This window comes from Bufo gargarizans, chromosome 9 (genome assembly GCF_014858855.1).
Source record: "Bufo gargarizans isolate SCDJY-AF-19 chromosome 9, ASM1485885v1, whole genome shotgun sequence".
Lineage (NCBI taxonomy): Eukaryota > Metazoa > Chordata > Amphibia > Anura > Bufonidae > Bufo > Bufo gargarizans.
Window position 1 is genome coordinate 28,253,229 of NC_058088.1, and position 72,089 is coordinate 28,325,317.

Consider the following 72,089-nt stretch of genomic DNA (forward strand, 5'->3'; position numbering starts at 1 on the left):
CTTTTTTTCTTGTTTGCCTCACTGATTAGTGGTTTTCTTACGGCTACACAGCTGTTCGGTCCCAATCCCTTGAGTTCCCTCCGCATTGTGCATGTGGAAATGCTATTACTTTCGCTATTAAACATAGCCCTGAGTTCTACTGTTGTTTTTCTTCGATTTGATTTCACCAAACGTTTAACCCCTTAAGGACTCGGCCCTATTTCACCTTCTGGCCTTGGCCATTTTTTGCAAATCTGACCAGTGTTACTTTAAGTGCTGATAACTTTAAAACGCTTTGACTTATCCAGGCCATTCTGAGATTGTTTTTTCAACACATATTGTACTTCATGACACTGGTAAAATAAAGTTAAAAAAAATCATTTTTATTTATAAAAAAATACAAAATTTACCCAAAAAAAATTAGCAAATTTTCAAGTTTACATTTCTCTACTTCTATAATACATAGTAATACCTCCCAAAAAAGTTATTACTTTACATTCCCCATATGTCTACCTCATGTTTGGATCATTTTGGGAAGGATATTTTATTTTTTGGGGATGTTACAAGGCTTAGAAGTTTAGAAGCAAATCTTGAAATTTTTCAGAAATTTTCAAAAACACAATTTTTAGGGACCAGTTCAGGTCTGAAGTCACTTTGCGAGTATTACATAATAGAAACCACCAAAAAATGACCCCATTCTATAAACTACACCCCTCAAGGTATTCAAAACTGATTTTACAAACTTTGTTAACCCTTTAGGTGTTCCACAAGAATTAATGGAAAATAGAGATACAATTTCAAAATTTCACTTTTTTGGCAGATTTTTCCATTTTAATAATTTTTTTCCAGTTACAAAGAGGTTACAAGGGTTAACAGCCAAACTAAACTCAATATTTATGGCCCTTAATCTGTAGTTTACAGAAACACCCCATATGTGGTCGTAAACCGCTGTATGGGCACACGGCAGGGCGCAGAAGGAAAGGAATGCCATACAGTTTAGAAAGGCAGGTTTTGCTGGACTGTTTTTTTTGACACCATGTCCCATTTGAAGCCCCCCTGATGCACCCCTAGAGTAGAAACTCCATAAAAGCTACCCCATCTAAGAAACTACACCCCTCAAGGTATTCAAAACTGATTTTACAAACATCGTTAACCCTTTAGGTGTTCCACAAGAATTAATGGAAAATAGAGATACAATTTCAAAATTTCACTTTTTGGGCAGATTTTCCATTTTAATAATTTTTTTCCAGTTACAAAGTAAGGGTTAACAGCTAAACTAAACTCAATATTTATGGCCCTGATTCTGTAGTTTACAGAAACACCCCATATGTGGTCGTAAACTGCTGTACGGGCACACGGCAGGGCGCAGAAGGAAAGGAATGCCATACGGTTTTTGAAAGGCAGGTTTTGCTGGACTGTTTTTTTTTTTTTACACCATGTCCCATTTGAAGCCCCCCTGATGCACCCCTAGAGTAGAAACTCCAAAAAAGTGACCCCATTTTAGAAACTACGGGATAGGGTGGCAGTATTGTTGGTACTAGTTTAGGGTACATATGATTTTTGGTTGCTCTATATTACACTTTTTGTGAGGCAAGGTAACAAGAAATAGCTGTTTTGGCACCGTTTTTATTTCTTTTGTTATTTACAACATTCGTCTGACAGCTTACATCATGTGATATTTTTATAGACCAGGTTGTCACGGACACTGCGATACCTAATATGTATACTTTTTTTTTATTTATGTAAGTTTTACACAATGATTTCATTTTTTAAGCAAAAAAAAAATCATGTTTTAGTGTTTCCATAATCTGAGAGTTTTTTGGGCAATTATCTTAGCTAGGGTCTAATTTTTTGCGGGATGAGATGACGGTTTGATTAGCACTATTTTGGGGTGCATATGACTTTTTGATCGCTTGCTATTACAATTTTTGTGATGTAAGGTGACAAAAAATGGTTTATTTAGCACAGTTTTAATTTTTTACGGTGTTCATCTCAGGGGTTAGGTCATGTGATATTTTTATAGAGCCGGTCGATACGGACATGGCGATACCTAATATGTATACTTTCATTTACTTATGTAAGTTTTACACAATAACAGCTTTTTATAGGGGCTAATTTTTTGCAGGATGAGGTGAGGTTAGATTGGTACTATTTTGGTGGGCAAATGTCTTTTTGATCGCTTGCTGTTGTACTTTTTGTGATGTAAGGTGACAAAAAAATGGTTTATTTAGAACAGTTTTTTTTTTTTACGGTGTTCATCTGAGGGGTTAGGTCATGTGATATGTTTATAGAGCCGGTCGATATGGACACAGCGATACCTAATATGTATACTTTTTTTCCCCCTATTTTTTACCAATTTTTTTTAACTTTATTTGGGGAAAATGACGTTTTGGTTTATTTTTACTTGAAACTTTTAATTTTGGGGGGGAAAACTTTATTTTTTCACATTTTGTTTTCACTTTCTTTTTTGTCCCACTTTGGCACTTGAACTTTTGGGGGTCTAATCCTTTACAATGCATTCTAATACTTCTGTATTGGAATGCATTGGCTGTATGCAGGGGGCTGGATCTCACAGGTTTGTCACCGGAAGGCAGCGCGATGCCTTCCTTAGACATCGCGCTGCCTTCCATGCCATCGGGTCCCCCCTACAGCCGCATGGGGACCAGATGGCACTGCCGTCCGCTGCTGCCGCACCAGGTAAAAGCCGCAAACCGCAGGTCGACACAGCGTTGTGACAGGGATGCCCGCTGAATGATTTTAGCGGACATCCTGTTCCCATTAACCCCCGCCGCGCCGCAATCACAATCGTACCAGTACGCCCTGGGTCCTTGAGGACTCGGGAAACAGGGCGTACCGGTACGCCCTAAGTCTCTAAGGGGTTAAGTGATTGCCGATCATGATCATTCAGGATTTTTTTCCCGCCACATTTCTCCCTCGAATACAATGGGTCCTCACTATCCTTCCAGTTTTTAATAATGCGTTGGACAGTTCTTAACCCAATTTTAGTAGTTTCTGCAATCTCCTTAGATGTTTTCTCTGCTTGATGCATGACAATGATTTGACCCTTCTCAAACAGACTAACATCTTTTCCACGACCATGAGATGTCTTTCGACATGGTTGTTTAAGAAATGAGAAGCAACTCATTGCACCAGCAGGCCCGTTGCTAACAGACAGGCAAAACAAGCAATTGCTTGGGGCCCCGAGCTGGCCCGGGGCCCCAAGCAGAGCCGGTGCTTGTTTTGCTTCCTTTAAGTCTGCAGCCGCCTGAGCGCTCTATAGAGAGCCTCAGTAGGGTTGCCACCCGTCCGGGATTCACCCGGACAGTCCGGGTTTGTAATCCTGTGGGGCACAGGCCCGGGCACAGCGATCTCTTACTCTAGTCTCCTGACTTCTGTAGCAGGCAGCCAATGAGCAGCAGTGCTGGTGGTGACGTCTAATCCTGCTTCCAGCCCTGCGGTCCGGCACACAGCAGCCTGAAGACTCCTCCTCCCAGCTGCTCCTGATCAGAGGAGCCGACATTGCAGTAAGAACTGCTGGTCACTGCCCCCCTTCCCCATGGCTAGCTGGTGCCCTGTTAACCCTTACCCTCTTATTTACACAGCTGCTGGTGTGTAAACAGCCAGAGCTGGTGTAAGTGATGCAGCTATGTAGTCTGGACCGAGGTCGGAGGGGGAGGGTTGTCAGGAGAGGCAGCGTTACTAGCTGCAGGACTGCCCTTCCACTGCATGATGGAGCCCCAGGAATCCTGCATAAAAGTGAGTGCATATGTGATCTATAGTATGTGCCTGCATGTAATAACGTGTGATGTGTACTATGTGCATGTATGTAATAACATGTGTGATGTGTACTATGTGTCTGCGTGTAATAACATGTGTGATGTGTACTATGTGCCAGTGCCTGTATGTAATAACATGTGTGATGTGTACTATGTGCCAGTGCCTGTATGTAATAACATGTGTGATGTGTACTATGTGTCTGCATGTAATAACATGTGTGATGTGTACTATGTGCCTGTATGTAATAACAAGTGTGATGTGTACTATGTGCCTGTATGTAATAACATGTGTGATGTGTACTATGTGCCTGTATGTAATAATAACATGTGTGATGTGGACTATGTGCCTGAATGTAATAACATGTGTGATGTGCAGTATGTGTCTGCATGTAATAACATGTGTGATGTGCAGTATGCGCATGTAAGTATTTTCTTTTTTTTAAATTCCTGGAGAATCCCTATTAAACACCATGGCAGGATGAATAGTTTTATTTTAGTTGCAGCCTATGGGGAGTATCCCCAACGTCTGGTAACTTGTAGGCCATAGTGATGTCCAGTACAGCCTGGACCCGGATTCTGTGCTTAGCATCGGAAGAATTGCACACCATGGATGTTCCTGGTATCCTTATACTGAGAGTTTTTTCTATCCTCCACCTAGTAAGATTGTTACCATCTTCCAGTTTATTAAATGTCTGTTATGCCATAATAGAGCTTGCCCGGCTCACTTCAGCCTTGGAGGCCTGCTCTTGGAAGATAGCGACTTCAGAAATCTCCAGCAGCAGGTTCTCAGATCCTGTGAGGCAGTGAGCGGCACCTATCTGGGCATAACTACTGTGAGGGGCACCTATCTGGGCATAACCACTGTGAGGGGCACCTATCTGGGCATAACCACTGTGAGAGGGCACATATCTGGGCATAACCACTGTGAGAGGGCACATATCTGGGCATAACTACTGTGAGGGGAATATATTTGGGCATAACTACTTTGAGGGGGCACATATCTGGGCATAACTACTGTGAGAGGGCACATATCTGGGCAGAACTACTGTGAGGGGAATATATTTGGGCATAACTACTTTGAGGGGGCACATATTTGGGCATAACTACAGCAAGGGGGCACATATCTGGCCATAACTACAGTGAGGGGGCACATATCTGGATATAACTACTGTTCAGGGGCACATATCTGGCTATAACTACTGTGAGAAGACACATATCTGGGCATAACTACTGTGAGGAGACACATATCTGGCATAACTACTGTGCGGGGGCACATATCTGGGCATAACTACAGTGAGGAGGCACATATCTGGGCATAACTACTGTGAGGCAGCACATATCTGGGCATAACTACAGCGAGGGGGCACATATCTGGGTATAACTACAGCGAGGAGGCACATATCTGGGCATAACTACAGCGACAGTTATGCCCATGCAACAGCAGTATTTGCACTGTAAACCTCCTTTTTTATTTATATAAAGTGTGGGTGAACTTAAACTGTATGGCTATACTGTGGTTCCTGTAGGCTTTGCGTGCGTAAGGTGGGGACGTGGGGAGGGCGTGGAGGGGGGGGGGGGGGGCCTCCATGTCTATTTTGCTTGGGGCCCCCAAATTCCTTCAAACGGCCCTGTGCACCAGTTGGGGTTAAATAACTTGTTGCCAGCTGAAAGATACTCGCCCATGCATAATTATCCAATAGGAGGCTCATAACTATTTGCTTAGTTAAATCCAGGCAGTGTAAATCTAGCAGAGTAATTGAGGCCATGAACAGGGAGATCTCTGGATCCATGTGTGGTACAGGGCTGGTTCTAGCTTTGTTAGAAAGAGGCTGTCATGTCTTATGTTATGTCTGATTTTCATTATTTACATGAATCATGAGATAACCCCCAAACATCTCAAAGGACACAAGTGGATTATTAGTACATGTGGGTTAATCTAGGACCACGGCTATAAGATTCATGAATACAGCTTCTTTTAAAGGGGTTGTCCCATCTCAACATTTATGGCATATCACTATGTGATGCCACAAGAGTCGGACTTATGTGGATTTCCACTCTGAGACCCACTTCTATCACCAGACTGGGGCACTCCATATGAAGGACAGCACACCGCGCAGGTGTGACATCATCTCCATTCATTGCTGTGGCCATTCCTCAAATGGCCGAGCACTCAGTTATTTTCGGAAATCCCACAGCAGTGAATGGAGAGTAAGCCTAGTTAAGTGCAGCTACTGCTCCGTTTACCGTTATGGGACTGGCGATTGGCTATCTTCGGAGCTCTCTTAGCGGTGAATGGAGGGAGGCCGCATATGCGCAGTGTGCTATTCTTTCACTTCAGGGGCCCTGTTCCGGAGACAGGAGTGGTCCCAGGAGTAGTGCCCGCACCTATATGAGATTCATGGCATAGAAACATGGGGCCACTCCGTTTTAGACTGTGATAAATGTGGTTTGACGGTAGCAGTTTATCCGTCAGTAAGCAGCTTTACAAAAGTCGCACGTCTTTACGAAAAGTCGCATGTTCTTGTAAAAAGTTGCATAAAATAAGCATGGTCCGCACTGGAGTCATTTTGCGCATTTTTTTGCGACTTTTTAAATGGTCGCAATAGTAAATCTGTCTAGAGATTCATTTACATAAGAAAACACGCGCACTTTCAGAAAACTGGCGAGCATAGTGCAGAGCAGAAAAAGTTGCAAATTTTTGCGCAGTTAAAGCGATTGCGCAAAAATTTGCGACTTTTTCACTCCATTATTCTGACTTGAGCTAATGATAAATCTGGCCCATAGAATGTGTCGGCAGATAAGAACCATTTGGCCCATCTAGTCTGCCCAATATACTGAATACTATGGATAGCCCCTGGCCCTATCTTATATGAAGGATGGCCTTATGCCTATCCCATGCATGCTTAACCTCCTCCACTGTATTTGCAGCTGCCACTTCTGCAGGAAGGCTATTCCATGCATCCACTACTCTCTCAGTAAAGTAATACTTCCTGATATTACTATTAAACCTTTGCCCCTCTAATTTAGAACTGTGTCCTCTTGTGGTAGTTTTTCTTCTTTTAAATATTCTTTCCTCTTTTACCTTGTTGATTCCCTTTATGTGTTTAGCAGTTTCTATCATATCCCCTCGGTCTCTTCTTTCTTCCAAGCTATACATGTTAAGGTCCTTTTAATCTTTCCTGGTAAGTTTTATCCTGCAATCCATGTACCAGTTTAGTCGCTCTTCTCTGAACTCTCTCCAAAGTATCAATAGCCTAGCGATGAGAGAGTGGACAACCCCTTTTAGGCTACTTTTATACTTGAGGTAGCCTTTTCCAGCAGGCTGTTCCAGGGGGGAAACAGCCTGCCGGATCAGTGCTACCGCAAGTTCACCGTGCCGCCGGAAGTCCCATTTACTATAATGGGGGAAGACTGGAGGTCCAGCCACAGAACGGCAAACATGCCGAGAGGCGGCCAGGCAAAAAACGCAGCATGCTGTAGTTTTATTCCCGGCCGCCTCTCGGCATGTTTGCCGTGCTGCGGCCGGACCCCTGGCTAGTGAATAGGCACGGCGGACTTGCGGTAGCACTGATCCGGCAGGCTGTGGGGGCCCCCCCCCCCCCCCCCCCCTTCGACCAGCCTGCCGGAAAAGGCTACCACAAGTGCGAAAGTACGAAAGTAGCCTAAGAGCAGCAGATTATAACAAATCCCTTTAAACAGGATTCTATATTTTTATATTATCTATTAGGGCTCATGCACACAAACGTATTTTCTTTCCGTGTCTGTTCCGTTTTTTTTGTGGACATGTCCTATTATTGTCTGCATCACAGATAAGGATAGTACTGTTCTATTAGTAGCCAGCTGTTCCATTGTGCAAAATAAAGAATGCACATGGATGTCATCCGTATTTTTTGCAGATCCGTTTTTTGCAGACCGCAAAATACATACGGTCGTGTGCATGAGACCTTATAGCTATTATATTGTCTTGATAGATCTGCAGTAACACCCAGCAGCAGCAAATTAGGCATAAACTTAGACACGTGTCTTTGTAGTGGAACTAACCCTGCCAGACATGCAGTAGCTGACGATTATATACAATTATCATATAAAATATGGCTATATGAGGCTACAATTATATACAGCGCCCTTTATGGAGCACAAAGCCTGCATGTCAGCAGAATTCCTGAACACATACGGGTTCCTGTCTACCTGTCACCTTAAGCATTCTAACATGCAAGGTTAGGACCACAGTGTCCCACTCTACAGGAAGGGATTGTTAGGCTGGGGCCACACTGCAAATTTTGAGAAGACTTTTGATTTGTCATAGAGACATATCAAAAGGTTTCATTGGTCTGGGTCAGATTGCTGAGACCCCCACCACACCTAGAATGAGGAAAGAAAGGAGCTTGCATATCACATTCTCCCTCTGTAGGCCATATCGATCCCGTCCTCTGTAGTAATGAGAGAGCCCGATAGGCAAGCACTCCTCTCTCATTCTAGGAATCAGTGGGGGTCTCAGTACCGATCTAAACCTTTCACATAGAATCATAGAATGTGTCGGCAGATAAGAACCATTTGGCCCATCTAGTCTGCCCAATATACTGAATACTAAGAATAGCCCCTGGCCATATCTTATATGAAGGATGGCCTTATGCCTATCCCATGCATGCTTAAACTCCTCCACTGTATTTGCAGCTACCACTTCTGCAGGAAGGCTATTCCATGCATCCACTACTCTCTCAGTAAAGTAATACTTCCTGATATTACTTTTAAACCTTTGTCCCTCTAATTTAAAACTATGTCCTCTTGTAGCAGTTTTTCTTCTTTTAAATATTCTCTCCTCTTTTACCTTGTTGATTCCCTTTATGTATTTAAAAGTTTCTATCATATCCCCTCTGTCTCGTCTTTCTTCCAAGCTATACATGTTAAGGTCCTTTAATCTTTCCTGGTAAGTTTTATCCTGCAATCCATGTACCAGTTTAGTAGCTCTTCTCTGAACTCTCTCCAAAGTATCAATATCCTTCTGGAGATATGGTCTCCAGTACTGCGCACAATACTCCAAATGAGGTCTCACTAGTGCTCTGTAGAGCGGCAGGAGCACCTCCCTCTTTCTACTGGTAATGCCTCTCCCTATACACCCAAGCATTCTGCTAGCATTTCCTGCTGCTCTGTGACATTGTCTGCCTACCTTTAAGTCTTCTGAAATAATGACCCCTAAATCCCTTTCCTCAGATACTAAGGTTAGGACTGTATCACTGATTTTATAATCTGCTCTTGGGTTTTTACGTCCCAGGTGCATTATCTTGCACTTATCAACATTAAATTTTAGTTGCCAGATTTTTGACCATTACTCTAGTTTCCTAAATCATTTTCCATTTGGTGTATCCCTCCAGGATACGTCACTATGTCACTATGTAATATCAAACGTTTTCTCATAACTCAGTGACTCCTTAAAGGCTATGGACACTTTGTGGGGAAATTTTTTATTTTTGCATTGTACTCAGTTTGAGCTAAAAATCATTTTTGTCAGTTGGTCTTTATGAACAATTTTGAGCCCTTTTCTCTGTACAGCCTTGAGATTCTTTAGTAGTAGGCTCTGTATTTTTACTGTGTTCCATCAGGCAGCTCAGCTGATGGCTCATTGCTCAGTTCTTATCTTACTGGTAAGAATGTAGCACTTCCTGTTGCTGTATCAACCAAACCCATGATGCCCTTTTTTCTCAGCCACAGCTCCAGCAACAGCCTCTAACAACGCCCATCTAGTTTGTTGCCCTTCCCCTAGATACTCCCCTATCACTGCTCCACCCATGGACATAACATCACAGGAAATAAGAAAGAGCTGCATGGACATGGTCATGTGACCACATCCCAGAACGGAAGATAGGAGCAATGAAGGTAAAACAAATACCGTACATTACAAAATCACAGCTACCTACATAAATGGTTATTTTAAAGGATATTGATGCACACCAGAAATACTTTTTAAAGATGATTTTCACTCAAATATATAGATTGTGAAATATTAGTAAATCAGATGTTAACTTTAGATTTTATTAGATTGTCTTTAAAAGGGTTTTCTGAGATTTTAATACTGATGACCTATGCTCAGGATAGGTCATCAGAATCTGATCTGTGAGGGTCCGACTCCCAAGACCCCCGCTGATCAGCTGTTTGAGAAGGCACTAGCACTCCTGGCGGGAGGAGCACCGCGGCCTTCTCCCTCCTCACCAAGCACAGTGCCGTACATTGTACAGCGGCTGTGCTTGGTATCGAGCTCAACCCCTATCACTTCTATGGGGCTGGCGCAAGGAAATTACTACTGAAAAAAAAAAAATAATAATAATTATTTTTCTTACGGCAGCTAAAATTCAGTTCTTAATATTTCTTAACATATCTTTTTTTAAGGGTTGCAGGTTTCTGTATTTTTGTTGAAGCAGCCACCTGGCTGTGCAGATAGAAATTTATAATATTGATTATATTGATTATCCTCTGTGAGACAGATTTACGGTATACCCAGAAATGTACACAGCAATTTATGAAATGTATTTATTCAGTCTTCATTTTAATTCTGAAAATATTTTACTCATAGTTAATGATGGCTGGATTTGGTTTTAATTGCAGTCTATAAACCACTATAAGGTTTTATTTGTAATGCAAAGACATAATCGAGAATAAACTCATTTGCAATAATGAATCCAAGCCAGTAAAATTGGAGTCATACGTGTGCAACGCGCCGCTTGCCTAGGGCCGATCGCGTCCCAGGTTTAGTGGAATGCCGAGTGGTGTGGTGCGGCCTATATGTGTCACAGGCTCCTACCTGAATACAGCGGGACCCCAGGCTTAGGTTCCAAAGCAAATAAAGGGGGTTGAGTTAGGGGATGAAGAATAAATTCTTCTAGGCCTTGATAAAGAGTCTAGGCCTTGATAAAGTTCAACAGCAGCTTTACTTGGGTAAACTTGATTCCAGACAATATTCAGGCTTTCTCTTGGTTTCAGCAGGCTTTGACATAAACTGGCAGGCAAACTTGGTAACTGTACTTTGTCTCTTTCTCTGCTGGGCTGACAGGCTTGCTTAATAACTCTGATTTATTTTTCTCTGCTGTGCTAAACTCTGCTTGGGTCTGGTTACTGGACTTTTGGTCAGTTCTGGTATCCTTGGATTGGGGTACCTTTGGCTGTTGTCCCCCTCCAGTAAAGTAAATTAGCATGGAGTCTGGGTGCTCTACAAGCTCCTGCTCCAACAGGAGAACCCTTTACCCTTGTTGCTACTGCTTCCATACATCTGCTTCCATGGCAAGGATAGCTTAGCCTGCACTGGCTGTTACAGGCCTGTGTGGCCCTCAAGGTTCCCTAGCTTAGACTTCATTGTTTAGACTAGACCAAACTGGAACTGCTGCCACTCCCCTCTGGTAGGAAGCAGGACTGGCCGACTTCTCCCCAATGGGGGGGAGACTGGAATGGTGAGTTCCATTCTATCTTAGTATCTGTCTGCCATTTACGCTGCCACCTGCTGGTGAACCAGGCATATTATATGTAGAAAACAGTTGCATAACAATAATATCAATGCACAATGGTAGAGGACCTGGAAATAAATACAAAGATTTATGTCAACCATTAGACACAGCAGCGGAGTGCAGAAATGGTAATATCACTCCGTGGTATTAAACATGTAAATTAGCTGGTATCAGTTATGCCAGAATAGTCCACATGGTGCAAAAAACTCCCCCTAGTGGCAGACAGAATTGTATTATAATGCTATTAATATTTGATCCTTCACCACCCTAGACCCGTTAGGTAGTCCCCATTCTTTGGTTGCTGCCCAAGTAAGGGTGGTTATGCTCATGTTTGCATTACTCCAGCTCATTTTCCAGTCAACAGCTTGACACTTCTGACTTTGCTATGGGACACCATTAATCTATTCAAGTATTTGGTCCTGACCTGGAGGAGAAAGACATCACAGTAGCTTGCAAGTAGCTACAGGTTGGAGCTTGAAGGACTGTCAAAGTTTTTCCCGTAAAAATGATTTTTAGCAAGTGCTCGCAGTCTACCCCCGATGTCTCCATCTTTTGATCCCCACACTGTTTACATCTGGAGATGCATGGAACGGTCACATGCAGTTCTTCAGCCAATGACTGGCTGCAGCGGTGACGTGCTGATTGTGGCCACATCCATCTGAAGCCAGTCATTGGATGGAGTGGAGCATGTGGATGGTCATGGATGTAAACGGTGCGGGGAGTGGAAAACGGAGACGGCCAGAGTGGCAGGGAGCAGGTAAGTATGAATCTTCTGTTTTGGTAGGCCGGCTGCGGGTACTTGCATAAAGATCATTGTTACCGTAAAGCCCCTTTAACCACTTCACATCCGGGCCATTTCCCCCTTCCTAACAGAGCCATGTTTTGTGTCACTTTATGTGGTAATAACTTTAAAACGCTTTTACTTATCCAGGCCATTCTGAGAATGTTTTCTCGTCACATATTGTACTTCATGACAGTGGTGAAATTAAATAAATAAAATATCATTTTTAATTTTATAAAAAATACAAAATTTACAAAAAATTGGGAAAAATTAGCAAATTTCAATTTCTCTACTTTTATAATAGATATGTATACTTTCAAAAATAGTTATTACTTTACATTCTCCATATGTCTACTTCATGTTTGGATCATTTTGTGAATGTAATTTTATTTTTTGGGGACGATATAAGGCTTAGAAGTTTAGAAGCAAATCTTTAAATTTTTCAGAAAATTTCCAGAACCCACTTTTTAAGGACCAGTTCAGGTCTGAAGTCACTTTGTGAGGCTTACATAATAGAAACCACCCAAAACAGATTTTTACAAACTTTGGTAACCCTTTAGGTGTTCCACAAGAGTTAATGGAATATAGAGATAAAATTTCAGAATTTCTATTTTTTGCCAAATTTTCCATTTTTAGCCATTTTTTTCAGTAGAAAAGAAGGAATTAACAGCCGACCAAAACTTAATATTTATTGCCCTGATTCTGTAGTTTACAGAAACACCCCATATGTGGTCGTAAACTACACATGGACACATGGCAGGGCGCAGAAGGAAACGCCATATGGTTTTTGGAAGGCAGATTTTGCTGGACTGTTTTTTTTAGGTGTTCCACAAGAGTTAATGGAATATGGAGATGAAATTTCAGAATTTATATATTTTGGCAAAGTTTCCATTTTAATCCATTTTTTTCCAGTAACAAAGCAAAAGTTAACAGCCAAACAAAACTCAATATTTATTGCCCTAATTCTGTAGTTTACAGAAACACCCCATGTGTAGTCGTAAACTTCTGTATGGCCACACGGCAGGGCGCAGTAGGAAAGGGTGATTTTCTTAGGTAAGGGCTAATTTTGTGCGGGATGAGGTGACTGTTAGATTGGTATTATTTTGGGGGGCATACCCCTTTTTGATTGCTTGGTATTGCACTTTTAGTAATGTAAGGTGACAAAAAAGAGTGTTTTTTAAGCACAGTTTTTATTTTATTTTTTTGACAGTGTTCACTTGAGGGGTTAGGTCATGTGATATATTTATATAAAGCCGGTTGTTACGGATGTGACAATACCTAATATGTATACTTTATTTTATTTATTTAAGTTTTACATCATAATATCATGTTTTAGTGTCTCCATAGTCTGAGTGTCATTTTTTTTAAAATGTTATTGGAGATTGTCTTAGGTAGATTATCATTTTTTGCGGGATGAGATGATGATTTGATTGGCACTATTTTGTGGCGCTTATGAGTTTTTGATCTCTTGCTATTACACTTTTTGTGATGTAAGATGACAAAAAATGGCTTTTGACACCGTTTTCGTTTTATTTTTTTGCGGTGTTAACCTAAGGGGTTAGGGCATGTGGTATTTTTATAGAGAAGGTTCTTACGGACGCAGCGATACCTAATATGTATACTTTTTTTATTTATTCAAGTTTTACACAATAATATCATTTTTGAAACAAAAAGAAAATGATGTTTTAGTGTCTCCATAGTCTGAGAGTCATAGTTTTTTTTTTTTTTTGGACGATTGTCTTAAGTAGGATCTCATTTTTTGCGGGATGAGATGACTGTTTGATTGGCATGGGGTGCATATGACTTTTTGATCGCTTGCTATTACACTTTTTGTGATGTAAGGTGACAAAAAATGGCTTTTTTGTGGCACTGTTTCTATTTTCATTTTTTACAGCATTCACCTGAGGGGTTGGGTCATGTGATATTTTTATAGAGCTGGTTGTTAAGGACGCGGCAATATTTAAAATTTGGTTTTAATGTCTCCATGTTCTGAGAGCTATATATTTTTTTTAGCTATTTTCTTATGAAGGGGCTCATTTTTTGCAGAATAAGGTGACTGCTTTATTGGTGCCATTTTGTGGGACATACGCTTTTTTGATCACTTGGTGTTGCACTTTTTGTGATGTACACATTTTTTTATTTTTTATAATGTTTATGGGACAGGGTGAATCATGTGATACATTTCTAGAGCCGACCGTCACGGACGCAGCAATACCAAATATGTCTATTTTATTTATTGTTTCCTATTTTTTATTTTTTTTATTACTTAATTGAGGATTTGTTTTTTACATGTGAAACTTCCTTGCGATCACGTCATCCATGCGCGTGGGGCGCGCAGACGTCACTCTGAAGCGCCCCGGGAGCCGCACGGACCGTAAGTATACTGCTCCCCCGCTCCCCACTACACTTTACCATGGTTGCCAGGACTTTAGCGTCCCGGCAGCCATGGTAACCATTCAGAAAAAGCTAAACGTCGGATCCGGCAATGCGCCGAAACGACGTTTAGCTTAAGGCCGGATCCGGATCAATGCCTTTCAATGGGCATTCATTCCGGATCCAGCCTTGCGGCAAGTCTTCAGGATTTTTGGCCGGAGCAAAAAGCGCAGCATGCTGCGGTATTTTCTCCGGCCAAAAAACGTTCCGGTCCGGAACTGAAGACATCCTGATGCATCCTGAACGGATTTCTCTCCATTCAGAATGCATTAGGATAAAACTGATCAGGATTCTTCCGGCATAGAGCCCCGACGACGGAACTCTATGCCGGAAGAAAAGAACGCAAGTGTGAAAGAGCCCTGGGGAACCTCTCTGTAGGCAAATAGCACCAGCCACCTTTCAAAGGCTTGTGAATGACTTGCTGGAAGGACTAGAAGAATGTGCTGTCGCCTATTTAGACGACATTGCCGTGTATAGCCCCACGTGGAAGGAGCACCTGGTGCACCTGTCGCAAGTACTGGACAAACTTGCTGCGGCTATACTAACTGTTAAGCTTAGCAAGTGCCAGCTGGGCATGAATGAGGTCACTTACTTAGGCAACAGAGTAGGAGGAGGCACACTGAGGCCTGAAATAGAGAAGGTGGAAGCCATTACGAGATGGCCAACACCTCTCACCAAGAAGCAGGTCATGTCTTTCTTGGGAACGGCCGGGTACTATAGGAAGTTCATCCCGAACTATAGCGCCCTGGCCAAGCCTCTGACAGACTTGACCAAGAAGAAGCTGCCCAGGATGGTGTCATGGACGCCGGAATGCGAGCAAGGCTTCCAGGCCCTGAAGGATGCACTAGCCAGTGCTCCTGTGCTTCAGGCCCCAGATTTCACTCTGAAGTTTGTGGTCCACACGGATGCTTCCGCCTTGGGCTGGGTGCAGTCCTGATTCAGGTGAACCAGGCCGGGGAGGAGCATCCTGTACTATACCTGAGCCGTAAGTTACTGGCCAGGGAGACCAGCTACTCCAAAATAGAGAAGGAGTGTTTAGCTATTGTGTGGTCCCTGCAAAAGCTACAACACTACCTGTATGGACGCAATTTCACAGTGATCACCAATCACAATCCCCTCAGCTGGTTGGCACGTCTCGCAGGAGACAATGCGAAACTGCTGAGATGGAGCCTGATTTTGCAGCAGTACAACTTCACCGTGCAGCACAGAAAAGGTAGTTTACATGGAAATGACGACGGGTTGTCGCGGCAGGGAGAATCGGCCGGAGACGGCTGGGTTGCTGTGGAATAGGCTTGTGGCCATTTCCCCAGGCAACCTTTTAAAAGAGGGAGGTGTGCCGGCATACATACATAATTCCTCTGGGTAGCCATCTTGTATGCTTCTGGCATATGTAAAAAAAACTGTGAACTCTCATCTTCCTGAAGCCTGGGTCACCTATGATATAGATGGACACTTTTATTACCACTACTCTGCGAGGCCGGCTATAAAAGGTCATAAAGGCTATACCAGACCCAGCTCATCCTGTCCTATAAGATAAAGATCAGCTCGCTGTCAAGCCTGGCTGGAGCGTGACGTCATTAATTTCCAGGTCTGGTTTGAGGAGAGCTAATAGCCCTTAATAGCTCTGGGCATAAAACCAGTCCACTTTCATATTTCATTTATGAATCAACTTATGCCCTTTCTGACACCAGATCCAGGCTCTACAGAGTATTGTGGTTAATTGGGTATCAAATATGACCAGAGGAAGTGATTCTGTAGCTGACCTATGGGTGGTAGAAGAACTATAGGTCCCAGCATTACCGTGTGTGGTCTCATTCTGTATGTAAATAAATAAGGATCGCAAATATGTATTCTGTATAAAAATATGCCGATGTATCAAGGAGATACAGGCTTAAGTATAATCCTCATTGTAGGAACTGAACTTTGATGGGGTCATAAAACACTTGGAGGCCAATCCCTAGGCTTCACAGTCACTCTGCTGCCATTGGCTGACAGGAGTAAGTCTCCTGCCCATGCGAGAGTTCATAAAAATCTGTGCACATGGACATAGGAGAGAGACCCATGGAACATCACCAGACACTTAATTGGACATTGACGGCATATCCCTGTATCAGAAGAACTTTGAGGGTCTCCCCTGATACATACTGAAAAGGGGTTTGCAAGGATTCAAAAAGGACATATGAACGACCATCTGAAACCCTACAGAGAAACTAAGTATTCTTTCATCTTTTTCCCTTTCATTTGAACTGTCGTGATTATTTATATTGTTATTATTATTCTGTAGATTTATAGTCATTTTCATTAGATTTGTATGCACTGCTTTTTACCTCTTATTAAAGATTATAAAATCTAAATGGCCAAGTCTTCCATATTCTAAGCTGCTGAACAACGTACCTTGCCTTTGATGAGACGTTACCAGGTAGTTAGTTAAATTGCATTTAGGAATTGTAGCTGGGGGTGATTGACTGCGGTTGGTCAGTAAGTGATATCCGGTTCATCCACTGATCTGTGTGATGGTGAATGACCCGGATAGTCGGCTCGTGGACCGGGAACCCACGTGGTGGCAGTTTCTGAACTATAGTGGGGGCGTTAGCCGGATGGTAATACCCCGGTCACATGAGGTCTCTGTGTGTGCGCAGACTCCGTCACAGACCACTACGTCACAGCTGTGGGATCCGGAGCGATCGGATCCATAGTTCGTGACAACTCCCCTATCACTGCTCCGCCCATGGACATAACATCACAGGAAATAAGAAAGAGCTGCATGGACATAGTCATGTGACCACAGCCCAGAATGGAAGATAGGAGCAATGAAGGTAAAACAAATACATTACAAAATCACAGTTGCCTACATAAATGGTTATTTTAAAGGGTATTGATGCAAACCAGAAATCCTTTTTAAAGATGATTTTCACTCAAATATATACATGGTGAAATATTAGTAAATCAGATGTTTACTTTAGATTTTATTAGATTGTCTTTAAAAGGGTTTTCTGAGATTTTAATACTGATGACCTATGCTCAGGATAGGTCATCAGAATCTAATCTGTGAGGGTCCGACTCCCAAGACCCCCGCTGATCAGCTGTTTGAGAAGGCACTAGCACTCCTGGCGGGAGGAGCACCGCGGCCTTCTCCCTCCTCACCAAGCACAGTGCCGTACATTGTACAGCGGCTGTGCTTGGTATTGAGCTCAACCCCGATCACTTCTATGGGGCTGGCGCAAGGAAATTACTACTGAAAAAAATAAAATAAAAAATACATTTTCAGTTCTTAATAATTTCTTACCATATCTTTTTTTAAGGGTTGCAGGTTTCTGTATTTTTGTTGAAGCAGCCACCTGGCTGTGCAGCTAGAAATGTATAATTTTTTGATTATCCTCTGTGAGACAGATTTATGGTATACCCAGAAATGTACACAGCAATTTATGAAATGTATTTATTCAGTCTTCATTTTAATTCTGAAAATATTTTACTCATAGTTAATGATGGCTGGATTCGGTTTTAATTGCAGTCTATAAATCACTATAAGTTTTAATTTGTAATGCAAAGACATAATCGAGAATAAACTCATTAGCAATAATGAATCCAAACCAGTAAAATTGGAGTCATACGCGTGCAACGCGCCGCTTGCCTAGGGCCGATCGCGTCCCAGGTTTAGTGGAATGCCGAGTGGTGTGGTGCGGCCTATATGTGTCACAGACTCCTACCTGGATACAGCGGGACCCCAGGCTTAGGTTCCAAAGCAAATAAAGGGGGCTGAGTTAGGGGATGAAGAATAAATTGAGTCTAGGCCTTGATAAAGTTCAACAGCAGCTTTACTTGGGTAAACTTGATTCCAGACAATATTCAGGCTTTCTTTTGGTTCCAGCAGGCTTTGACATGAACTGGCAGGCAAACTTGGTAACTGTACTTTGTCTCTTTCTCTGCTGGGCTGACAGGCTTGCTTAATAACTCTGATTTATTTTTCTCTGCTGTGCTAAACTCTGCTTGGGTCTGGTTACTGGACTTTTGGTCGGTTCTGGTATCCTTGGATTGGGGTACCTTTGGCTGTTGTCCCCCTCCAGTAAAGTAAATTAGCATGGAGTCTGGGTGCTCTACAAGCTCCTGCTCCAACAGGAGAACCCTTTCCCCTTGTTGCTACTGCTTCCATACATCTGCTTCCATGGCAAGGATAGCTTAGCCTGCACTGGCTGTTACAGGCCTGTGTGGCCCTCAAGGTTCCCTAGCTTAGACTTCATTGTTTAGACTAGACTAAACTGGAACTGCTGCCACTCCCCTCTGGTAGGAAGCAGGTCTGGTTGACTTCTCCCCAATGGGGGGGAGACTGGAATGGTGAGTTCCATTCTATCTTAGTATCTATCTGCCATTTACGCTGCCACCTGCTGGTGAACCAGGCATATTATATGTAGAAAACAGTTGCATAACAATAATATCAATGCACAATGGTAGAGGACCTGGAAATAAATACAAAGATTTATGTCAACCATTAGACACAGCAGCGGAGTGCAGAAATGGAAATATCACTCCGTGGTATTAAACATGTAAATAAGCTGGTATCAGTTATGCCAGAATAGTCCACATGGTGCAAAAAACTCCCCCTAGTGGCAGACAGAATTGTATTATAATGCTATTAATATTTGATCCTTCACCACCCTAGACCCGTTAGGTAGTCCCCATTCTTTGGTTGCTGCCCAAGAAAGGGTGGTTATGCTCATGTTTGCATTACTCCAGCTCATTTTCCAGTCAACAGCTTGGCACTTCTGACTTTGCTGTGGGACACCATTAATCTATTCAAGTATTTGGTCCTGACCTGGAGGAGAAAGACATCACAGTAGCTTGCAAGTAGCTACAGGTTGGAGCTTGAAGGACTGTCAAAGTTTCCCCGTAAAAATGATTTTTAGCAAGTCTCAGTCTACCCCCGATGTCTCCATCTTTTGATCCCCACACTGTTTACATCTGGAGATGCATGGAACGGTCACATGCAGTTCTCCAGCCAATGACTGGCTGCAGCGGTGACGTGCTGATTGTGGCCACATCCATCTGAAGCCAGTCATTGGATGGAGTGGAGCATGTGGATGGTCATGGATGTAAACGGTGCGGGGAGTGGAAGATGGAGACGGCCAGAGTGGCAGGGAGCAGGTATGTATGAATCTTCTGTTTTGGGAGGCCGGCTGCGGGTACTTGCATAAAGATCATTGTTACCGTAAAGCTCCTTTAACCACTTCACATCCGGGCCATTTCCCCCTTCCTAACAGAGCCATGTTTTGTGTCACTTTATGTGGTAATAACTTTAAAACGCTTTTACTTATCCAGGCCATTCTGAGAATGTTTTCTCGTCACATATTGTACTTCATGACAGTGGTGAAATTAAATAAAAAAAATCATTTTTAATTATAAAAAAATACCAAATTTACAAAAAATTGGGAAAAATTCGCAAATTTCAATTTCTCTACTTTTATAATAGATATGTATACTTTCAAAAATAGTTATTACTTTACATTCTCCATATGTCTACTTCATGTTTTGATCATTTTGTGAATGTCATTTAATTTTTTGGGGACGATATAAGGCTTAGAAGTTTAGAAGCAAATCTTGAAATTTTTCAGAAAATTTCCAGAACCCACTTTCTAAGGACCAGTTCAGGTCTGAAGTCACTTTGTGAGGCTTACATAATAGAAACCACCCAAAAATAACCCCATTTTGGAAAATACACCCCTCAAGGTATTCAAAACAGATTTTACAAACTTTGGTAATCCTTTAGGTGTTCCACAAGAGTTAATAGAATATAGAGATAACATTTCAGAATTTCTATTTTTTGCCAAATTTTCCATTTTTATCCATTTTTTTCAGTAGAAAAGAAGGAATTAACAGCCGACCAAAACTTAATATTTATTGCCCTGATTCTGTAGTTTACAGAAACACCCCATATGTGGTCGTAAACTGCTGTATGGCCACACGGCAGGGCGCAGAAGGAAAGGAACGCCATATGGTTTTTGGAAGGCAGATTTTGCTGGACTGTTTTTTTCACACCATGTCCCATTTGAAGCCCACCCTGACGCACCCCTAGAGTACAAACTCCAAAAAAGTGACCCATTTTGGAAAATACACCCCTCAAGGTATTCAAAACTGATTTTACAAACTTTGATAACCCTTTAGGTGTTCAACAAGAGTTAATGGAATATGGAGATGAAATTTCTGAATTTCTATATTTTGGCAAAGTTTCCATTTTAATCAATTTTTTCCAGTAACAAAGCAAAAGTTACAGCCAAACAAAAATCTATATTTATTGCCCTAATTCTGTAGTTTACAGAAACACCCCATATGTGGTCGTAAACTGCTGTATGGCCACATGACAGGGTCCAGTAGAAAAGGGTGATTTTCTTAGGTAAGGGCTAATTTTGTGCGGGTGGCTGTTAGATTGGTACTATTTTGGGGGGCATACGCCTTTTTGATTGCTTGGTATTGCACTTTTAGTAATGTAAGGTGACAAAAAAAAAGTGTTTTTTTAAGCACATTTTATTTTTATTTTTATTTTTTTACAGTGTTCACTTGAGGGGTTAGGTTATGTGATATTTTTATAAAGCCGGTCATTACGGATGTGACAATACCTAATATGTATACTTTATTTATTTAAGTTTTACATAATAATATCATGTTTTAGTGTCTCCATAGTCTGAGAGTCATAGTTGTTTTATTTTTGGAGATTGTCTTAGGTAGATTATCATTTTTTGTGGGATGAGATGATTTGATTGGCACTATTTTGTGGTGCATATGACTTTTTGATTGCTTGCTATTACACTTTTTGTGATGTAAGCTGACAAAAAATGGCTTTTGACACCGTTTTTGTTTTACTTTTTTTTCGGTGTTAACCTAAGGGGTTAGGTCATGTGGTTTATTTTTATAGAGAGGGTACTAACGGATGCGGCGATACCTAATATGTATACTTTTTTATTTAAGTTTTACACAATAATATCATTTTTGAAACAAAAAGAAAATCATGTTTTAGTGTCTCCATAGTATGAGTGTCATAGTTTTTTTTATTTTTTGGGCGATTGACTTAAGTAGGATCTCATTTTTTGTGGGATGAGATGACTGTTTGATTGGCATGGGGTGCATATGACTTTTTGATCACTTGCTATTACACTTTTTGTGATGTAAGGTGACAAAAAATGGCTTTTTTGTGGCACTGTTACTATTTTTTTTTTTTACAGCATGTGGGTCATGTGATATTTTTATAGAGCTGGTTGTTAAGGACGTGGCAATATTTAATATGTCTACTTTTTTTTCACATTAACACAAAAATAGCAGTTTTGAAACAAAAAAATATGTTTTATTGTCTCCATGTTCTGAGAGCTATATTTATTTTTAGCTATTTTCTTATGCAGGGGCTCATTTTTTGCAGAATGAGGTGACTGCTTTATTGGTGCCATTTTGTGGGACATACGCTTTTTTTGATCACTTGGTGTTACACTTTTTGTGATGTACACATTTTTTTAATTTTTTATGGTGTTTATTGGACAGGGTGAATCATGTGATACATTTCTAGAGCCGGCCGTCACGGATGCAGCAATACCAAAAATGTCTATTTTATTTATTGTTTCCTATTTTTTATATTTTTATATTCATTTTTTTTTTTTACTATTGATTTCTCCTGTAACTGGCGCTGACATAGTAGCCCCAGTTACAGGGGAAATATACCCCCCAGAAGAAAACAATGCTTGACAGCTTCAGTGCAGGGCTGATCGTGGTCTGTGAAAGACCCGACAGCTCCTGCACTCTCCCGCCCCGGCGGTCGCATGACCACCAGGCTGGGACAGGAAGCGCATAGCGGCTGAGATGTGGGCTTGGGCAGCCACCTGGGCATCGGCCCACCGGGAAATTTCCCTGTAAGGTCAATCCGCCCCTGGTTAACCCACAAATATTAAACTCTTTTTTACTTACTTATCTGCTCATCTGGAGGACTTTCTTCCCCTTCTGTGTGTGGACATCAGATCATCAAGCGCCTACATCTCCCAGGAAGCATTGTTATTAGCTCTTGTTAACCCCTTCCTCCCCTGCATAGAAAATAGTCCTTCACATATAGCCCTTAGAGATGCACATGATGTATAACACCCCCACAATATCCTCCTCCGCTGTCTATATATTTCTATGAATTTAGAAGTAGTGATGAATGAATGAACGGTGCCTTGACCACTTCACCTGCTTCTCTATGAGATCACAGGGATGATATTATGATAGTCCACCTCTGAATGCAGAGGGTGTTACCAGAGGGAAAAAAAAAAACATGTAAGGCACATAAACAAGAACAATATTTTTATTGCATGCATATTGCAAGAATATTTTATTTTAAATGCCATACCCAATGCATAGTAATACATTTTTTGTAGGAAAACCCGCTAAGACGGGGTGCAATTTTTCTTGCACCAATCTGATCATGGAAAAGAGAAAAATGTATCAGTTCCTAATAGAAAAATAGAGATTTACTGTGATCAGCTATTTTATATATTGATGGGTGGGGAACATGTACTGTATATGCTTGTGTTCACCAGTAGTTTCCTAAAGTAACCACAAGAGGGCGCAGTATCACAGAATACTCAAGAATTACAATATGCCTATTGATGTGTGACCTGTCATCAGTCTAACATCGTTAGAAATCTTCGGAGGTGCTGGTGATTAATAAAAATAATATTTAATAAATCGAATATAAGAATAAATAATATTTAAAGGGGTTTTCCAAGATTTTCTGGATAGGTCATCAGTATCTGATCAGTGGGGATCCGACATCCGGGACCCTTGCCGATCAGCTGTTTGAGAAGGCACCTGCACTCCTGTGGACCCTGCGGCCTTATCTCTGGTTTTCCTAGGCCGAGTGATGACACATTCACCTGTCACGTGGCCTAGGCACAGCTCAGCCACATCCAAGTGAATCGGGCTCAGTGCAATACCAAGCACAGCTGCTGTCCAATGTACGGTAAGCACAGAGAAGGCACAGGAGCGTCACTGCCTTTTCTAAACAACTGATTGGTCCCGGGTGTCGGACCACCACCGATGTAGGGTTGCCACTCGGCAGGTAACTCACCGTTCAAGCTGGTATTTTAGTGGCACTGCCGGTAATTTTTTTCTACCAGCAATAATAGTTAATAAATAAGAATAATGGACTGTTACCAGGGGCATAGCTCTAGGGGGTGCAGAGGCAGCAATCGCTACCGGGCCCAGGAGCCTGAGGGGCCCAAAGATCCTTGGGCCACATAGGAAGACACCGGTATTATAGAAAGTGCATGCTGGTCAAGTTAGGCTGGTTTCACACAGGCGTGACGGATTAGGTCCGGATGCGTTCAGAGTGCGTTCAGTGAAACTCGCACTATTTTGCAAGCAAGTTCAGTCAGTTTTGTCTGCGATTGCGTTTAGTTGTTCAGTTTTTTCCGCGCGGGTGCAATGCGTATTGATGCGTTTTTCACACGCGTGATAAAAAACTGAAGGTTTACAAACAACATCTCTTAGCAACCATCAGTGAAAAACGCATCGCACCTGCACTTGCTTGCGGATGCAATGCGTTTTTCACGCAGCCCCATTCACTTCTATGGGGCCAGGGCTGCGTGAAAAACGCTGAATATAGAACATGCTGCGATTTTCACGCAACGCAGAACTGATGCGTGAAAAACAACGCTCATGTACACAGACCCATTGAAATGAATGGGTCAGGATTCAGTGCAGGTGCTATGCGTTCACGTCACGCATTGCACCCGCGCGGAAAACTCGCTTGTGTGAAAGGGGCCTTACACTTCTGGCTGAAGGAAAGGGATTAGGTCAAGAATTTGACATGGGAGCAGTGCTGTTTCAATTATTACCTCAGAGAGCACGAAGCCTATGTGCTTCCCTGCTCCTGGCCACAAAGCACTGAGGGAATGGGGGCCCAAGCTGAACTCTCGCACCAGGGCCCATGAGCCTTTAGCTACGCCCCTGACTGTTACTAATGAGCGCTTCCATTGTGTAGCACTCATTAGTACAGCCTTTAACTCCCGCCCCCCTTCCCCAACTTGTGTTGAAAAAAAAAAAGTACTCACCTTCTCCATTTGATCACGACGCTGTGAACACTCACTGCTCACTGGAAGCTCAGGACCTGTGAAATGTCATCACGCTGGAGCGCAGGTCCTGTGCCGAGCTTCCAGTGAGCGGCGAGTGTTCACAGCATCGTGATCAAATGGAGAAGGTGAGTACTTTTTTTTTTTTTTTGCCCAAGAAAAGAAGGAGGGCATTAATTCTGTGGGTGAACTAATGGGGCATTACTATTATTGGGGGCACTATTAATTCTGGGGGTGTTAATAGGGGCATTATTCATTCTGGGGGTCGGTAATTGAGGCATTAATATCACTGATGGTCACTAATGGGGCACTATTAATTCTGGGGGTGCTAATGGGGGCATTATTCATTCTGGGGGTCGGTAATTGAGGCATTAATATCACTGATGGGCACTAATAGGGGCACTATTAATTCTGGGGGTGCTAACGGGGGCAGTATTAATTCTGGGGGGCACTAATTGGGGCATTAATCTTAATGAGGGGCACTAATAGGCGCATTATTAATTCTGAGGGGCACTAATGGGGGCATTAATATTAATGAGGAGCACTAATGAGGGCATTATTAATTCTAGGGGCACTAATAAGGCCATTCATATTACTTAGGGGAACCAATGGGGGCATTATTAATCCTGGGAGCCACATTAACTTATGGCTTAATTTGGCAGGTATTTTTTGTTGGGAAAGGTGGCAACCCTACACCGATCACATACTGATGACCTATCCAGAGGATAGGTCATCAGTACAAAAAAAATAAAAATCCTGGAAAACCCTTTAAATGTAACTTTTCCACATACCGATATAGCTGCGATGAGTTTGTAATCTGGCAGAATTTTTTTTTTTTTTTCTCTGTGGCTTTTACAGGAGAGCAGCCATCATCATGCTGCATTCATCCTAGTTTCCTGGCTTAGCTCATGCAAAACACATCTCTGCATAAAGAAGTTACTGATCTAGTAAGTGCCCTCTGCCCCAGTGCTCACAACCCAGTGCCTGGCACGCCTGGCAGATGAATGGAGGAGTTGGGCAGAAGTAACTATAACATCGCTATGATCTGCCTATTGCAGTTCGGAGGGAAATATCTCCTGAAAGTCATCATCTGCCGAGTCCTGTAATACCCTTTTTAGAAGATCGTATGACTGATTGCCAATTATTTTACCGGTGGATCCCTCATCGCCGGGTGCACAAAATGAACAGATGAATGTCCAATTCAGCTCTGCTACATAGATCAGCTCTGCTACATAGAGATAAGAAAAGAAAGCAGCAGAGAATTGATGTTCGCTGTACATGGGACAATGTTCCGAATCGCCTCCAAATAATTTGAAAACTCCTACAGATCTGATGGTGGTCCTCCCTGCCGGATGAGGAGAGTAGTGGGCTAGGCTATTGTCAGTGTCATTTACTGATCGTCCTGGAGATAGTGACCATTTTTATTGATCATAGTCATGTGCCATGTACTGACTGTCACCAGAGCACATACAGCGCGTTACTGGTGGACTTTGATCTTTTCTTCCATGTTTCTTATTCATTTTTTTCGTTATCACGAGTGATTGCAGTGAAAGGGGATGTCCCGGATTAGGAACACATGTCCGATTTTCTTTTAAATACAGTGCCCCGTCCGTTCACAGCCGGTATGTGGCACTGCAGCTCAGCTTGCAATACCAGACACGACCTATGGACAGGGGTGGTGCTGTACCTGGAAGAAAGCAGCCGTGTAACTCTTATTCGGTATATTTGATGGCTAGCTGCTCTATATATCTTCCTTCATATAGGAAGTGAGCTGCTTACCGCAGACGTGCGCTTTTGTACAAGTTCCCTACTGGCACATAAGCCAAAATCCAAAGAGTCACAATTCGTAACAAAACGTTGTTCATGTGGTCTTGAGCAGCCATATAATGACTGTGCTGGGTTCATGCCAGTAGACAACGTGACAACAATAGATACAAAATAAAAGGCCGGCACTCCATAGTACTGTCCAGATAGAGGCAGGCGTCTCCCAACAACATGCGAATCTGACATTTTAAAGGCATTTTTCACGAGTATAATATTGATGACCCACCCTAACGATAGGTCATCAATATCTGATCTGAGGGGGTCTGACACCTCACACCCTCACCAATCAGCCGTTGGAAGAGGCTATGGCGCTCTGGTGAGCGTAACAGCCTCTTCCTAGGCCAGTGATGTCATATTCTTCGGTCACATGGCGACTGGGCCTGGGCTGCAATACCAAGCACAGCCGTTGTACAACGCATGGAACTGTGCCTGGTCTGCTGTGTGGAGGCCGCAGCTCTCACCGGACCACAGCGGCTTCTTCAAACAGGCTATAAGCAGGGGGGGGAGGGGGGGGGCGGGTGTCAGACCCCCGCAATCTGTTATCGATGACCTACCCTGAGGATAGGTCATTAATATTGTGCCCTTGAAAAAAAACCTTTAGGGTCCATTCACAGGGCCGCAATATGGGTGCTGACCCATTCATTCTCTATGGGGACGGAATGGATGCGGATAGCACACAGTGTGCTGTCTGCATCCGCAATTGCGGAGCGCGGCCCTGATCTTCGGGTCCGCAGCTCCGCAAAAGATAGAACATGTCCTATTCTTGTCCGCAGCTGCGGATAAGAATAGGCATTTCTATAGGGGTCAGGGCAGGTGTGTTGTGGATCCGCAATTTGCGGGTCCGCAACACACCACGGACGTGTGAATGGAGCCTAAGGGTCCATTCACACGTCCGCAAAATGGGTCCGCATCCGTTCCGCAATTTTGCGGAATGGGGTGCAGACCCATTCATTTTCAATAGGGCCGGAATGTGCTGTCCGCATCCGTATTTGCGGATCCGCATCCACATTCGTGGATCCGCACTTCCGCATCCGTGCTTCAGTTTCCGCAAAAAAATATAACATGTCCTATTCTTGTCTGCAATTGTGGACAAGATTAGGCATTTTCTATTATAGTGCCAGCGATGTGCGGTCTGCAAATTGCGGAATGCACATTGCCAGTGTCCGTGTTTTGCGGACGTATGAATGGACCCTAAAGCCAGAGGCGGACACCAAGTGATGTCTCCTGTGCAAGAAAAAAGTGTTTGATTGCTAATTTGATGGCCACCTCTGAACTGAAATACTCTTATTACAGTATCTTACCTGACAAAAACTAGTTGTGATGTCACAGCAGCTTACCTAATGAAAAGTCATGTGTGATGTCACAGCAGCTTACCTAGTGAAAATGATGTCAGAGCTGCTTATGCAGTGTCCCAGGGGGTCAGTAGTGTATGCTGGGCTTTGTAGTGCAGATTAACCCACTAACCTGGGATCCACTGTCGTCTTCAATCAGGGCAAATACTGGAACAGGCAGGTATTTAATGTTCGTGACGCCAGTGTCAATTAAACGGTGACACGCCGTATATAGTAATGTAAAAGAATGAAGCAACCACAGGATAGCCAACCAAAACTGGAACTTTACTGAATGTCAGTGATAATCATACATGGACGCAGTTGGAAGCGCAGTTCCATGGAAGACAGTTGGTTTCTATTTGAATACAGTTGGTTCTTAGACGTACAGACTGGCCGGTTATAGCAATGTTCTTTACAGAGTGTTAATTACAGGAGATGCAGTACAGGCGGCTTGCACACTATTCCTGACTGGTCCTGAAACATGTGACTTATTCTCCAAGGTCTAATGCCCTATCTCTGGCGTATCCTTGAAGCTGTCCTTATCTAGTACCTCCTCTGTTATCTTGAGTACCTCTTGCTTTATCAGATTGGCCTCTGTTGTATTCTGTGTCCCGGCTGGTTGCTTATGATGTTTCCGCTAAAACGGATGATGACTCAGGAGGGGAACCTTTTCCTTGGATCCGGAACCCGGTTACAGGGCTTACTACCCTCTCCTAGTCGGCAGGCTTCAGGCCTGCTCTACTCTCACAGGCCCATAGCCTGGCCTTGACTCAGACACAGGATCATCTCTGACTCCTTTTCCCACTGTCTGCCTGCTTACTACTTCCTGACTGGGCCTTATATAAACTAGGGTTCCCTAGCTCCCTCTAGTGACTCAGAGCTGGAATGACACCCTAGCCGGCCTGCACATGCACATTTCACAGTAACAGGAAGTACATAGCATTACATTAACAAGATATTTTATACCAACCTCCCCATAAATACAGGGGGAACGACAGTACCCAAGTGACCCTTCTGTAGTGACGGGGTATTACTCTCCCGTACACTACACTTATCTGCACAAAACCCACTTGGGACGTCAACGGAGTTTAGATGACTTCAACCTTCTTTGATGTTACAGCATCTTGCACGATGGCAGTAGCTCACCTGACTGAAACCCACTTGTGATGTCATAGCAGCTCACCTGACTGAAACCCACTTGTGATGCCATAGCAGCTCACCTGACTGAAACCCACTTGTGATGTCATAGCAGCTCACCTGACTGAAACCCACTTGTGATGTCATAACAGCTCACCTGACTGAAATCCACTTGTGATGTCACAGCAGCTCACCTGACTGAAACCCACTTGTGATGTGATAGCAGCTCACCTGACTGAAACCCACTTGTGATGTCACAGTAGCTCACCTGACTGAAACCCACTTGTGATGTCATAGAGCTCACCTGACTAAAACCCACTTGTGATGTGATAGCAGCTCACCTGACTATAAACCCACTTGTGATGTCATAGCAGCTCACCTGACTGAAATCCACTTGTGATGTCATAGCAGCTCACCTGACTGAAACCCACTTGTGATGTCATAGTAGCTCACCTGACTGAAATCCACTTGTGTGATGTCATAGTAGCTCACCTGCCTAGAAACCCACTTGTGATGTCATAGCAGCTCACCTGACTATAAACCCACTTGTGATGTCATAGCAGCTCACCTGACTATAAACCCACATGTGATGTCATAGCAGCTCACCTGACTGAAACCCACTTGTGATGTCATAGCAGCTCATCTGACTGAAATCCACATGTGATGTCATAGCAGCTCACCTGACTATAAACCCACTTGTGATGTCATAGCAGCTCACCTGACTATAAACCCACTTGTGATGTCATAGCAGCTTACCTGACTATAAACCCACTTGTGATGTCATAGCAGCTCACCTGACTAGAAACCCACTTGTGATGTCATAGCAGTTCACCTGACTAGAAACCCACTTGTGATGTCATAGCAGCTCACCTCACTAGAAACCCACTTGTGATGTCATAGCAGCTCACCTGACTAGAAACCCACTTGTGATGTCATAGTAGGTAAATGGCTGAGATCCATTTCTAAAAGAGAAATAGAGGGGGCACTCTAGGGTGGCCAGACATCCGGTTTTAGGCCAGACAGTCCGTTTTTTTGACTCTTGGCACAAGACCCGGACGAACAGCCAGAAGTCCTCCTTTTTTGTGGTTATCGGCGGGTACGGGCACTTTAAGTATCCCCAACCAATAGTCAGGCCTGTCACATCCGGATCACACACTCACACAGCGCACTGACGTCACACGTCCGGCAGCGCTGCCTGCATCACGCCAGTCAATTCTGGTTTGTGCAGGCGTGGGAACAAGTCGGGAACAGACTCTGAGGAGTGCTGCGTGGACTGAGGTACTCGTACTGGTCATCTGTGAAGGGGGACTGCTAAAAGGCGTTAATAAATACTGTGAAAGAGGCAATACTAAAGGGGGGACATAATTCTTCTGTGTCATACATTGGTAATGGCAGACCAGGCTCACTCCTTCTTGGGTTTATTGGGCTAATTCCCTGCTGTCAATCCAACAGGGTTATAACGGAACATAACGGAATCCATAAGACGGAAGGGCGGATCCGTTTTGCTGCCCATAGACTTTAAAAGGCATTCCGTTTGCTCTCCGTCCTAACAGAAGTCTATGGGAATCAAAACGGATCCGTCTGGGTCCCGTTATCCTGTCGACAGGACTTTGTTTTCAGTCTTGCATACCGGGACCCAGACGGATCCGTTATGTTTTCCCATAGACTTCTATTAGGAAGTAGAGCAAACGGAATGCCTTTTAAAGACGTTCATTTTGCATTCCATCCTATGGATTCCGTTATATTCCGTTATAACCCTGCTATAACGGAAAGCCATAATGGAATCCCTAACGCTAGTGTGAACCCACCCTTAGGCCTCCTGCACACGACCGTTTTTTCCCCCCATTTACTGGCTGTTTTTTGCGTTCCGTATACGGAACCATTCATTTCAATGGTTCCGCAAAAAAAAGGAATGTACTCCGTATGCATTCCTTTTCCGTATTTCCATTTTTTCCGTTCCGTTTAAAGATAGAACATGTCCTATTATTGCCCACAAATCACGTTCCGTGGCTCCATTCAAGTCAATGGGTCCGCAAAAAAAGGAACACATACGGAAATGCAACCGTATGTCTTCCGTTTCCGTTCTGTTTTTTGCGGAACCATCTATTGAAAATGTTATGCCCAGCCCAATTTTATCTATGTAATTACTGTATACTGTATATGCCATACGGAAAAACGGAACAGAAACGGAAACACAACGGAAACAAAAAACGGAACAACGGATCCGTGAAAAACGGACCGCAAAACACTGAAAAAGCCATACGGTCGTGTGCAGGAGGCCTTAGGTGGAGTGTCTGCACTGATAAAGCGCCCATTACGGCTGACTAGCAGCTCATTCTGCTAGTCAGTGCCTAGGTGGTCATATAAATGGTCATATAAATGCAGGAGGATCTGCTGCTGACAGGTGTCAGGTAACGCAGCTACAGGTGAAACTCGAAAAATTTGAATATCGTGCAAAGTTCATTTATTTAATTAATCCTATTTAAAAGGTGAAACTAACCTATGAGATAGACTCATTACAGGCAAAGCGAGATATTTCAAGCCCTTATTTGGTATAATTTGGATGATTATGGCTTACAGCTTATGAAACCCCAAACTCACAATCTCAGGTCCCCTTTGCTCAGGGGGTATGGATTAATTAGCTGACTAGAGGGTGACACTTTGAGCCTAGAATATTGAACCTTTTCACAAAATTCCAATTTTAAGCTGCATTAATGCAATTCCTTTTCATTTGCATTACTGAAATAAATGGACTTTTGCACGATATTCAAATTTTTCGAGTTTCACCTGTACTTGTGTCTGGGGATGTCAGTCATGATGCGGTTTCACTTCCACGACTTTCTTTTTCCCTCCCATTACAAAAAAATTGAAATCACACATGACAGACAGTGCAGTGTCCACTGACTGCCACAGAGTGCAAGCTCCTCTGGTCAGGGTTGTCTATGGCCTGGTCTGACTGTAGAATCCTTGTAATATACATGCCAACACAGGTGCCCGCATGACCCAGTCCAGCCACAGCTGCCCCTATAATATACATGCCAGCCATAGGGTCCTGCTTGACATCCAGGTGCCTTACCTTCTTTAGGCAAGTGACGTGCCCAGAAAAAGCCAGAGACAGCCAGGCCCAGCAGCAGCCAGCAGCCCTCAGCCGACCCTCGACTAAGCCAGACATCCATCAGAATCTGTAGGCAGCCCACTGAGCCCAGCCACAGCCAGCCAGAGCAAGCGGGCTTGCACTTGTCTGTCTTGCTTGCCAGTTTGCCACTGTCTGCGACTGCCAGCCACTTCCAAGTTCCATCCAACTTTCCAAGTTGATTCAGTGGCTTTTTCAATTTATCCAAACTAGCCAGCCCTTTGTGCCCAGCCCACCCAGACCCAGCCCAGGTCCTGTCTAGTTACTACTAGTTACCACCCTATACCATTCTCGCCTTCGTATCTTCTGTAATTTATTATATATCAGCTGGTATAAGTTATTTATTATACATCTGTTATAATATTCTTCTGTCCCCAATACGATGTCCTCCTTTTCGGGGTGTGGTGTCCTCCTTTTTTTCAGCGTGCAGAGTGAAAGATAAGGGTAGTAGCACCTTACCACATGGCGTTGTGCATCCTAGGCAAAACACTAGATAAAGGCAGATGTCCTCCCACCCTGCTGGGCTTGTGTGCCGGACAAGCCTCTCAGGACGCCGGAACAGCCATGTAGAACCAACCTTGCTTGAGGAGCAGGAAACAAAAGGCGCGCTGAACTAAGGGATTTTGTCAAAAATAGTTATTTATAGTTAAGGGTTCTCCATTGTTAAGGGGATCTCCAAGATTTAACAATTGATGATGATAATTGATGATAGTAGGGATCAGAGGTGTAGCTAGGGGTTTGGCACAGGTTGACCAAACACAAGTGAATGGGTGCCCAACCCAATGGGCCTCAAATGTTTGTTTACAATTGCAGAGGCACCTCCTAAAGCTGGGTTTCCACATTCAGTTTTTTTCCAGGAATTTTGCTGATGATTTTTAAGCCCAAACCAAGTGTGGATCATAAAGGGAGAGAAAGTCCTTTATATTGGACAGGTGCCACTACTCTTTTATTCAGTGCACTGATGGTTTTGATTTAAAAAATGTCAACAAAATAAGTGAATATTGAAAAATTATCTCCTCCCCCCCAACCCTACCCCAACATCAAACAATACTACCCGGCTGTGGGGTATGCTGTCCCTTCAGTTCTTCCTATAGGCTGCTGGAGACCGTAAATATAGTCCAGCAACTTGGTACAGAGGCCTGCAGTGAGATACAGACAGCGTTATAGACAGATGTAATTGGACGGGGTGTTGTAACTTCTGCTGATCTTCATTTTGGATGTTGCAGCCAGTCCACCATGTAAATCAGGAATCAAGCAAGCATTACCTGTATAGCCTCTCGTGCAATTTGATAAGCTGATGTAACATTCTAGCTATATCTTAACTTTCGATTCCACTTCATGAAACCACTTTTCCTCCTTCAGCTGGCCATATCAGATGAATTACTGGCAAACCCAACGATTTTGGTGGGACAGGCTGACCGTCTAATTTGCCCGCGGACTTCCTCACTCTCCCCTGACTGTAGATGTCAGGTGGGAAAAGGATCAGGCAGCTGGATTTCGACATGTCCAATTTATATGTTCTGGTTAGTGGGGGTCTTACTCCCGGCGCCCCTGCCAATCAACTGTTTGAAGAGGCCCCCGTGAGGGCTGCAGCCTCATTCTAGGTCAGTGATGTCACGTTCATGGGTCACGTGGCCTACTTGAAGTTTAGCCCCATTCAAGTGAATCGGTCTGGGCTGCAATACCAAACACAGCAGATATCCAATGTACGGCGTTGTGCTTGGTGTCCAATGAGGAGGCCACAGCACTCACCAAAGTGCAGGAGTTTCTTCAAACAGCTGATCGGAGGGGGTGTGGGGTGTCCAACCGCCGCCAATCAGATATTGATGACCTACCCTGAGAATAGGTCATCAATATAGGAGTCCTGGAAAACCCATTAAATTCAGAGAGGTTACCTGGAAGCAGGAAGTCCACATGGACTACAGGGAAAAGATGCAGTAGATGTGCTTCTTTTCTATGGATATAGGTGTCTGCCAAGGAAAGAGAATCATCTTGACACTTCCAAAAGGTGGGAAAGAAGTCCAGAGAGTCAGAGTTTGCAGTAAACCAGTATGCTTCTTTACTGGAGGAACTCAAGTGCAAAACAATACAAGTAAGGCAGACAACTAGGGGCTCTGACTGCTCTCCTTATATGCAGTTTCTAGCTGAACTAGAACGTTCTAGAGGGAGGGGTGAAGTGGAGAAATACAGCCCAAACAGATACAATGTTGCAATTTATGTCTGTCATAGACTGGTATAGAGTTTCAATAAATGTCTGAAAATGAATAACCAGTTTTCCAGACATAAACAAGTCTTCATACATAAACAACAAAGCTAAACCAGACAGTTAGAAGGTCAGTGTGTCTGTTTTTTCCCTCTGAATGGAAAAGGCTCCGCTCAGAATGCATCAGTTTGCCCTTCGTTCAGTCACCATTCCGCTCTGGAGGCGGACACCAAAACACTGCCTGACGAAGCGGACCCAAACGGATCCATCCTGGCACACAATGTAGGTCAATGGGGACGGATCCATTTTCTCTGACACAATCTGGCACAATAGAAAACTGATCCGTCCCCCATTGAGTTTCAATGGTGTTCAAGACGGATCCGTCATGGCTATAGAAGACATAATACAACTGGATCCGTTCATGACGGATGCATGCGGTTGTATTATTGTAACGGAAGCGTTTTTGCAGATCCATGACGGATCTGCAAAAACCGCTAGTGTGAAAGTAGCCTTAGTTGGCTCTGCATTAACCCTTTCCACAGCTTTAGTGTGATAACAGTGCAAATGAACAGGATATATTACAATAAACACAAATGCACACAACAGTGCAAGTTAACCCTTCAAAGTACAATAAAGTAGGGAGTTGATGGCTTTGCATAGTAGTAATAAGGGCAAATGTCCATAAATGTCTATAGTCCAAAGTACCCTTGCAGAGCGACCCTTTCAGTCAACGGACTGATGCAGGTCTGATGGTGTGAACTAAGCACCTTGAGCAGTGATAGGCCATCCTACGCTCGAAATACAGCGTACACATTTAAACACACACTCGATATATGATATAGATCTTGTTTGAACAAGGCATACTGTATACAGTATATATGTGCTATGTCAGCTTTGACCTCTGTGCTAAACCATTCAGCTCTTCCTGTTTTCTCTTTCCACTAGCACAGTCCTTCTCTGCTTTTCCTCAGAAACGAAACTCACAGGATTATTCTCCTGCAAGATCAGACACGGCACATGGCCTCGTTCGCTCCCATCTACAATCCAGTAAGTAATGATCTGTTCATTCCATTCTAAATTTTCCATTCCTAAAACAATAATCCAGGTTTCTTTACGTCTTTGAGACGATGGCGCGTATGTGAAGAACATATTGTTCGCGATACTGTTATAGAGGTCAATCACTCCAGTAAGATAAAATGATTTTGTGTGAGTGTATGGTTTCCACCGTACGGAGGTATTCTACAAAGTGGAACATAGAGACTTTCTCAATTTTTTAAAGGGAAGCTGCAACCACCATCCTGGACCATTATCTGCAGTAATACGTGAGCAGTCCTGCAGAGAAGGAGTCCAGATCACTATTTTCTCAATGCTCCTGGTTCCTTGGCTTAAAGGCAATCTGTCACCCCGATTTTGGACCATTATCTACAATAATACATGAGTAGTCCTGCGTAGAAGGAGTCCAGATCACAATTTTTTATTTTCCTACAGCCCCCAGTTCCCACGCTGTCAGCGCTCAAAGCTGCACTGAAATACTTTGGAGGACATTTATCAAACTAGATACGTCATTTTTTTGTGTGCTAATTGCAACATATATTTTTTTTGCAACATTTAGAAGACCCCCCTTTTCAGAGATGTCTATATTTAAGGTAGAAAAGTGAGATGAGACAAGGATTATGGCTAGGGATGAGCAAACTTGTGTTTTAAGTTCAGCCTAAAAGGTTCGAGTTCGGGTTATCTAAGAATTCCATCATGGATTCCGCTACCACGGACCATAACGTTTGGTCCGTGGTAGCGGAATCCATAACGGAATTCTTAGGTAAGCAGAACCTTGTACGCTGAACTTGAAAACAGACGTTCGCTCAACACTAATTATGGCACTTTTACTATATGCCACACTTGAAATGTCGCAGAATAGTCGCCTCCTACGTCAGGCAGCCCCATGGTGTATTTTTTAAGACTACGTCATACAACACAATGAAGTTACACCTAACACATAAAAACTGGGCACCTCTTCAAAATTTGGTGCAACCACACTATGCAGAACCAAACTTAGAAGTGACATGAAAATTATCTGAAATGATAAATGTCCCCCATAGTCCTCACTGCGGTTCTAACATAATGGAGAGGACCCCTGCGCGCATGCACGGCAGTCCTGACAATTTGTTTCAGAGCGGCTACAAACGCTGACAGTGGGGAAACGCGGGTCAGTAGGAAAAAAAAAATAGCCATCTGGACTCTGTATCTGCAGTACTATTCATGTTGATAATCCAATAAGAGTCCACCTTTCATTTTCCAAAAGGATATAAGGAAGGGAAGGGGGTAAATATGAAAACATAGGGGGTCATTTATTAGGCGTATTTCTGGCACAGGTTGCGGCGCAAAGGCGTAGAAAATGGTCTAAATGTAAGACAGCTCGGGAGCTATCTTACATTTAGAAGTGGCGGTGGGTCTGCTGAATTTAGGTAGAGATCCAGAGCAGGCAGGAGTCTTAACGCCATGAAGGTTCAAGTTTTTTTTTGTTTTTAGGGCTGATTGTCACATGCCCTATTGTTGTTTTGCCTTCCTGGATCAATCCGAGAAACTATGGGGCACAAAGTCTTAATAAGGCCTTACTAAGGCCCTGCGCTGGCTGTGGATCCACCGCAGTTATGTAGAGGCGCTGGTCTGTACCTAACTTCGGCGGATCCACTGACAAGTCTAGATTTAATACAAGAAAATGTATTTTTTTTTTCAAAATATTTTTATTTGAGACACGATACATCGTACATAAAAACGGACAACCATCATTAAAACATATACAAACATGTCCTGCGCATAGAAGAACAATAGAAACCTTCCATGACCAAAGCATTTTGTCTGAATGTTACACATATATCGTAATCCGGCAAGGGCCTTTCGTGGGTTATGTACCTTTAAGCCTAATAAGGCTGGGTTCACACGGGGCGAGATTTCCGCGCGGGTGCAATGCGTGAGGAGAACCCGGTCGCATTCACTTCTATGGGGCTCTGCAGATGAGCGGTGATTTTCACGCATCACTTGTGCGTTGCGTGAAAATCGCAGCATGCTCTATATTGTGCGTTTTTCGTGCAACGCAGGCCCCATAGAAGTGAATGGGGCTGCGGGAAAATCGCAAGCAAGTGCGGATGCGGTGCGATTTTCACGCATGGTTGCTAAGATGGAAGTCTATTCACTGTATTATTTTCCCTTATAACATGGGAATAATAATAGCATTCTTAAAGGGGTATTCTCATTTCAATGATCACTGTTTAATCTGCTAATGATATAACAGTGATCATTTTTGTAAATATAATGTATTAGCCAATTCCCTTCCTTTTTGATAAAATCCTTCCCCTCCTACCTCTGTGTTGTCATGTGTCTCCCCTAGTTACGGCCACCTCTCCCTGCTGAATGCAGGCGCTGCGCCTGCGCAGAGTAACCACATCGATCCAGTGGCCGGCCTCTCCTCTCTTTCATGAACGCGCACGGCCGGCCGTGCATGCTCTGTTTACACTGCAGACTTGGGAGAGAGGGCGGAGGGGCTGCTCTGCCGGGTAGTGAAGGATTGTGCTCAGCTCCTCCAGCTCTGTCCCTGAGCAGACCTGCTATGTGTTCTGTCCCTTTGTCACTGTCCCCTTATCACATAACAGCTGGCCCCACTGCTTCTCTGATAAGGTGGCCCCTGCTTTGCGCTTCCCTACATTAGCATGGGCTGATGTCCAACTGTCCCACACAAGCTGCTAGTTGTATGAAATAGTAAGGCCTCATGCACACGACCGTTGCGTGCATCCGCAGCCGTTGTTCTGTTTTCCTTTTTTCTTCAGCGGACCCATTGACTTTCAATGGGTCCGTGGAAAAATCGGAAAATGCACCGTTTGGCATCCGTGTCCGTCATCCGTGTTTCCAGTCCGTGAAAAAAATATGACCTGTCCTATTTTTTTCACGGCCAACAGTTCACGGACCCATTCAAGTCAATCTTATCCGGGCCAAAAACATGATGCCCGGATTTGCGCTATGAAGCTGCGCCATTTTTTTTAAAGAACTTTCCTACACTTCCCTCCTTACGCATTTCTGCTTCTTTACGTTCCAGTGACAATAAATCTTTCAGGTTTTGCAAGATTGACCCTTTTGAGGGGATCATGGGCTGCAGCCAATTTTGCAAGAAGAGACACGGATGGTGCCCGTGCGCGTTCCGCAATTTGCGGAACGGCATGGACAGCCTTTAATATAACTGCCTATTCTTGTCCGCAAAGTGTGGACAAGAATAGGACATGTTATTTATTTTTTTGCGGGGCCACGGAACAGAGCAATGGATGCGGACAGCACATGGAGTGCTGTCCTCATCTTTTGTGGCCCCATTAAAGTTAATGGGTCCGCACCCGAGCCGCCAAAACTGCGGCTCGGATGCGGACAAAAACAACGGCCGTGTGCATGAGGCCTTAGGGGAATATTAAGGATCCAGATTTCTTTGACTATTTGTGCTACTTGACCCCATAGAGAATAGGTCTGCGGGCAGGCCCAAAGACCATGATACAGATCTATGTGTGGTGTGAGACATTTTGGGCAACTTGTTAGGCTTCTTTCACACGGGCGCCATGTTTTTTGCCCGGATGCGGGTGCGTTGCGGGAGAAAGCGCTATTTTTACGTGCGAGCGCAAAACATTGTAATGCGTTTTGCACACCGCGTGAGAAAAATCGGCATGTTTGGTACCCAAACCCGAACTTCTTCACAGAAGTTCGGGTTTGGGTTAGGTGCTGGGGAGATTGTATTATTTTCCCTTATAACATGGTTATAGGGGGAACATAATAGCATTCTTAATACAGAATGCATAGTACAATAGGGCTGGAGGGGTTAAACATTTTTTATAAAATTTAACTCACCTTAATCCACTTGATCGTGCAGCCCGGCTTCTCTTCTGTCTTCTTTCTTCAGGACCTGGGTAAAGGACCTGTGGTGACGTCACTGTGCTCATCACATGGTCCGTCACATGATCTTTTTTACCGTGGTGATGGATAATGTGACGGACCATGTGATGAGCTTAGTGACGTCATCAAAGGTCCTTTACCCAGGTCCTGAAGAAAGAAGACAAAAGAGAAGCCGGACTGCGTGATCAAGTGGATTAAGGTAAGTTAAATTTATTTATTTATTTTTTAACCCCTCCAGCCCTATTGTACTATGCATTCTGTATTAAGAATGCTATTATTTTCCCTTATAACCATGTTATAAGGGAAAATAATAATGATCGGGTCTCCATCCCGATCATCTCCTAGCAACCGTGCGTGAAAATCGCACCACATCCGCCCTTGCTTGCTGATGCTTGCGATTTTCACGCAGCCCCATTCACTTCTATGAGGCCTGCGTTGCGTGAAAAACGCACAAAATAGAGCTTGCTGCGATTTTCACGCAACGCACAAGTGATGCGTGAAAATCACGGCTCATGTGCACAGCCCCATAGAAATGAATGGGTCCGGATTCAGTGCGGGTGCAATGCGTTCACCTCACGCATCGCACCCGTGCTGAAAACTCGCCCGTGTGAAAGGCGCCTTAGTCTATTTGTTCTGCTAAAGGCTGGCGGGAAATTGAAAGCATGGATAGCAGTATGCAGTATGCATTATCCTAAAATGTGTGTCTCTCCAGGTTTCATTTAGTAAAGAAAATTTAGACAAGCACATTCATAGTCGCAGGTGCGCATCCATGCAGGAAGCAAAAAACGTATGGCTGCACAACATTACACATACAAACAATAAAACTAGGGAATAGGGATTATTCTAAATTAAATAGCGCAAAGAGCTTTTATTTTTTTCATTTATAGTAGGTATAATACCACTTTTATTCAGACTAATCCCTATTCCCCAGTTTTATTGTTTGTATGTGTAATGTTGTGCTGCCATAAGTTTTTTTGTTTGCTTCTAGATTTAAGACGTCTTCCTAGGTTCTTACATTTAGACCATTTTCTACGTCTTTGCGCCGCGATCTGTGCCAGTAATACGCATAATATAGGCGCATTTCTGTTTAATGAAGAACCCCCATGTTCTTATATTTAGCCCCTTCCTTATATCAACATTTCTGGCACTTCATGGTTCTGTTAGTGTGTACAGTTAGTTTGTCTTTCGATTTCCTTGAAAAAGTCAGGGCCCGCCCCTGCTTGTAGGTATTGTTAAAAGGAAGGTGACACTGCTAGGTAAAACCAGTTAACGACACGTCTCCTTTTTTTCTAATCTGTTGTTTAGTTTCTGATTGCAGATTTGTTTTAAATTCTATTTTCTGAACATGATCATGGGGGCGGCCATCTTGCCTGAGCTGTTCTTAACGGCATTTAGAGATATGCTTTACAGCAGCCACCATGGTCCATAGACACGATGGTCAGGAAGGAACCTCATTGACTTTTATGGGAGAGTTTTCTAGGCATGCTCTGTGACCTGTGCAGAGGTCAGGAGGGAGAAGATAAGCTGTGATATCACCTATTACAGTGATGGCTAACCTCCGGCAGCTGTGGTGAAACTACAACTCCCAGCATGCTCCATTCATTTCTATGGAGTTCTGAGAACAGCCAAGCAAGGGGACATCTTGGGAGTTGTAGTTTTACCACAGCTGGAAAGCCGGAGGTTAGCCATCACCGACCTGTGTTATCTATATAGAGGTGATATTGTCATTGTAATCCTACCTGTGATCATAAGTAGGTAACTGCAGTAGAGTGATCTGTACAGACCAAGAAGTGGCGCCTATTATTATTAGGCCTAGTGGCCAGTGCGAAAAAAAAGCAGATTTTTTTTTTTTCTCTTTATTTAATATAGATATTGACATGGAAAATTGAAAATAAAATCACCTAAAAATTAATTTAAAATATGTTTAACATAAAAACGTGATTTGAACAGTCATTTTCTGATGACACATTCCCTTTAAGGTGGGGTTTGCAATGTTAAGAGCGACTCCTTTAGTCAACAAGAAGCTGAAGAAAAAAACATCACAGCTGCTATATGTAGCTACAGAGTCAGACTAAACGCCACTCTCAGCATCCTTATTCACAATGTGCGCTTGTGTAGTCCTTCATTATTGTACAGCTTCCTCTGGATAGGTCATCAATATCAGATTGGTGGGGGGGTGACACCTGGCACCACCACCTATCAGCTGTTGTGCGCTACCGCAGTATCAGGGACTGACAGTGTACGGAGTGGAAGCAGAGGTCATTGCATTAGGCCTCATGCCCACAGCCGTTTTGCGGCCCACAAACAGCTGGTCATCAATATACGGACATCGGCCATGTGCACACCGTATCACTTAAATAGGTCCGCAATCCGGAATGAGTGGTGCAGAACAGAGGCACGGAACCCCTTTCTCTCCGTGCCCCCGCACCGCAAAAAAATTGAATATGTTCAATTTTTTTTTGTGGTGCGGACAGATCACGGACCAATTCAAGTTGAATGGGTCTGCATCCGTCTGCGTCAACCGCACGGATGGTACCTGTGCATTGGGGACCACAAATTGCAGTCCTCAATGCATAGAACGGCCGACACGTTCGTGTGCATGAGCCCTAATGTGTAGTTCCTGGATATAATGAAGCTCATCTCCCATTCACTTGACTTCATGCAGTACCCCAGCATGACCACTACATGGTGTATGGAGCTGACTTCTTCCAGCTTCATACACATTATAGCTTCTGCCACCATGGCAGCCCAAAATAGCTGATTGGCAAGGTGGGGGGTGGGAGTGCCAGGTGTTGGACCCCCACTGATCTGATATTGATGCCCTATCCAGAGGCATATACTATTTATCTAGCTTTCTAACTATCAAAGCCATGTGGCCCCATTCCCCCTTCTTGCACAGGGGCCCTAGGCTGCCAGTGTCTGTCGTGGTTCTGCTCATTCATGGCGCTTATTTTTCTCACATCTTTGCAGAGTGTCCCCTTCGAGAGTGCAATCCTCGGGGGGATTACAGAAGGCAAGAGGGTGACAATCCAAGGACAAGCCCACGGCTATGCCAAACAGTGAGTTATATGAAGAAACACAAAAGTAAATTATGAACTATGGACCTTTTCCAACCTACAGAAGAAGACCTACCCAAATGAAGAAGCAGCACTTCAAAAATCTTCGCAAGAAATTCAAGTGATTTATTAACACAATGGACAGCAACATTTCAGTCCCTCTACTGAACCATATTCAAGCCAAGTTTCCATAGAGACTGCAACATTGCTGTCCCTCTACTGAACCATATTCAAGCCAAGTTTCCATAGAGAGACGGCAACATTGCTGTCCTTTGGGTGAACAAATCACTTGAATTTTCTTGAGAAGATTTTTGGATTCTGTCTCGTCATTTGGAGACATTTGGCTGAAGGTTTTTGAGCCCAGCCTTCCGAGGCCTGCACCCTACTTTTATATTTGTTTTTGCTGTCCTGCTGCCTTTTTGATATAGCATTAGAAGAAGACAAGGCACTGTAATATTAGAATATCCTCACTGATAAACCTACACTGTATATGTGTGCTGTCTAGCTGACTTGTAAGGTACCGAGTTCCTCTGTCCTAGCGTGTCCTGATCACATGCATGTCAATGTAAATAAAGCAAAGTCAAATTTTGTATTTTTCTAGGTTTGCCATCAACTTCGTCTGCTACAACAATGATATTGCATTTCACTTTAACCCCCGATTTAACGAGGGAAATGTCATTGTATGCAACACAATGCAACATAAGAACTGGGGCTCCGAGGAGAGAAGGCATAATATGCCATTCCAGCGGAACACCTACTTTGACATAGCTATCCAGGTGCTGGGACATGCATTTCAGGTGGGTACTTGTAAGCGTCCAAGAAACCCCTTTGACTTACTGACAACTATCAGGAAAACAGAAAATAATGTTTGTTACAGTGTAGACACTCTGTAAGATAAACATTGCATAACACATCCCTCTGCTGCCGTAGATGCCAGGCTACTCTGATGTAGTGTCACACAGTTGCAGTTGTGTGGACTAGCCTAGATTTCCATCCTCGAAATGTAAACAAAAGTTTAGTGACATCAAGCAGAGATTTTTGACCCCTTGTGTTGTGCACTTGAACCGACTCCTTGTGTTGTGCACTTGAACTGACCACTTGTGTTGTGCACTTGAACCGACCACTTGTGTTGTGCACTTGAACCGACTCCTTGTGTTGTGCACTTGAACCGACTCCTTGTGTTGTGCACTTGAACCGACTCCTTGTGTTGTGCACTTGAACCGACCCCTTGTGTTGTGCACTTGAACCAACTACTTGTGTTGTGTACTTGAACCAACAAATTTGTGTTGTGCACTTGAACCGACTCCTTGTGTTGTGCACTTGAACCGACTCCTTGTGTTGTGCACTTGAACTGACCACTTGTGTTCTGCACTTGAACTGTTGATGCACCAGTGAAGGCATATAACGGTTAATTCTTACTTGGTTTCAGGTCGCTTCGGAGACCACATACAGAAGTGAGTTTTTAAGATCTCTTTACATGGGGCAGTGCTGCATGGCGATCCTTCTTGCTGTGGCTCTGTGCCCGTGGGTTGGTGTGGCCTAGTGCCATGCTAGGCTTAGCCCTGACAGTAGGTGTATTCTTGGGCAGTTGGGTTGCACTGCCTGCAGGTGTGGTGTTGCAGCAGCAGTGGTAACCTGTAAGCAGCTGTGCTACTTTAGAGTAGGGACCCACTTTAAAGAGGTCTCCTTGATGTGGTGGGTAGGCTTACGCATTGTCTATGCATTTATATGCATCAAAAAGTATACAGGTACTTTATGTACAGTTTATAAATTATTCTGAGAAGCAATAGATCAATGCATAGCCTGTGGATATGCGATCCATACTTTTTTCTTTGTCAGAATATTGAAATGTTATGTGTTAACGTGCCCTTCGTTTGTAAGTACTGTGCCTAAAAATGTCACTGTTAGATTTTGCAGTGTATATGATGGTTCATGATGGCTGACATGGTCCCTGGTGATGAGTGCTGATGCAGGAGCATTGTTCTCTGTGTTAGGGTGGAGATGAAGTACTTAAAGGGATTGTCTAGCCTTGAATCTGAAAACCTCTGGGGTCCTCCCCTGTCCCCCTGAACATAAACCCCCCCACTCACGTGTCCATCGTCCCACTGCTGCTCCATTTTCCTGGCCACTTTCAGTCGGTGACTGTTGTGGCCAATCACAGTCCACAGTAGTCACAGTGGCTTGAATGGCACATCACTGCTGTATTTACTGAGGCCTGTGATTGGCCACATCATTCACAGGACCAAGCTGATTCCATGGTCTTGCAGGGACTGGAAGAAGTAGGGACTGTGGACTACCCCTTTGAAGGTATATTGTCCGACCACCAAACCAAAATGAATTACCACCAGGAATGTGTGTAGAATAATATACAAAAAGCAGCTCGCCTCTTGAAAGCAGCTCAGTTTTAGTGCCATCAGTCCGTCCCTGCTCCTCTGGTTCCTGGAGGACCGGAATTGTGACACCTGCCACTGCCATCATGTGCTGCTCAGGGAGACATCACTGTTGAGGCCAGTGACTGGCAGCAGTGGTGCAAGTGACCAGACAGGACAGTTACACTCAACCGAGGAACAAAAGTAGCTGGGCCCCTCAGTGCTGGAACTGGGCTGCTTTCAAAAGGTTAGCGCCGTTTTTTTCTTTATCTTGCACACATTCCTGGCAGTGACTTATTTTGACTTGAGGATTTGACAACCCCTTTAGGAGGTGTTTGGTGCACCTTGTGGTCTTAAAGTATTGTAATGTACAGAGAGAGCAATTCGGTGCAAGAGGAGATGAGACAACTGGAGGAGACGAGTTGGGACCTGCAAGCATCCAGCGACCCTGAGAATCCTGAGTAGTTTCAGACCACTTCTAGCACCGTGACCCTACCGGACTGCTGCTGTTACTTTGCTCTGTGACCGATGAGAAGAAGGCTCTGTGCACTTCTAGTGGAAGGAGGGAAAGGCCCAACTCATTTCCACAGATCTTCTCTGGGTCTCCGCTGCAACACTTATCTAGTACAGTACTTGACTTGCACTTGACGGGTTTTCTGTACACTCTCAATAGACACAATCTGTTCCCCAAAGTGTGCCAAAATAGTTGAATATTTATACTCGGGCTCTACCTTATCATGTCTACACACATGAACAGAGAGCTCACCAGCCCACTGTGCCCCCAGTATAACAACATTTAAAGGCACATTACCTGCAAAATAATAGTGGACTAGCCACACATACTGGCATAATGCATAAGCTCAACGTGACTGACCTGTTTGCTTCATGGTGCATCAGACAATGCAAAGTGCACAACCACAAGGGGTCAGTTCCAGTGCACACTATTATGTTCAGCTCTAAGTACCTTCATATAATAAACTTGGCGTGCCAAATGAATCTGTGCCAGAACAGAGGGGGTCCAGCTTCTGTGATATCAAAATGATTAGGCATGCATGGCTACCTCACCACCAAAATTAAGGAAAGTGATGGAAAGGGAAACCTCCTGATTGTATGGTAGAGGTGTAGAGGACCCTGCTGTACTTCTGCATTTCTATTACCTATAAACCACTAAGACACCAGGAGCCAGTCTATCACTGAATAGACCAGCCCGGCCATAAATGACTGTGTGAGGCTTTACACAAGTTAATATCTAACCTTATCAGCGCATTGCAATTACACAGTAACCAAAGGGTGCTTTGATCGTTGATGATCGTTCGTAAGGACCATGATCGGCCGGCGATTATCTGCCGGTATAAGGGTGCCACTGATTACCCAATGAACGAGCAAAAGGTAACAGTCAAGGTAATAGGATTGTTGGTTTGGGCACCTAAATCATCGTTTGCTGGCAGCAGATCGTGCCATCTAAACATGCTGTCGGCAAATAATGATTCTGTATAGGGACGAGTGATGGCATTAGTGATCGCTCCTCCCCATACTGTGGAGGAGATCGTTAAATGTAAATGTAACAGTCTCCACTACTGACATAGTGCCCTCTGCCAGAAACCTTATGCAGCGAGCCCCTGAGGAGTCCATGCAGAGGATGGGAGTGGTAGTGCCATTGTGTACTCCCTCAGGGCTCTGTGCGGTGGAAATGTGATATTGAAGATCAAGGCCAGAACTAAACATTACAAAGTATTTTTATTAAGTGCAAAGTAGAATCTGAAATACAATCAGTAGCAGCAGACTTTAAGTGCAAATCTTCTCTGGTACCGGTAAGGATTAGTGATGAGCGGCAGGGGCAATATTCCAATTTGTGATATTTTGCAAATATTTTGTAGAATATTTGTCATATATTCTCAAATTCTCAAATTCGAGATTATATTCTTCATTGCGAAAATCGGCAATGTATTATTCGCGTAATGCGCGCGAAATACCGGCGTAGGATAGGCAACTTTTCTATTGGTTGCTAGGGATGTTGCTAAGCTGTGACAAAGCCTTTTCATTGGCCCACAAACTAGAAGAAGGGAGGGATGATCACCTGATGTGTACTGTGTTAAAAACGAATATTCGTCATTACGAAATCGCTATCTCCAAGTGCCGATATTCGCAATAAAAATTTGCTTTTCGAATATTCGCGCTCAACACTAGTAAGGATTATGGAGGCAGGTTGGATGGCTACGATTTAGCACTTATGTAGTACTGGCCTAGTAGCATTGGGTGTCTTTGCTGTATTCCCTCACCTTGCAGCAGTGTCTTTGATGCTGGTTGTAGAAGTTTAGTTTGCTGCCTAGCATCTCAAGACTTCCCTTTGAGTAAGGCTTGAGTAGTTCGCGCTGGAGAATCTGAGCAGGAGCCTTAACTAGTGCCTCCTGTCCACTTTGGACAGGAACTCCTTCCTCCTGGCAGGAAGCAGGACCAGCCCACTCCTACTAAGATAGGAAGAACAGGGTAGGGTGGCCATTCAGGACGGCCATAAAACCCCGCCCCCAGGTCCCACTACGCCACACTTCCGATCCGGTTAGGCCACGCCCCTCCAACTCCTCAGCTGACAGGGATTGAAAAATGAAGTTAAAAATCTACTTCTATGCACAGTGCTGCTGTCTGAGAGTAAGCTGTTCAAAAGGACATCCCTGTGTTCATCCAGGCCCTGCGTCAGACGGAGGACAGGAAGTCTGAAAGCCGGACTGTCCGCCTAAAACTGGACCTCTGGCCACCCTAGGGGCAGGCTGCCGTGGAGGTCACAGTTAAGGCATGGTCCGCTATGGAGGTCAGTGTTAAGGGCCAGATTGCTGTAAATGCCACTGCTAAGGGGGTGGACCCCTGTGGAGGTCATTGTCAAGGGGGTGGTGTGCTGTGAAACTCACTGTTAAAGGGGCAGGCTGCTGTGGAGGTCCCATTTTAAGGAGACGGGGCACTGGGGGGGGGGGTCAGTGTTAAGAGGTGGGGGGCAGTGGAGGTCACTGTTATAGTGGATACTGTCGATATCTTTTAACAACACACACAAACATTAAATGAAATAGATTAAATATACCCAAGCGAAGCCGGGTCCTTCTGCTAGTCTTATTATAAATTCTAATAAAAATATTACGACTAATTATGCTAATAATAATATCAATTCTTCAAGTAGTGTTCCACCCTATTAGAGTCATATTCATTTTCTATTCAGGTCACTGTAAATGGGCAACACCTCCTGGAATATCGTCATCGTGTCTCCTATCAAACCATCCAGTCCCTTCAAGTCAATGGTGACCTCAATCTTAACTGTGTCACCTTTTATCCATCTGTAAGTACCTTGTGTTAAAGTACTGCCTTCATAAAGTCAGCTCAAACAATGTATTCTCTAAACGAGGGCTGAAGTTGGTAAGACCACAAAAAAAATTAGCCCCAAAATGTATCAGTGGGTTGTTAGAGATTGGAGACTCATTTTTTCCCTAAAAACACAAAATGGTTACAAGGGCCAATAGTCACCGTCTGCAGGTGGTACAGAAGTAAAGTTTGTGTTACTGTTTTCCTAGCTAGACTACCCCCTTATAGAATGCAGACCCCCGCCTCTAGATACCCTATTAAGTCCAGTCGGGAAAGAACTTTAAACATTTTTTTGTTACTTTGTAATTCTACCCAACATTCTACATTGTAGCATTATTACTGGTACTAGTAGCATTATTATATTTTTCACACATATGGTAACACAGTGTGTTAGTAGAATATTTTATTTTTATCCAGAAGAAGCTTGAGAAGATGTATAGCCGTCCATATTTGTCATTTAGGTGCATATATCATTGGGATTAATTTCTGGGACAGAGAGCTTGTTAGTATGTTATTTATATGTGTGCACAGGAAACTCAGGTTGTACTATATTTACGTTACAATTTTAGGTTGGGATGTCTCCGGCTCCACCGCCATACACTCCAGGTCCAGGATTTGTGAGTACTTTTGTTGATATGAAAATTTCACCTTGTCCCATTCTTCGATAATTCCTTCACCACATACGGCTAAAGCTAGATACATTGGAAAAAATAATTCTCTGATATTGCAATTGGAACCCTATTGGTTCACTAACTTATCTGTAAGGTGGTGGTCAGGGGTGGACTGGCCATAGCCCCTACAGTGGGCTGAGGCAGAGGGGGCCGCCCTATGCCCTTCTCACGGCCGCCAGCCATGGTAAGTAATGATCTGATGGTGCTCCCCTCCTGTTTCTTGAATTCAAATGTATTGCAATCCTAAGGCAACTGGAGTAGGAGGACTGAACATGGCAACTGGCGCTAGCCACCAAGAGGGCCAATTTTTTGGGAGGTATTTTGTGATATACTGTAGTATTTGACTCGGCTGGGCTGGTGCTGTAATGGTATAATGTGCCACAATATGGTATTGTTTGCTCCGCCTACTTGTGTTGACTTTGGCCATTTTTAGTTTTTTTTCCACGGCCACTTTAAGTTCCCAGTCTGCCCTTGGTGGTGGTATTCCAAAAACATGTCAGACATGTCGTAATTTTTGACTGGTGAGGATCTAGATGCTGAGATCCCCATGATCACTTAAACCAAGAGGCCAAAGCTCTTAGCTCCGTGCAGGGTCCTTTCGGCTGTGATCGGATCTGCTTGCTTCTACTTGTACAGACTCATAGGAAGCCTGTGGAGAACATTTACTAATGTTATAGATGGTGTAAATTTAGGCAGGCCATCTAGACCTGTACCAGATATATCACAGGGGCTCAGGCTGGATAATACACGGGCTAAACCATTTTTTTTCTAACTTTATACCAACCTATTGGTTGACTTACTTTACAGCAGAATTTTATGTCAGAATTGTGGTGCAATTTAGCTGTAACTTGTTGCACCCTAGGCCATGCCCCCTTGTTAAGCAAGGCTCGGATGATTTTTCTAAAACTAGATGCTCTAAATTTATCCAAAAATGCAGCCAATGGCGCCAATATGTGACAATGGCGCCAATATGTGACAAATGTTGTTGTAATTTACATCAGGGTCTAGGTGCACTCACATTAGTAAATGTGGGCCTAGTTGCCTGTACACCACTACCCCCTCCTCTTCGAGGAGAGCCAATCAGAGACAAGCACAGCGCTCAGATGAGTGCTTTCAGTGATCAGTGGGAATCTCAGCACCTGAACCTCCACCAATCAAAATTTCTGATGTGTTATGGTAAAAGTTTTATTAATTACAGTTACACGTTAAACATCATTTACCACTAAAACAAAATAAAATTGTAAAAAATCCTTGACACACCATCTTTTGTCAAGTGTTTAAAAATTCGGTTTAGGCTTTCTCTAGTTATATCTGTAAATGAGAAAGTAAGGTGACAACCAATATGGCCCCCTTTACAGGACTAGTATTGGTTGTCAGCTATCCTTTCTAGAGTCCTAAATGACAGCTCTGCCTAATCAGATATTCCCCTTCCTCTATAACCATGGAGATTTGCTGTTTGTGACTATTAAATCTGGGTGACAGTCTATATTGGAGCTGCGATACAATCGTGATCATAGAGGTTATCACCAGAAATGAATGAATTAGGGGTGTTAACGAGATTTAAGAAAATTACATTTCTGGATACCATTACAATTGTTCCTTAAGTGCAACAAAATATGAAAATTAGGCTTGCTGAAAATAATTTCAGCCATCCTGTCAAACATGGCGCCTCTCCGTTCCATTAAACTGTCCAAAACTAGTAAAAGGTGACCACATAGAGAGCATTGTCTTCTTAGGGGTTACCTACTGCCTCGTAAAGAACAACCCTGAGAAAACTATTAGAATACTGCCCCCTGTGAGTACCTACGGTATATGACCCTAGAGAAGAAGGAGAGTTTTGAAGCTCTTTTATATTGGAGTTTTGGTCTTTTATTACCTATTATCTTGTATTATAATCGGCCTATACTGACATCAGCTAAACCATAATATGCAGAACTAATTCAATGACACCATGGAACCCGTTCATATGTTCGCATTTTTCATATTTTAGGTTCAAAATTCGTTTGAACCTCCAATATATGCAGCACAGAAGGTGAGACCAAGACAATATATAAAGTTGCAAACTGTGATGGCACTCTATAATTTCCAGATACAGTCCTGTCTTAAAGGGGTTCTCCAGGAATTAAGAAAATGAAAATACTGTTAAAAACTTTTACTTTATTATAAATATATTCCTAAATACCTTTCATTAGTTATAATGGCTTGTTTTGTCTGGGGAGCAATCATTAGGAGAAACAAAATGGCCGCCATCCTATTAGTACAGACAAAACCTGTCCGAACCACACAGGAGTACAAGTTACTTCAGAACACTGAGATAAAGAGCTGCCTCATCCTCCTCAATGCTCTACTTGTCAGGGATTATGATTAGTGTTGAGCGAAGTCGCTTTGGTCATTATCCCGAAAGTCACGCTGGACTTTGTTGAATAACTTTAGACATCGATTAACTTGAAAACAATTTTAAAACTGGGATCCGAAGTCTGCTTCGGTACCCAGGTACCAGTAGGTACCGAAGCTGACTTTGGATCCCAGTTTTAAAATTGCAGAGCAGAGAGGCAGCTCTTTAGCTCCATGTTGTGAAGTAACTTGTCCTGCTGTGTGATTAGGACAGGTTCTGGGTGTACTAATAGGACAGTGGCCATTTTATTGCCCCTGATGATTGCTTTTTAGACAAAATGAGACATTATAACTAATTAAAGGTTTCGGGCAATATATTTATAATAAAGTAATATTTAAGTATTTTCATTTTCTTAATTCCCGGAGAATTTTTTTTTAAAGTTGAGTGTGCTTATACTGTATAGTTCCATGAATGTGCTTTAATTGTTTTAGGTAACAGTTATGGCTGCAGCTCCTGTCCTTGGGGCTCTCACGGTGAGTGTACATGACCATATTGTATATGTATATCAGCCTGTATAATAATAATAATACTGTATCTGTATAATGTTACTTATATATGTGTTTTTCATATATTTTCAGCCACAGAAAGCCCCCATGACTGTGTACAACCCGGTATGATTGGTACTTACTTTACAATACATACCATATTTTTTTTCCTAGTGTCACACTAAAGACTATTTTCTCTGCAGGTAATGCCCTTTCAAGCTGTTTTTCAGAAGCACTTTGGCAGAAATGGAAATGTCATTATCATGGGAAATATCGCTTATGGGGCAGACAAGTGAGTTTTTTCATGGATTACTAACAAAAGCCTTTAGGGTTTGTACGGAGGATGTGTAGGGTGCAGGTAGTAAGGGTACTGCCACATGGTCAGGGAGAAGTCGTATCTGTCCTGTACAAGAAGTCATATCTGTCCTTTATACTTTCTCTCCTTGTTTGATCCACTCCTGAAGAGGTAGTATACTAAGGGGTGGACAGGACTATTAGTGGATCCTTTGGTGGGTCCAAACTCCGACACATTGGCCCCAAAGGTTCAACAGAAAAGAATGCTATTTGGAAAGGGCTTGGGAACAAATCATTATGGTGTAAACCAAAGCTCATAATGCAGTTAAGAGTCCTGGGACACATGTTCTGTACATATGGAGGATGGGTCTCTACGAACAATTTTTTCGATGGTGGGCTAAAGAAACCACAGTCCAATACTACAGTCCAATACTGCACCAGTAGATAGTACAAAGTAGATTGTACAGGCAGAGGTCAGAACCAGATACTACATGAATACCAAAATTGCTCCCTTAGTTTGCCTAAAATTAACAGGGTGCTCTGCTGTGCACAATTTCTCTTTGTTAGGCAAAACATTTGCAGAAGGTGTAAACTGAGACCTTCAGCAATCAACAGTAATCAGATAGGGAAGCTGTCATCAAGTGTTGTATCTGGTTCTGTCACACTGTAGGTCTGAGTCATGTTCACTTTAAAATATATGTCCTCATCACCTTTCCAGGTTTCACGTGAATCTCTTAAACAGCAGAACAAGGAATATTCAGCTTCATATCAACCCTCGTTTAAGAGAAGGAGTAATAGTAAGAAATACTCAAGACAGAGGCAAATGGGGGCCTGAGGAAAGACATATGTCCTACATGCCATTCCACCCTGGGCAAAGCTTTCAGGTGAGAACAACAGATGTTTTCAAAGTTAGAGGGTTGTCCATGAATTGAAAAACATGGCTGCTTTGTCTTCCAAACAGTGGTGTACATAGAGAAACCAGGCCCCCCACACATGACAGATGGGTTTCTGCCTAAACCCCTTTCAATGACCCTTGGGCCATTTTTCCACTGCTTTATTTGCTAAACGTTGTCCCTTTATAGCAGGGTTTTTCAACTCCGGTCCTCGGGACCCATCTACCAGTCATGTTTTCAGGATTTCCTTAGTATTGAGCAGGTGATATAATTAGTGTCCACAGGTATTCATTCTGTGGGATATTCTCAAATCCTGACCGGTAGGTGGGTCCCGAGGAACGGAGTTGAAAAATCCTGCTTTAGAGGGTAGAGTCCTGACCAAGTTTTCACCTCCAGTATGTTGTGGTAAAAATATTAATAGTTGTGATCAGCCCGCATCATAGTTAGTGTAAGGAAAAGGCAACTCCATTTTCCCTCAGCCGCAGCCAGAGAACCACACAAATGCTACATCTTCCTTCAGTTCTGAGCAACTCCTCCCTCCTCCTTGCCCAGTATCCGTCTTTTATTGACTAAAACAAAAGGTGTAAAAGGGGCTGGCCCAAGACAAGGATACAGGAAGTGATGACATATCAAAGGACAGGGAGGGGCAGCCAATGTGGCTGTGCAGACACACCCCATACAAACACATGTATACAATAATCTACCATTACCACTGAGAGACATGATGACAATCTATAAAACACACACACATCCTAAGATAAAATGTCCGCATAATAAAATTTCCACAACAGTCCCTCCTCTTTGTCATATGCTCCCCAGTGTCCCTTGACAAATCTTGATCTTCTTCTTTGCAAAAAAAACTGTCTTGTCTACGAAAAGTCCTGAATCCATAAAACAAATAGAAAACAGAAAGTCAATCTTGACACGTAGCTTCTTTTCTTCGGGAGGTGACGTTTCGTTTGGAATCCTCTGCATCTGGTCCATGGTTTGGTCTTCAGGGCGTCTTGTCTGTTCGGGCTTCGGTATATCAGTCGATTAGACATCAGGAACATCTCACTCCGGCGTATAGAAGGAATGGAGACAAAAAACATAAGTATATGTCCTATTTCCTTTCGCCCGGATCCAATGGAAAACCAGTGAGCCCCAAGACCTCCCAAAGTTTTAAAAAGGATTCCGACTCTCACTAATCATAGCTCCGCCCCTGCCCTGCTCCTGTCAGCATGGGCCTGACCCTTGTCAATGGTGTCTGCTAGCCTGGCATAACCATATACCTTCCTCACAACTGGAGGATCCCAAATCTACGGGTCGCTTAGCTGCCCGGACACCCATACAGGATTAACAAGCGAGGAGCAGGAGCCAGAGCTAATATTAATATCATCTATCAACAAATGCCTCCTTGTAACAAATAACCAAAAGTGATACTCTGCATTCTTTGACTTAGTTGAGCAGCTTCTTGCAGTGACCGGTGTGGATCCAGTTGTCTCGTCCCTCGAACTTCAGAGAGGTTGGCGTCATCAGCATCACCTGGAATGGCCCAAGATATCTCGGCTCTAGTCCCGTCCTCGGATGTTTCTTTAGCACAACCCAATCACCTGGTTGGCTAGAATGAACACTGGTTATTGAGTCTGGGTCCGGGAGCAATTCCCGAACCCGATGGTGGACATCGGGTAATAACCCGTGGGGCTGCCTGGAGGCATACTTGATGGAATAAAAGGGTTACAGCGGAACATTCAGGCCATGGATCGACCGTGATTTTTACCTACTTTGCAAAAATCTGACCCAAGTACCAGCAAAGAAAAGGCAGTTGTGATTGATTGACATTTGAGAGGTTAGAAAGTTTGAAGATCGTTGATTTCTGCACCATTTTCCCCCCTTCTCATCGGCCTTAAAACCAGGACGAAGAGAAGCTGGATTAGCATGGTGCATCGTCTCAAGGTTAGATGGAGAGATGACGGAGGGATGAGAGAGAGAGAGATAGAGAAAAAGAAAAGCGCTTCTCTTGGACTCTGCAGTCTTAGCGGGATGGGAGTACATGACAGTGTTAGTTCGCACTGTCTGGGACTTTTGAATGTCCTGTTGCTGGAGATCGATGGATTCGTGCAGCCACAGTTCTGCTTTCTGGAGGGAACCATGGCTTTGGAGTCTAGTGGGGAATTTACGGACGAACTTTTTCCCAATCCAGACCTCAAAGGTCCCTTCTTTGGGGATGATCCACTCTGAACCTACAGTCCCTTGGTGCCAATCTTTGAGGGGCTTAACAACTCCTCCTCTATATATGGATTTCATGTACTGCTTGGCTGTCCTATAGTAGTCAGAAGTGGTACCCTTCTGATCCCTAATTTTCCCTAAACACATGCTCGAGCATAAATTTTCCTGCGACCTACGCACGGAATTTTCTAAAAGTAGGTGCGTCCACCTCCAGTGTCCTGCGACAAACGCCTGGACGGCTGCTACTCCTCTTCGTTCGCCTCTGAGTTGCCCTAGGGTTTCTGGCACCGACACACGGACTCCGTTCACCCTAGATAGACCTCAGGAAAAGGAGTAATCAGTGTGAGGAAAAGGGCTCTCGCCGACACACGGCGGCCCTCTGAGTCTCCTAATGAGATATACCAGCCTCGGTTTTGGCTCTGAATAGTGACCTGACCACAGGATAGGGCTTCCAATTGACCTGGAGTGGAAAAGGGGGGTGCACAGAGAACACACAGTACCCTCTGTGGGGATGAGGGGTGCACAGGAAACAAACACACAGTACTCCTGTGGGGAATGGGGTTACTCACATAGCTATTGGTATGCCCAGGTGATATACATCACCTTGTCTCCTTAAAAAAATGCTCATCAGCTCACTTTCCTTTGCCGATATGATTCTATATAGTCAAGCTGAACAGCACACGAAGCCCTTTTTGCAGTGACTGATCAAAAACCCCTCTCAGCAGCAACCCTTGAATTCAGACAGTAGTTCCCACACAATATCATGAGACCCCCAGTACTCCTAACCAAATCTACAGAGAAAAGAGAGGGAGAGAGAGAAAAGCAGCAAATATGCAATAAAAACCTAAAAAATAAAAATGAGTAAAAGAAGAAAAATGTAAATATACAATAAAAACCTAAAAAAATAAAAATGAGTAAAAGAAGAAAAATGTAAATATAAATTAATCAAAGAAATACCCACACAAAAATAAACAAATATCTGAAAAATAAAAAAAGGAAAAATCACTTGATTATCTACATTGAGCTTCAGTAAAAAAAATAATTTTACCTTAAAACCCAAAACTCATGCAAAAACTAAACCCTTAGGAACACATACAATTGTATAGGACTGAATTAACAAATCAATGTCCTGGAGGGTTCCCCTGAAACCGTACAGGAGAAATTCCTACCCACCCAGTAATTGAAATGCTAATTTTTCCCCAGCCCCAAACAGCTTCAGATTCATTTGACCAGAGAAGCAGGACTTAACATCACAAGGTCCCAAAACCGGTTTCTTTCACATTTTAACCGTTCATATTGTGATTTAAAATCCGCTTCACTGATCCAAGATCTTGGCTGTCCCTGCGTTCTCTGCCTTTGCAAAGAAGCATCTCTGGGACCACTACCCCACCTCGCCGAATAAGCCACTTTACTTCTAGGTGTGGTTCTGGGGTACTCAACATACCTGTGTCTGTTGCCATTAGCAACATTACAATATCGTGCAATGTGACCGTATTCCCTGCATGCAAAACAAAGGATAGCTCGCCTCCCTCCACAATAACTTGCACATGGCGATTTGAATTGGCGCACAACATTAACCATCCTAGCATGAGTAGCTCCCACATTACGATCTGTATTGAGTCCACTTACCACGGACTCATCTGAGGAATCTTCTGGCATTGTGTTAACACCAGGGTCAGACACATTGTCCATCTCCATCCCTGATTCAGATCCACCATGCGACCCACAGTCCTCAGACTTCTCTATGCTTACAGCCCATACATTTCCTCTAATCCCAGACACATTACTCTCCAGGGGTTGTTTCAATAACTCTAGCAATTCCCTTACAGCACCCAGTGCATGCATCAGGCTTCCAGATAAACCTTCATTCTCCTTGCACCAGAAAACAAACACCACAATGGTTGCTACAAAAAACAAAACACTTGTACTAGTTGTCCCAATACTTTTGGCACAGAACTACAAGTACCTCCTTTCTACACTGTAATACCCACATTAATTATGCCAAACAAGTCTACAATTCAGTGTAACAGCCACAGATACACAAACATTAAGCAGAATCATCAACTATAGGACGATTTCACCACTAAACTGCCACTAATGTTCACACAATGGTTCCTGTATCAGACTGGTCACTGAGCTATAACATAACCGAACACTAAACCGATATCAGCACAAAACTTATTAAAACAAAATCAAACTGTACATAGAAAGGTTACAAAAAGACAAGATAACTATCCGACAAAACTAACATTTCAGGCAAAAACAATCAAATCGCTTTCCATAGCAAACTGACAAAGATGGCCGACAAGCATGGTAAAGATGGCCGACAAGCATGGTAAAGATGGCCTACAAGCATGGTAAAGATGGCCTACAAGCATGGTAAAGATGGCCTACAAGCATGGTAAAGATGGCCTACAAGCATGGTAAAGATGGCCTACAAGCATGGTAAAGATGGCCTACAAGCATGGTAAAGATGGCCGACAAGCATGGTCACACAAAGGAAACCAAGATAGTGTCTACAATATCCAGCAATAAAAACAGTTTTTATATTTCCCTATGTTTAAACCAGAGAAAAACCTCCACTCTTTGGGTGATTTACAGGCTAACAATACAAAAAACACTCTGAACGCTGTCTCTAATGTACAGACACTAAAACCAATTGCTGCCTCTATAAAATCGCCTCTTAGAAAATCACAGTAACATAAAAAGTTAAGAAGTTACAAAAAACACAATTCCCTGTACTATTCAGCACACAATCTCTGTACAATCAACACAATGGAAAAACACTTACCCCATTCCTTACACCACTCGATGCGGCAGACAACAACCACATAGGTTGTTTGAACAGATTTTTCTTTCCTCTGATACCAGCAGATTGGAGGACACATATTTCAGTTCACAAAGAGCAAAACTTTCTCAAAAATGAGAGTAAAGAAAAGGATATTACCTTATGCCGGCCTTTTTTGCTTTTTGAAAATTAAATTGTGTCTCCTTTTAAGTTCTGCTGATAACAGGGAAAAAAAAATATTTCCTTCCTGAGCTCGCCATCTGTTGTGGTAAAAATATTAATAGTTGTAATCAGCCCGCATCATAGTTAGTGTAAGGAAAAGGCAACTCCATCTTCCCTTATCCGCAGCCAGAGAACCACACCAAATGCTACCATCTTCCTTCAGTTCTGAGCAACTCCCCCCTCCTCCTTGCCCAGTATCCGTCTTTTATTGACTAAAACAAAAGGTGTAAAAGGGGCTGGCCCAAGACAAGGATACAGGAAGTGATGACATATCAAAGGACAGGGAGGGGCAGCCAATGTGGCTGTGCAGACACACCCCATACAAACACATGTATACAATAATCTACCATTACCACTGAGAGACATGATGACAATCTATAAAACACACACACATCCTAAGATAAAATGTCCGCATAATAAAATTTCCACAACAAGTAGAAGGGGAGATAATCCCAACTAAGACTGGGCCCCCTCTTTCCCTGGGCCCCACAGACGTCACTATGGTAGTTACGCCCCTGCTTCCAAAACCAGTGCCACATCTGTCCACAGGTTGTGTGTTTTATTGCAACTCAGCCCCAGTCACTTTAATATAATTAAGCTGTAATTCCAGACACAACCAATGGATAGATGTAGCAGAAGGTCTTTGTGGGAAAGCAGCCATGTTTTTATCCTGGACAACTCATGGCATCTGTGGAAACCAATAAACAATAATTTGTGTTTCATCCTATATATTATTCACTACTAGCTGGAAATCAGGAACGAGGGAGGCTCTTTCGGGATCTATTCTAGTGGAACAAAATTATTCGACTATGTCCACCGCCTACCTTTCCACCAAATTGACATGATTGAAGTTGGAGGAGATGTCACCTTGACTTTTGTCCAATACTAACCTCATGCAAGTAAGATACAAGAATTGGTCCACAAGGAGCCTTAAGCAGACATCATTGTGTCTAAATCTTAGTGCAAACCCAAGCGGAAGAAGACACTAAGGCATCTTGATTACAGTACTCTTATGTCTCAGCCATCAATGATCTGCTTTAATAACATCTTGGTTTACCACTTACACGTTCATAAGGTGCTTTCATGACCATTTTCTTTAGCCTTCCTTAGCAATTCTAGCTTTGTAAATCTTGGAGTAATGATATTGTTCTTCATAGTGAAAATTTTTGAGAAATTTGTAAAATTCCTTTTAGTACATTTCAGCTGTCATTGATAGCTATACATCAATGACTCCCTCTGGGACCTCTTTACATGATACCTGTTTTGTGTTTGTGTGCTGGTTATCTGACAAGTACTGTACTGTACCTTGACGCAATAAACAAATTGATTCACATTGGGTCTATTGTGTAATTAGTAATTAGTAACTGTATGGGCACTTTATATGTAATATACATTTCACGCTGAAGTCAAGGTAAGTTAGGATGGGAGACCTAGTCAGCATCTGTATGAGCTTGTCACCAATCTCCTATTGCATCAGCATCCACTTTCAATCTCTTATAACATCTCTCCTCATTTACAGGCCAATGGGCTGCCATTCCTAGTGTGGTTATGTTGTGCGTGACTTGTGATAAGTGCCCCTGAATGGACTGGCTGGTGCAGGTGGTTCTGCTAATTAAAACCATACCTTTCTGCCTCCAATTCATTGCTGCATTTAGGAGAAATAGGCAAAATAGGCAAATTAAGGCTTAAGTGCACTGAGGGCAGGCCTTAACCACTTACTGCACCTTAGCTGTTAAGTTAGCATGTTAAGTTCCTGCATGACGAGATAACGTGGGGCGGAGCTCCTGCCGCTCTGTGATGAACTTTGGCGTCCGCATGCAACGGAGCCGTGCTAGACGCTGGAGCCCGCCGTGCTGATTGTGCCCAGTGAAGATGCTCCCCCCCTGAGCTAGTGCTCCCTGGACTTGGGAGCTTTTGGGCTCTGTGGTTTCCTTCGCCTGCTCCACTCCATTACCGCACATTTCTATCGGTCTCTGCTTGCAGTGGTATTGCCTACTGCCGCCTGGGTCCACGAACGGGCCACCTCCTGCCTCCATTCTATCCCTGCGGGGACTGGAAGGTTTGACTGTATTTTTATCAGAAGTATATTTCCACATCTTTACTTTATTTTGGCTGCACTTACAAACATTTTTTACTTTTATTTAATTAGATGTGTGGGGGGGGGGGGGGCGCCCTAATAACTTTAACACATCTGGGGGCCATATTGCCCCGATCGGGGTGCTGGGGGACCTGATCGGGGCATAATTTGAACTTCTCTCTCCTCTCCTGAGGAAAGAGACCTTACTGAGAGCAGCGGCGGCAGGCTTTCAGTCTGCGCATGCGCCGGGCCGCCGCCGCCATCTTTCTTGAGGGTAAGGGGGGGGGTTAGGATCGGGACCCAGCTTAGGGCCAGAAGCGCTGCACCGGAATCTTTCTCCCTCCTCTCTAACATGAGAGGAGGGAGAAAGCTGAGTGCGGGCAGCTTCGCTGCCAGCATTTTCTGTGATCGCCGTGATAAATTGTATCACGGCGATCACGTGATCAGAGCCCGCTTGTCATGGTCTCTGATCACTGCCCCGAGCCCTCAGCTACTTCCGGTAGCTGCGGGCACTGAGCTACAGCGCTTGATTCTATCGCTAACTTGGGCTGATGTGCCGCCGTAAAAAGGCGGCGCTCCAGCCCAAGGCCCCTTAGTGACCGCCGTAAAAACACGTATGGGTGGTCACTAAGGGGTTAAAGTTTATTAGATATATATAATGACTGCTTATAGTTTGCTTTTCCAGCTATATCTTTGATGCCGCTTTAAATACTGTATGTGCTGGACTGATTCGGATGAATGGTTGCAAAACACTGGGAATTGCTTACATTGAGATATTATTTTTATTAATTTTTTTTCCTTTTTTTGTTTTTTACTTGCCTCACTTAACCTCATTTAGACGAATTAAATATTACTGAAGTAACTGAACCTGAAGAGGGGTAGGGGGGGGGGGGAAGTGGAGGGGGAAAAATAAATATATATATATATATATATATATATATATATATGTATATATGTAGTAGAAAAAAACACTGGCAGCACCACCCAAAAAAAGAAAAAGGAAAAAGGCGGGTGCAATGTCCAAGTATGGCAACAGGCTTACCCATCGGACTGCACTCCAGAGAGATCTTCAATGAGACAATGTGTTTTCATTCACCCATACAGTGGCAAAAAGCGACGTTTCGGCTCATACATAAGCCTTTCTCAAGCATTGGTACAAAGTGAGCGGGCGCTCATCTCTACTAGTACCTTAACCTTACACCACTCAGCTGGCTTCGGTAACAGGGCCAGGCTACAGCCTTCAGGCACTGCCTGTTAGTTGTTACCGAGCGAGTGCCGATTTCTGCAGGTCAGAGGATACGGATTACAGTTTAGAAGAAATGTACGCTCCTGTGAGCGGTCCAGACCAGTGGTGGATCCAGAGCCTGGACTCGGGAGGGGGGCTTCCAGATTATTTTCTGCCCGCCGCCACAAAACAAGGGTGCTTATAGAACAGACAGAGGTATACTGTATATTGTGTAGCACAGTGTAGAAGTATACTGTATTGTGTGGCACAGTGTAGCGGTATACTGTATATTGTGTGGCACAGTGTAGCAGTATACTGTACATTGTGTGGCACAGTGTAGCGGTATACTGTATATTATGTGGCACAGTGTAGCGGTATACTGTATATTGTGTGGCACAGTGTAGCGGTATACTGTATATTGTGTGGCACAGTGTAGAGGTATACTGTATATTGTGTGGCACAGTATAGAGGTATACTGTACATTGTGTGGCACAGTGTAGAGGTATACTGTATATTGTGTGGCACAGTGTAGCGGTATACTGTATATTGTGGTGCACAGTGTAGAGGTATACTGTATATTGTGTGGCACAGTGTAGAGGTATACTGTATATTGTGTGGCACAGTGTAGAGGTATACTGTATATTGTGTGGCACAGTGTAGCGGTATACTGTACATTGTGTGGCACAGTGTAGCGGTATACTGTATATTGTGTGGCACAGTGTAGAGGTATACTGTATATTGTGGGGCACAGTGTAGCGGTATACTGTATATTGTGGGGCACCGTGTAGCGGTATACTGTATATTGTGTGGCACAGTGTAGAGGTATACTGTATATTGTGGGGCACAGTGTAGAGGTATACTGTATATTGTGGGGCACAGTGTAGAGGTATACTGTATATTGTGTGGCACAGTGTAGAGGTATACTGTATATTGTGTGGCAGTGTAGAGGTATACTGTATATTGTGTGGCACAGTGTAGAGGTATACTGTATATTGTGTGGCACAGTGTCTGCTATATGTGTATAACAAACATATTTCACATGAAAACTTACAATTACTTGGCTTGACCCTTGGGGATCTCGGACGCCACTTCAACACTTGGCCGGGGGCTCGGCGGAGCTGATGTGTTTTATCCTAATGAGAAAGATTTCATAATAAGGATTTGGAGAAGGGGCAGAGGGACAGCAGAGCAGGGAGAGGCTGGTGCTGCTACTAGGGGGTCATACCATGGGGGAGTAATAAAGCCCTCCATAATGCCCCCCCCCCCCCCAGTAGAAATAATTCTCCTTATAATGTGACAATGCAAAAAATACCCCCTTGTAATGCCCCCAGTTGAGCCAATGTCCCCATAATGTGCCAGTATAAAATACCTCTATATAGTGCCCCCAGTAAATGCCTCCATAGTGCTCCTCTCCCCCCTTCCCCCTAGTGCCCCCCATAATGTACTAGTATAAAATGCCCCATATATCGTGCCCCAGTAGATGCCCTCAGTGTCCCCCATAATTTGCAAGTATAAAATTCCCCTTCTTAGTGCCCCCCGTAGATGACTCCATAGTACTCCTTTCCCCCCTTCTCCATAGTACCCACCATAATGTGTCCCAGTATAAAATGCTACTGTACAGAGCCCCCATATAAAATACCCCTTCTTTGATGCCCCTATAGTGCCCACCAATAATGTGCCAGTAATAAGTGCCCCCAATAACATGCCAGTAATAAGTGCCCCCAATAACATGCCAGTAATAAGTGCCCCCAATAAGAGCCCAGCACCCCATCACGTTCCAGTAACAAGACCCCCCATCATGTGCCAGTAACAAGAGCCCCCCATCATGTGCCAGTAACAAGAGCCCCCATCATTTGCCAGTAATAAGCCCCCCCTCATGTGCCAGTAATACGCCCCCCCCCCCCATCATAACAAGAGCCTCCCTAATGTGTCTGTAAAACTATTGTAAAAAAAAACAAAAAAACACTTCTACTTACCTCCATGTCAGCGATGCGATGCAGGCCTCTTCCGGCCTGTGTCCCGCGCTGTATGGCTCAGGCGGCGCGATGACGCTGATAGGCTGCCAGCCTAGTGCCTGCAGCCTATCGGGGGAAGGGGAAGGGACACGCCTCTCCCTCCCCTGCAGCAGCACAGGAAGATGACTATGGAGATGAGCGCAATGGAAGTGCTCATCTCCCTGTTGTGCCCGGCTGCAGCCGCTCAGTTGGGGGGGGGGGCATTTTAGTTGGGGGTGCACAGCGTGATGTAAGGGGGGGGCGTGGCCCCCTCTGGCGACACTAGCTCTGAGTCTGCTGAAGAAAAGAAAGACACAGGACCAGAACAAACAGGATATGATGTCACCGAAAGGGAAGGAGTAGACCCTCAACATAGACCCTCACGTCCAGAAATTGTAGCTCGTCCCTAGACAATACCTTGGTAAACTGTAAACCAGTTACTCCATTATTCAGATGTTGGTGGAATTTTTCCAATTCCTCCAGGGTATCACACCAAATCAAAAATACATTGTCAATGTAGCACCACCAGCACAGGACACTCTCCCAAAACGTAGACCAATACACCAGCTCATCCTCCACCTCAGCCATAAAGATGTTAGCATACGTTGGGGCCACATTGGACCCCATGGCCATACCTCACCTTTGCTAGTAAAAGGTGTCCCCAAAGAGGAAATAATTCCTCCTGAGGACCACCTCAAGGAGCTGTCGGACAAGCCGTGCACCGGTCTGGGAGAATCCCGTACTGGATAGCGCCCCTACACCCTAAATCATGTTCTATCGATGTATAAAGTGAAACCACATCGAAACTTACAAAATAAAATTGTGCCGGCAACATAACACCCCTTAATTGAACCAAAAAATGGCTAAAATCCCTGATATAGGAGGGTGCACTAGTGGCATAGACACGCAGCAGTCGGTCAAGTAAGATGACTACAGTGCTGAATATGGAACCCCTCCCCGAGACAATAGGACTGACCGGTGGGTCCTCAAGACTCTTGTGAATCTTGGGAAGTGTAGATAGTATGGGAGTAATGGGGTGCTCTACCCTCAAATAGTCCCTCAATTCCTCATCAATAACTCCGCCCCCGAGGGCTCCATCTATAATGTCAATAAACTTCTCACTATCACCCTTAGGATCACATGTCAGCACTTCATAGACATCCTCGTCGGCCAACTGTCTGCGTATCTCAGCCACATATTTACAGGTGTACATGATGACAACTGCCCCTCCCTTATCAGCAGGTTTTACTGTTATCTCTGCATTCTGTTGTAGTGCTTTAAGGGCCTTTTTTTTCTTTTTTTGTTGTATTGTGTGGATTATGTCCCTTCACAATACCCCTAAGACACTCAATCTGTTTGTTAACAATTTCAATGTAAGACTCAATAACATGATTATTCTGTGGTGGAGAGAACTTACTTTTCAGCCAAAGGTCAAAATCCCTAAGCCGCAAAGTATTACTATCATCAACCGTTACTCTCTTATTGGCATCAATTGAGGCAAAAAAAACTTTAAGTCTTAATTTCCTATAAAACTGTTGAAAGTCCATTTCAATATCAAACAAGTTCCTGGGGGACGAGGGGCAAAATGATAGTCCTCGCCCTAAAACTGTTACCTGGTCAGTGGTTAATTCAACAGATGAAATATTGACTGTGGAATCGGAGTCCCCAGTGGTGAATCCAAATTACGCCCCGCTCAAATATCTTAGCTTTCCTTCTCCTAGGTCGTCCTTGCATTTGTTGTTGCTGCCAGTTATAAATCTTACCCGACTGGTAATCCTCAAGATCACGATGCCATTTATCGCATTTCGTTTTTTCCACCTCTATTTTATGGCGTTGTACATATGTAGTGTCCCACTAGGTAGGAGTGGGCACTACACAAGGGTCAATTGGGTCACGTGTTACTCCTGCTCATAAGGGACAGTGATATTATATTTATCTATGCATTTAACGTATTTTTCTGTGTGTTTTTACATGTGTTGTTTCCCCTGTTACATGCATAGCAGGCCTATTTGGGTGTAGTTAGACATCCTAGACACTAAAGGGAGATAGGGAGCCCCTCGTATAAATGTCCAGGCCCAGACAGGGAGGAGGGAGATCATAGTCAGGAGTCTGTGAGGACAGAAGTGAGAAGGCACCAGCCAGAGAGATGCTGAGGGCCTCCTCCTGACATGCAGCTAGACAGTCCTGGTTTCTAGTTGCCACCAGGAGGCTAGTGGAGAAATGCAGCCTGCCTGGAAAACCCAAATCCAGCTAGCACCGATGAAGTAACCCCAGTAGTAGGAATGTACTTCCTGGGAGCAACTTACAGCCACCTTCAAACCCAGCAGAGCCAGTACAACCAGCTCAGATAAATAAGCTGATGGGCAGAGGTATTACAGAGTAGAGGGGTCAATACGGGAGGAAGATTAAGTACCAAGGATTAAAACCAGCATTTACAGTCATGTGAAAAAATTAGGACACCCTTTGAAAGCATGTGGTTTTTTGTAACATTTTTAATAAAAGGTTATTTCATCTCCGTTTCAACAATACAGAGAGATTAAAGTAATCCAACTAAACAAAGAAAACTGAAGAAAAGTCTTTTCAAGATCTTCTGTAAATGTCATTCTACAAAAATGCCTATTCTAACTGAGGAAAAAGATAGGACACCCTTGCCCCTAATAGCGAGTGTTACCTCCTTTGGCTGAAATAACTGCAGTGAGACGGTTCTTGTAGCCATCTACCAGTCTTCGACATCGGTCTGAGGAAATTTTACCCCACTCCTCAATGCAGAACTTTTTCAGCTGTGAGATGTTTGAGGGGTTTCTTGCACGTACAGCCCTTTTCAAGTCACCCCACAGCATCTCAATGGGATTCAAATCTGGACTTTGACTTGGCCATTCCAGGACTCTCCATTTCTTCTTTTTCAGCCAATCTTTGGTTGATTTACTAGTATGTTTTGGGTCATTGTCATGTTGCATGGTCCAGTTCCGCTTCAGCTTTAATTTTCTAACTGATGGTCTCACATGTTCTTCAAGCACCTTCTGATACACAGTAGAATTCATCGTGGATTCTATGATGGTGAGCTGACCAGGTCCTGCTGCAGCAAAGCAGCCCCAAACCATGACACTTCCACCTCCATGCTTCACAGTTGGTATGAGGTTCTTTTCTTGGAATGCTGTGTTTGGTTTACGCCAAACATGTCCTCTGCTGTTGTGTCCAAATAATTCAATTTTGGACTCATCTGTCCAAAGAACATTATTCCAGAAGTCCTGGTCTTTGTCAACTTTATCTCTGGCAAATGTCAGTCTGGCCTCGATGTTTCTCGTGGAAAGCAAAGGTTTCCTCCTTGCACACCTCCCATGCAAGTTAAACTTGTACAGTCTCTTTCTGATTGTAGAGGCATGTACTTCTACATCAACAGTAGCCAGAGCCTGCTGTAGTTCTCGAGATGACACTTTAGGGTTTTTGGAGACCTCTTTTAGCATCTTGCGGTCTGCTCTTGGGGTGAACTTGCTGGGGCGACCAGTCCTGGGCATGTTGGCAGTTGTTTTGAAAGCCCTCCACTTGTAGACTATCTTCCGGACAGTGGAATGGCTGATTTCAAAATCTTTTGAGATCTTTTTAAATCCCTTCCCAGACTCATAGGCTGCTACAATCTTTTTTCTGAAGTCCTCTGACAGCTCTTTTGCTCTCACCATGGTGCTCACTCTCACTTCAACAGTCAGGAGCACACCAAACTAAATGTCTGAGGTTTAAATAGGGCAAGCCTCATTCAACATGCAGAGTAACGATCTACTAATTATGTGCACCTGGTGTGATATACCTGTGTGAGATCTGAGCCAATTTAAGAGGGAATACATGTGAGGGTGTCCTATCTTTTTCCTCAGTTAGAATAGGCATTTTTGTAGAATGACATTTACAGAAGATCTTGAAAAGACTTTTCTTCAGTTTTCTTTGTTTAGTTGGATTACTTTAATCTCTCTGTATTGTTGAAACGGAGATGAAATAACCTTTTATTAAAAATGTTACAAAAAACCACATGCTTTCAAAGGGTGTCCTAATTTTTTCACATGACTGTAGGCATCCGGGCCTTGGGATACAGCCAGCCAGAATAGCTGAGGGGATAGTGCAGCCTGGGCTGTGAAGCATCTATTGTTTACCCTCCAAGTATCTTGCATGATTATACCTGCCATATTAAGAAATAAGCCTGCTTGTGCAACATTGTTATCAGTGACTGCATCACCAACTGTATGTACAAAGTTTGGACTGTTTCAAGTAAAGCAACGTTTGGTTTACCATCTCTGTACCTCAATTACTACTGCTATAAATCGGTGTGCAACCGTTACAGGCACTGGCGTCACGATCCTTAAAGGGACCTTGCCCCAGGCACTCAAAATACCTGCAACATTCAGGGCACCTCATCCACCATCAGGCCTGGTCCCTATCTACAGAGTGTGCCCCAGAGGAACCGTGTCTACCTCTCCTTCACTGCCGCATGCCTGCCCAGGGTTCTCCTCCAAACAGTGAGTAACCCTCGATTGCCCATAACCGTGACCTCACTTCGCAATACCCTGCAGGTCTGGCGTGCTGCACATAATGTGCCGTTTTTTTTTTTTTTTTTGTATGTGCGTCAAAATCATCAGTCCCCATCATATCCTGGATTTGGACCTCCGATGATGTTATGGTCTTTTTGATGTTATCCACTTCTTTATTGAGCAACATGATTTCAAACGAATATTTGTTATTAACAAGTTCAAATTTCTTACAAAACTCATCGTTGTCTGGGAATAAATTAGGGCGAAGATGAGACCTAAGGCCACGTGGGATCCTCTGAGCTTTATAATACTCCCTTAAAGTGTTCATATGCAACTCAGTGGTAATTAATCGTATGCGTTCCTGTTCATATTTCCTCTTCGTACTCAAAAATGACATATCGCCCTGTTCGTCATTGATCAATCTATGAATGTCATCATCTGTGTATAAGTACCTGCTCATGCCCAATGCGTCCTTGCTTTTACCAGGTCCCGGGTTTTCCTCCATCACTATCACGTGGGGTTCCCTGTGCACGCTCCTCGGATCAAGATAGACACAATATATTGTAGAGCAGCACTGCAGTACCTTCTGGTAAGAATATCAGGAATTCATTAGCCGGTCCAATGCACCAGATCCATGGGGGTTAAAGACAATGTAATTTGCAGAAATAGACAGCAGCATCTCCAATCCAAATAAGCTTTTATTCGCACATAGTGCATGAGACAGTACACACAATCTTGATATAGCAACGTTTCGGCTACATCTTTAGCCTTTGTCAAGCTAATACAGAAGTGTATAGACTGGATATATAAAGGGCTATAAACACCTCCCCCAATTGCAATTAACCAGTCAAACATCTAATTAGATATATCTAAAACCTGTATCTCATAACTCAACAAACACATTTCACATGGGTCACATAACACATAGTACACAACAGTTTCATAGACCCACGATACCTTATAGAAGTGGCTGCAGCTGGATTCACCCCCATGATGACGGAGATCACTAACATGGTGATGTAGATCGCTCTCCTGGCGTGTACCTGGCTCCAATGCGCATGTCCATCCAAGTCCCGCTCACGTGACACAAGTCCGTCCACGTGATCCTATTCACTATGACGCGGAACGGCCACGTGATCGGAATGCCGGTCACGTGATTCCGCTCCAGCGCCCTTACAAATCTCTCTGGCAAATCTGCATGGGGAGCGTCCACTGCTGCTATGGAAACCAGACGATCCCCAGCAAAAGAACCGCCGGACATAGGGAAACATGCGGCCCGTATACACTTAAATTTACCCAATTCATCAGCCACACCAGTATCCCAAAGGACCCTCAGTGTCTCCACGATGTCATATTCACTCATCCCACTGTAATCAACCGTCCAAAGGGGGGAATCCAGGTGCAATCCAACTGTCGCCTACAAGACAAATACAATAAAACACACATTCAAACCACTTCAAATCCACAAGATCATTACTATACAATCAAATGACTAACATAAGAAGGCTAAAACTTTTTTGGGCGAGGTGTTCATAGCCCTTAATATATCCAGTCTATACACTTCTGTATTAGCTTGACAAAGGCCAAAGATGTAGCCGAAACGTTGCTGTATCAAGATTGTGTGTACTGTCTCATGCACTATGTGCGAATAAAAGCTTGTTTGGATTGGAGATGCTGCTGTCTATTTCTGCGATTTACATTGTCTTTAACCCCCATGGATCTGGGGCATTGAACTGGCTGATGCATTCCTGATATCATTACCAGAGGGTACTGCAGTGCTGCTCTACAATATATTGGGGCTGATGTTGCCAAGTATCTGGGTTAAATTACGCTGACTTATACTGTTTTTTACTGTGTAACTGCATTTTATGTTTATTTGCACTGTGTTTGTAGTGCATTGTGGAAATGGTTAATGAATACTGAGAGACTTTGGGGACTTTCTAGCTAATAATGAGAAGCTAATCATAAGAGTATGTTTTGGAGGGATAAAAACAGACTTGTTTACCACCAAAACCAGACAGACTGACCCTTTGGATGTCTGGTTTAGCTGTGTTATTATGTCTAAAGACTTGGTTTTGTCTGAGAAAAACTGCTTCGTCTTTCCCATTGAGTATCATTAAAGCTCTAATGCAAGTCTATGAAAGATGTAAAGTGTAACATTGTATTTGTTTGGGCTGTGTTTCTCCATTTCACCCCTCCCACTAGAACGTTCTAGTTCAGCTAGAGACTGTATATAAGGAGAGCAGTCAGAGCCCCTAGTCTTCTGCAGTTAGGGATCAGTGCTTAGAAAAAACTCATCCCAGACTGCATGAGTGACCAGAAGAAGATGCTGAGATGGGGATGCTAAGCCACAAACCATGGGTCACCAGCCCAGTGACCAAGGAGCCAGACGGACTTCTGAGCCACAGACCCTGGGTCACCACCCTTTGGCCAGTGGTACCAGCCTTCTGAGAGAGAGTTAGAGGGTCCAGCTAGCTCAGGTCTTTCCTTAGTATGAATTCTTCTTCTGCCAGGCAGAAGACCAAAGAAGCCTGTATGGTTTTGCACTTGAGCTCAGGTCTTTCCTTAGTATGAATTCTTCTTCTGCCAGGCAGAAGACTAAATAAGCCTGTATGGTTTTGCACTTGAGTTCCTCCAGTAAAGAAGCAAACTGGTTAATTTCAGACCCTGGCTATCTGGATTTACTTCTAATTCGGGTGCATCAAAGAGCAGCAACACATGATGACACCTTGATGGTGTCCAGGGGACCCAGTGTAGTGTTGGGGCCAGCCAAACCCGGGCCACTGCACATCGCTGCTGTTATTCACTGATAGGACCGCCTCACTTCAAAGTCAAGAAACAGCTTGGATTTAAATGATTAGTTTAGTTAGGCTTGTTTTACACTTTCATGAAACTCATCCGGCAGGCTGTTCCGGCCGGGAAAAGCCTGTCGGATCCGTCCTTGTCGGGCGCAGCCGTGCGCTGCGGGCATTCTGTCTGGGCCCAATTCACTATAATGGGGGCTGGCGGAGATCCAACTGCAGCCTGGCAAATATGCAGAGGAGCGGCTAGACAAATACCGCTGCATGGGTTGTGGCCAGATATCCGCCTACCCCCATTATAGTGAGAGGGGCCGGACGGAACGCCGACTGCACCCGGCAAGGACGGATCTGATTCGCTATTCCCGGCCCGGATCTGTTTCATGCAACTGAGAGTTAAACGAAATCCTTTCCAATAAAACTACAGTATACATCAATCTGCTCAGCTCCTCCCGCTCTATAACATGCTGCCTGCAGCCGGACAGGTTGCCTTTAACATACAGTACATAGGCAGCAAGATAAATTCCAACACACCCCTAATGTGCTATAAATGAAGAAAACGTACACATACACACAAGAGATAAAATCAGCGGTGACCTCTGTACTTCTGCAGCAACCATACTTTTTTCTTTCCCCTAGTGCAATCATTCACACTTTCTTTCTCCTCTGCCGGATCAGACATCGCACATAGTCGGCTCTCACTTCCAGTCCAGTAAGTAATCTATTTTCCTATTACTTTATTTTACATTCTAAAATAAAATAAAATAATCAATGTTATTTGACATCTGTAAGGCCATAGGAGATTACATTAAGGCTCTGTTCACAGCGTGAGAATTATGCGTTTGGATTTACGGCGGGAATCCACATCGGAACACATTTGAACAAATCTCATCAATGTGCAGCAAACAAAAATCCGTGCTGGAAATGACATGTGGTTTGGATTTCAAAGGGGTTGCCCAGCCTTTTTTAAGTGATGGCCTCAGGATAAGCCATCAGTAGCCGATCGAGCTTTTCAAAGTCGGTGGGAGCAGCGCTGTAGTAGCGACTGTAGAGCTATTGACAGGGCTGTGTAGCTCCTATCCAGGGGTGCACCTAGCCTTTCTGCCCTTCCCAATGCAAATTTCTTAAACTAACCCCATCCCCTCAGCCCATGGTCTTTCGCCTGCCTCCCTATTTCCCCTACCTGGTGCTGCCTGAGGCGATTGCCTCACCTGGCCTCATCGGTGGTGCACCCCTGAGCCTATCCTGGGGAATAATCCATCACTGAAAAAAGGCTGGACACCCCTTTAAATCCACTGCATGTCAATTATTTCTGCAGATTTTCACAGCGTACTTCACCCTTTGCAATGCACGGCTGCACAGCAGATGCCAAGGACTCTTGTAGATTTTTGGCTAGATCTATGGCAGAAAATGTGCAATTTATACATTAGGCCGTGTGGATGTATCCTACAATAGGCAAGACCGGCACAAAGGTTGATAAGAGATCTAGAGTCAGTGGCTCCCCTGGAAGAGTTAGGCCCCTTTCACACGGGCGAGTATTCCGCGCGGATGCGATGCGTGAGTTGAACGCATTGCACCCGCACTGAATCCCGACCCATTCATTTCTATGGGGCTGTGCACATGAACGGTGATTTTCACGCATCACTTGTGCGTTGCGTGA

General features: G+C 43.8%; 1 protein-coding gene across 1 annotated transcript; it reads left to right on the forward strand.

Annotated features, from left to right (window-relative positions):
- Nucleotides 1–35,097: 35,097 nt before the first annotated feature.
- Nucleotides 35,098–59,154, forward strand: LOC122946235 (galectin-9-like). The gene is made up of 11 exons (XM_044305698.1): nt 35,098–35,219; nt 42,066–42,154; nt 42,753–42,948; nt 47,726–47,842; nt 48,435–48,482; nt 50,527–50,568; nt 51,363–51,404; nt 51,510–51,542; nt 51,620–51,708; nt 52,429–52,594; nt 58,567–59,154. The coding sequence occupies exons 1-11, from the start codon at nt 35,190–35,192 to the stop codon at nt 58,708–58,710; spliced, it is 996 nt and encodes a 331-aa protein (XP_044161633.1). The 5' UTR covers nt 35,098–35,189; the 3' UTR covers nt 58,711–59,154.
- The last annotated feature ends 12,935 nt before the right edge of the window (nt 59,155–72,089 follow it).

Coding starts and splice junctions, on each gene's coding strand:
- LOC122946235 (XM_044305698.1), top strand. CDS start 35,190: ATGGCCTCGTTCGCTCCCATCTACAATCCA. Junction 50,569..51,362: donor CAATATATGCAGCACAGAAG/GTGAGACCAAGA, acceptor TAATTGTTTTAG/GTAACAGTTATGGCTGCAGC. Junction 51,405..51,509: donor CTGTCCTTGGGGCTCTCACG/GTGAGTGTACAT, acceptor ATATATTTTCAG/CCACAGAAAGCCCCCATGAC.